General features: G+C 40.5%; 1 protein-coding gene and 1 long non-coding RNA gene across 2 annotated transcripts; one reads left to right on the top strand and one right to left on the bottom strand.

The window, feature by feature from the left end:
* Positions 1–20,826: 20,826 nt before the first annotated feature.
* LOC116667958 lies at positions 20,827–34,153 on the top strand. The gene is made up of 4 exons (XR_004324963.1): positions 20,827–21,147; positions 28,674–28,679; positions 30,654–30,659; positions 34,144–34,153. It is a non-coding gene; the product is annotated as an uncharacterized LOC116667958 (long non-coding RNA).
* Positions 34,154–70,952: 36,799 nt separating this feature from the next.
* LOC102515939 (ATP synthase subunit ATP5MPL, mitochondrial-like) lies at positions 70,953–71,135 on the bottom strand. The gene has a single exon (XM_032491252.1). It carries the CDS (start codon positions 71,133–71,135, stop codon positions 70,953–70,955), a length of 183 nt encoding a protein of 60 aa, XP_032347143.1.
* Between the last annotated feature and the right edge of the window lie 954 nt (positions 71,136–72,089).

Genomic DNA, 72,089 nt, shown 5'->3' on the forward strand with positions numbered 1-72,089 from the left:
TACAGGGTAACAAATTGTTGCAAAATTGTTCCTGTTTTTGTAGATGCAGTGGGTCCCTTCCCTCTGCTGGGTATAAAGTTCACCTCTGGCTTTGGGACTCCCTTAATATTTTTGTACATAAAACAAAGGGTGCATAGGAAGGGGCTCCATGGAAAAGAGCTCTAGAGAAAAACTTATGCAGTTTAAAGTTAGTTTGATAAATGCTTTTAGCTTTTCAGCAGACTGAAGCCTGGGACCACCTGCTGCAGGCTGAAGTTTGCAGCTTGAACAACAGGATATAAGGAAACCACAAGGGGGTCAAGAGGAGAGCACTGGTGTCAAGAGGAGGGCACTGGGGTTAAGAGCAGGGCACTGAGCATGATCCCTGCAAGCAGCACCAGCATCACAAGGGAGTTAGGTGGACCATCCAAGCCTCCCTTCTTTCCAGCCCAAATCTGGTCAGCAAGAGCATGAGAAAAACCCTTTAAAACATTACAGAGTTAAGCAGTTATAAAAACCATTACAGTTATCAGATGGTCACCAATGATGACAATAGGATCTTGCTTGGTTAAAATGAGAGACAGGTTCCCAGTAGTTAAAACAGTCTACCACGACTCTTAATAAGATCTTCAGTTCCTTCAGAACCTTCTATGACCCTCACAGCACAGAGCAGAGCAGTGATGTGAAGAGAGAAAACTCAAAGGATGAAAGGGCATGCTCTCTGGGCTCTCATTTAAATCTTTACTTGTGCCCACCAGCTGGGAGATCTTGAGAATACTCTATATCCCCTTATAATAAACATGGAGAGTGAAATCTCATTTCACAAATCCAAATGCTCGGATTTAAAGGTGGGATGGGTGTGCCATCTACCACAGTTCTTGATACATACAGGGTGCTTAAAAATGGTCTCCTTTCCTTCATTGCTTCCATGTACACATCTACAAGCAAGTCCACATACACACACTCCTGACTGCTGACCGTCAGGACCCAGATAGCAGGTCTGTTATCTCTTCTTAAAGACAGCTGCAAATATTAGGGGAACACAAAATAGCCCACTGATCTCTGTTTAGCTGTTTCAGAAATTATTTTCAAGTGAAATTACTTACTGGGGGATTGATACTGCAGCCGCACACCTGAGCAGTTCCTTCTGCAAACTGGCAGTTGTGTGAAACGTCCTCTCTGGACGGGAGTGATCATTGGTCCCACTAGGTAAGAGTGGCAGGAAGGACATCAATTCATAGCTTGTCTCACCTTTATGGCTGATCCTTAAAGGTTTGTTTATCTTGAGACTGAGGTGTCCTCTGGGGTTACACAGATGCTGTTTCTGAAGCCAGATTTCCTAGCAGTGAATGATCTCCTAGGGAATTAACAGGGTCTGGTGGAAACCAGACCAGCTTAGGCATGGTCACATTGGCCTGTGTGTTTCTGTGAGATGAGGTCACCCTTAACCCCCTCGAAAAACGTATGACATGACCTTAATAAGGCAGGTCTGTATCGCAGTCCCCCTCTCAAGGCATTACTTAAGATAGTGTTTCTCTTCCTACAAAGGAAGTAAAGTTAGATGAGAATGAGTGAACTAAACAAGAAAGTAAATAACATATCTCCATTAGCCGCTACCACTTTATGAGTTTTGAAATATTAACATGTTTTTCAAAACTCAGCCCAGTGACAATGCCATTTGTCACTATCCAGAGGTGAAACTGTACTATAATTTTGCAAAGTGCTACTATTGGGGTCAAGCGACTGAAGGGTGCACAGGATCTCTGTAATATTCTTACAACTACATGTGAACCTATGATTATCTCAGGATAAGAAATTTAACTTTTAAAAAGTGACTTAGGAGACTAACAACCAGATGCAATGTGTGGACCTTGTTTGGATCTTGACTCAAATGCAAATTGTAAAAGGGCATCTTTGAGTCAACTGGGAAAATATAGAACCAGTACCAGATTAAATCATGGAATTTTGTTGTTGTTGTTGTTAGAGGTAATAATGGCCAGGTGGTACTGTTTTTTAAAAAAATGTCCTTGTCTGTTAGATATGCAGACAAAATTATGCATAGATTGAAAAGGCATTTTATCTGGAATTTGCTTTAAAGAACTTAAGGAAAAGGTGTGGGGTCAGAGAGAGGAGACAAGATTGGTAAAATGTTGAACATTGAAAAAGCTGAGTTGTGGTTGGCTACATGGTGGTTTGTTATACTTTCTTGTATATTTTTTAAACTTCCATAATTTAAAAAGTCAAAAAAAAAATACAGTCAGCTCAGGGTCAAGCACAGGGTGTGGCTAAATTCAGCTAAAATGGATGAGACTGGGCTTGGCTGGCTGGGCTGTCAGGGGTGGAGCAAAAGTTTATGGGCCAATCGCAGCCAGCCAGCACAGAAGGAGCTGTTCCTAGCGTGTGATGCAAAGGGGTCAAACCAAGTCAGTTATATGGAGGCTGCTCTAGTGCTGGCAACCAAAGATCCCAGTGGGAGATGATGTCCTGGGTTATAATATTCTCCAGGGCACCCCCTTTGTTCTAGATCTTTTTGACAACAAGGGCTAGCCCAGGCCTGATCCAAAGCTAACTCTCAAAAGCCATCTCTTGAATGAATGCATGGACATGGGGAGGTTCTTAAGTGTGTGTGTGGGGGTTAAAATCTGGAAAAGGGAAGCCAAGGTTGAGTTTAGATGGATGAGGCCATGTCCAGCAATGAACTCTAATTAAGCAGGAGGAAAAGTGTGTATCAAGGAGAGAGACCATGAGTATGACTGAATGGCAGTAGATATGATGCTGTTTCACAGTGTTCCCTCTTTTGCTCCTCCTTCGAGCCTCCCTTCTTGTCCCTACAGTGAGGACTCCAGCACCTGGCCCATAGTTTTCTCATGAGCACTAAATAGGTAATAATAGTTGCTCTCAATACCCTATTACTTGTCTTTAATCCTATCTCTGTTTTTTTTTTTTTTTTTGACTCTGGGCAGGCCCTTTACCATCTCCACACTTCACTTGTGCCATGTGTAAAACATAGCTATTAAAAGCACCTACCCCAGAGGTGCTGGAAGATTGAATATTTCATGTCAAGTGCTTGGCATTACACTTGATACTTAGTAAGTGCTCAGTAAGTGACATCATTATCATCATTATTCTGATCATCATCATTAACAAGATACCTAACCCTAGAGGAATTGACAGAGGTCAACTCCGTTTTTTTTTTCTCCCATTTCTTTTCACCCAGGACAAGCCAGTAAGGTTTCTGTTTCACAGAATGTGATACCAACTTGCAGAAGAACTGAGGAAATCCACAGGACACATTTACCTCTCGACTTGGCACAGGATAGATATGGAAGAAAACAGACTAATGAACTCCAGCCTTAGTAGTAGTAGTTGTCAGTGCTTCTAATACCAAATGCAATGCTCTTCCCTTTATAGTATGTCCTGAAATGATTCCAGCTTGAAATATGCCATGGTGTTGAGAGAAAGTCTGTCCTTCATGTTCCTTTCTGAAACCTGGCTTCCGTAACCACAAGATCCAGCGTCCAAGCAGGCTAAGCTGCTTCAGATCTGAACTCCAGTGCTCCTCAGAGGAAAGGAAGAAAATGAACTTGCTTTTGTTTGAAAACAGGTTTTGTTCCCATCAAAGGGAAAGCACACGTACGCACACTCACACACATGAAAAACGCACACGCACACACCCATGCACACGTCCACAGACAGTAGAACAACAGTGGACAGGCTGGCCAGCCTGACAGTTTAGCAAACAGACTCAAAGGGTGAGATGAAAAGGAAACAGTTGGAAGGCACATGAACTTGCAGGGGCCTCTCCTGAACTATTTCACTTCTTGTCTAAGAATAGTAATGCTGGGTTGCAGGCACTTTTTGCTTCCTGGGATGGCAAAGCCCTCTCTCTGTAGTTATTCTTAGAGAAGCTGGTTATATTGACTAAAGGAAGCTTGTTGCTTTGAAAGCACTGAACTGAATATCTAGAAAATTCATTGCCACTAAGAAAGGGGCTCAGATCTGGAGGGCAGGTGCCAAGAGTCCACATAGATCAAACTACATGTGATGCCTGTGCTTGGTGGAGGTCAGGGTGTGACGGTATCAGTGTGAGGAGATTTGGGGTCTGCCTCTCACTAGTTCTGTGGGTTTGGGCAAACCACTCCCAATCCCTACATAAAAAGAAATTTTTGAACACCCGGTATGTAGTAATTCTTGAAAAACACTTAGCACATTTCCCAACACATGGCAAAAATCATACATGATATGGGGCTGCATTACTGGGGTCTCACCGTCTTTGAGGAGAGAGAGGCACTGCCCATGTAAACAAGAACAAATACAACCAGAGGAATACTTACAAGACACACAAGAAGCAACATAGGGAAAGAGTTGTTCTTTCTTTGGAGAAGTAGGGGAAAGATGAGGGAAAGTTTCTCAAGGATGCTAATATCTAAGCTGAGCTAGAAAACATTAGTAAGGGCTCACTGATGTAGGTTTGGGCACTCCAGACAGAAGAAAGGGCCTGTTCACAGCCCAGAGGTTTGAAAGTATCTGGTCTCTTTGGGGAGCTCCAATGATGAAGTATCACGCTGGGGATAATGCTGGCAAGGAAGTCAGAGCCAAGCCATGACCTTCGACCTCCCATCCTTTACTCTGTGTGTGGCTCTAAAACTCCCCACTTGCATTTTCTGCTGACCACATCAGTAACTGATCAGGCTTCATCTTGACCTAGCAGGGCAGGTGCTTACAACCTATTGCCTGGCCTGGAATTGGTGCCAACCGTCTTCATTACCTTTAAAATTGCAGATAGATGACTTTCTGCCTTCCCCCTGCATGAGGTTGTTCTCATGCAACTGTGGAAGTGGGGATGGGAGTAGGAGACAATACTATCAACCTCCTTCAAGGCCTGACGACCTGCCCTCTGCCTACTTGAGTTAAGTTCAGTTGCCCCTTCTTTCTGACAGCAGTTACCCCAATGGCCACATGCTTGCTGTCTCTCAATCCCTGTCCTCTGCTTTCTGATTGAACACCTGAGAATGTCCTCTTCCTCTCAGTTGTCTAATTTCTATCCAAGTTTCCATTTAAAATTTTATTTTTAATTTAAAAATATTGATATAGAAAGAATACAAAAGTGTATGCAATAAATATGAACAACTAAAAAATGACAACATGAAAATTGATATAATCATAATGCAGCTATATTAAGATACAGAATACTATCTAAGTCTTAGAAGCCATTCGGAGGAAGCCACGAATGTATGGTCACCAATTATACCTGAATATTGTGCTGGTGGTTCTGACCAGCATGGAAGGCGAGACAGTGAAACAAATGTATAAGGATTGGAAAGGAAGAAACAAAACTTTTATTACTAACACATAAGATACGATTCCCTATGTAGAAAATCTTTTAAAAATCAAAAAAGATTAATTATTAGAATTTTTTAAAAGCAAGTTTTCTGAATATAAAATCAATATGCCAAAGTGAGTTGAATTCCACATACAGAGTTTGAAGCTATAACTTTAAAACCTGAAATTCATAACAGTCAAATGCACACACATACCCCATCTATACCTATCTGCCTACCTACCTATTTATCTACTTACCTATCTATTTAAGCACATAAAACACCTAGGAAAAGTCCAATAAAATTCATACAAGCTCGTTATGGTGAAAATTACAAAAATCTCTTGAAAGATATTAAAGACCTAACAGAATGAACAGAGAGACTCGATATTATAAAGATGTCAGACCTCTTCCCAAATTGAGCTATAGACATAATGCAATTCCAATGAAGAGGTCAATAAGGTATTCTATAGACCTTGACAAGCTAAAATCCAAAACTCTAATTGGAAGTGTTCATGTCAATAATAGTCAAGATGAAGAAGAAAAATGGGCTGCTTGGCCCTTCCTTTGAAGGCATCATGAACTACTGTAAAGCTAGAGTATTATGTGACAGCTATATTAGGCATAGACAAACGGACAAAGATGAGAATACTCACCAACAGCCCAGACAGATATGGAAACCTGATTTATGGGAAAGCTGGTCCTGCAAATCAGTCGGGAAAGGAGAGACTTTTCAAAAAATGGTGCCAAGACTCTGGGTTATCAATATGAGGGAAATAAATGAACCCCTAAATCACCCAATGCATGAAAATCAATTCCAGGTAGATTGAAGACTTGAATATGAAACACAAAACTATAAAACATTTAGACGACGTTGGAACAATTCTGTAAGCTCCTAGGGCTAGAACAGACGTCTGAAACAAGACCAAAATGTGCAAACGAAGGCAATGACACAAGTGACTGACAGCACTAGAGTTTTGCAATTTGAGAACTGTATGGACCCCACCACTCCCTCGGCAAGCGAGTGACTCCTAGGAGACAGGCTGGGAGCCACCTAACCTGGGTCCTGTACGTGGAGACTGTGAAAGCTATTATGCTTGTGTTACAAAGCAATTAATCCATACTTATGAAGGATTACACAGAGAAATAGTTTGGCAGTTTGTACAGACATTAAATGAAGGTATTTTAGTTGCATAAGATGAGGACGAACATTATATTCTTCTTGGGTCTACAACTATTTACAAAAAAATTGAATTAACACAGAAGACCAGTTGAATTTAGATTGTATCACAGTGTTGATATTTACAAGTTCCTGCACTGGCACTCACACTATTGATCTACCTAATATACATGTAAATGTATCAATTACCTCATCAAAACTGATCTTTGAACACTTACGTTCCACACCCAGTACAGTTAGATTTGTGTATCTTTGCTTGTAGTTGAAAGCATATTTTCTATTAATTTTAATTTTTGAAAATTTACTTCACAGGCAATAGTTGATATAAACAAATGGGAAAAATCTCAAAGGTAAGGCTAAATTTGGCAAAAATTTATCAATAATAAATTCTAGAAATTGCAATACTGTCTGTGTCTATTGGAATTGATTTTAATAGCTTTCAAATATTTCTGCAGGCAAAATTTTTCCACTGAAATAACTTCACCTGATAATTTATTATAAATTTCAGTATATTTGATAAAGACTTTCAAAGATGTTCTTCTGCAAATATCAGAGAAATGACTGAATGATAGAAGACCCTGAGATCATTTCGTCCATTGCTTTAGAAGGAGTGTCAGGTCTTGGTAAAAATGATGGAGGCATTCAAACATTGCTTTTTACATTTCTTCTGGTATTAGACCAGCCAGCAGCATCTTTTGTTATTTCTGCTGGCATTCTTCTTTGAAATTTGACTCTTTTTCCTATATAAATGTTCATAATTTGCAATAATTTTCTACTCTTACCATCATACAAAACTTCACACCAAAAGGAAAAGATAACTCAGAAAAGAAAATCTCATACAGCTGTCATTGATTGTTTCAAATCTACTGCTCAAATACAGGCACATGTCTTAAACCACAGAGATACAACATTAAGAACTTACTCTCTTAACAAACGCATGTAATTGAGCTTGTGGTTTGGGGTGTTCACTGTACAAATGGGAGTTCTTCAAATTAACTCCCATGTAAATTTGTTTTTTATTTATTGAAGGATAGCAAATAAAAATGTCTTGCTATGAAACTTACATCTACATTATTAAAATCCAGCACTAGACACAACAATTTTTAGAACTTAGATCAACAAAAGACCTTTTCAAGGAGTATTTTATCACTAACCTTGTAGAGTTGCTGGCATTTGGTAATATGAAAAAACAAATGGTGGCAGGACCAAGAGATTATCATACTAAGTGAAGTAATTCAGACAGAGAAAGACATATCATATGATATCACTTATATGTGGAATCTAAGAAAATGATACAAATGAACTTATTTACAAAACAGAAACAGACTCACAGATATAGAAAACATATTTATGGTTACCAAAGGGGAATGTGGGGGGGTGATAAATTAGGAGTTTGGATTAACAGATACACATTATTATATATAAAATAGATAAACAACAAGGACCTACTGTATAGCAGAGGGAACTATGTTCAATATCTTGTAATAATCTATAATGGAAAGGAATCTGAAAAATAATATATATGTATATGTATAACTGAAACACTTTGTTGTACACCTGAAACTAACACAACATTGTAAATCAACTATATTTCAATTTTTAAAAAAATCAAACAGACTTTAGTTAGTATCTTTATTATTATACATTCTCCATATTTAATACATCACTTTATTTCTTGCCCTTTGATGGATCACTCGCACTGCCTACACTGGGTTCACCAGGCTAGATAACATTAAACAAAATAACCTTAAGATATACAGATATTTATATATTGAATGTTTAGCTATTTAATTCTACATAGGTCATGAATCTTTCAGTTAAAGCCTTGTTTTGGAATTCTTCCCTTCTAGTGATATTGAACTAAAAGCAGAATGTCAACTTGGCCACCTCAAAATTTCACAAGAGATGAAAAAGTCCACAATTATTTGTAACAACCGTGATAAATCATTTTCAACTTAAACATAAAAAGGACACAAAGTGTAAAGAAAAGAAGAGAGTGGGTTTTGTGTTTTGTTTGGTTTTGTTGTTGTTGTTTTAAAGAAGTACCACAAAGGTCTGGCTGCCCCGCTGACTTCAGTAGAAGGCTGTCATGTTTTCAGCACAGCCCTGGGGCTCTGCAGATTCCCACAAGGAGCAGTTGTCTTTGTTCTCACTCACCCCTCAGATTTTTCACTTTCACCTCTGCTTTTGACCTCTACAAATGCCCTACTTTCTTGCCAACTGAGACAGTGATTAAAACTATTTTCAAAATATTCTCTGTCTTATTTAGCTTTTAAGCTGTTGGCATTTGAAGAGTCATTCAGGGTATCTAATCAGCCATCCCTTTGGACATCGACAGCTTCTCAAGAAGGTTTTTTTTTTTTTTTTTTTCACTTCCTCCAGCATGACTCTCTCCCTAACTAGATCTTATCATTGTGGTTTATGCTCTCATAGCTTTGGGTACTTCCCCTTTCATAACAGGTCCTCATAATACTTGTCTCTCTTCCTCAACCAACCATCAGCTTCCTGAAGCATCTCTGCATGATTTCTGTAATAGCCTCACCCAAGTACACTATAGGTGTCCCTTTCTTTCTTTCCTTACTCAATTCTTTCTCAGTTTTTCCTTTCTTTATTCATTCCTTCAACAAATATTTAATGAGAGCCTACTGATCTATTTAAATAAGCAGATGAAATACAATTTCCTGTGTTATGGTATAAGAATTAGAGGGTGAAATGGATGGAGGGTGGTTATACTTAAGCTAGACTTGAGAAATTTAGGAAACACCCACCAAAGAATTTACAAGTTTCTCACAGCAATTATCCATGCATTAACACCCCCTTTTCTACCTTTCTCCCTTCTCTGTCTCACTGGCCCTATTCTCCCCCTTACACTCCCTGGAATCATCTCCCAAGGAAACCACCTGCACCAAACCCTTGCCTCAGGCTCTGCTTTTAAAGGAAGCTAAACAGGGACACTGATGAACCATCATTTCAGTCTTCCTCTGTCTCTCTCTCTGTAGTGTGATTTTTAGTTTCAGAGCCTGTTGTTAACTCCTCATTTTCACCAAACTTTTAAAAATAAACTTCTGAGCAAGAATCTTATTTCCCCTGGTCCTCTTCTCTAGACCAGACTCTTCTTTCAATCATCAGAAGCCTATAGATTGGCTATTTCAGAGTAAGGCACATGCACCCACTTAGTCCAATCCATTTTGCTTAGCTGCATAGGGCACAGAAGATTGTCCTCAACAGAATCTACTGACAGAGAAATGAGCATGACAGACACTCTGAAAATGAAGCATGGGTTGAATTCTTTCAATTCTTTCAATGCATAGGAGGTGCACTGTTCCCACTATCAGATGAGAAAACTGAGGCTCAAAGAGGTTAAGTGATCAGCTCAAGATTTCACATACATTAATGGTGATGTCTGAGCTTACATCCAAAACTTTCTAACCCCAGAGTTCTTTTTATTACAACACAGTGTACCTCCAGCATGAATAGCTGAGAGTCAGTAGATGATAGTAAAACCAATATGCCCCTTTAAATTTAATTATAATATGTGAAATAGTAAATTATTTCCTGAAGTGAGCTCATGTCTGTCCTTTACCTTTTTTGTTTATTTTGAAAGCATATCAAGATTTTGTGGTAGCTCACAGTGAAAAAGAATGTGACAATGAATATATGTATGTTCATGTATAACTGAAATATTGTGCTCTAAACTGGAAATTGACACAACATTGTAAACTGACTATAACTCAATAAAAATGTTATAAAAATTGCAACAATTCTACCTAATAAAACTGGAGAATGAAAAAAAGAAGGTTTCTTCTGTACAGAACAGGAAATGATACTCAATATCTTGTTAATAACCTTTAATGAAAAAGAATATGAAAACAAATACATGTACGTATATGCATGACTAGGACATTGTGCTGCACACCAGCAATTGACACATTGTAACTGACTGTACTTCAATAAAAAAAATTTAAAAGAATTAAAAAAAACCACAGATGACTGGATAAAGAAGATGTGGTATATTTATACAATGGAATACTATTCAGCCATAAAAATGACAGCATAACACCATTTGCAGCAACATGGATGTCCCTGGAGAATGTCATTCTAAGTAAAGTAAGCCAGAAAGAGAAAGAAAAATACCATATGAGATCGCTTATATGTGGAATTAAAAAAAATGAACATAAATACAAAACAGAAACAGATTCACAGACATAGAATACAAAATTGTGGTTGCCAAGGGGGTGGTGGATAGGAAGGAACAGACTGGGATTTCAAAATTTGTAGATACTGACAGGCATATGTAGACTAGATAAACAAGATTATACTGTATAGCACAGGAAAATATATACAAGATCTTGTGGTAGCTCACAGCAAAAAAAAATATGACAATGAATATATGTACTTTCATGTACAGCTGAAAAATTGTGCTCTACACTGGAATTTGACACAACATTGTAAAATGACTATAACTCAATAAAAAAATGCTAAAAATAATGAATGAAAAAACAGAGAAAAGCCAAAAGATACAAGCAATATATTACAACTTTGTAGAGGAAACAGAAAGGTTGGGGGCTAAGTGCTGCATAGGGGATAGTTTTCCTTAAAGTAAAAAACTCACAGGTAATTGTTGGCATAGTTGGGATCTTAACAGGAGATATTATAGTTGGAAAAACCTGTAAATCCAAAGCCTCTCTCACTCTAAGAGGACATTTCATCACATCACTATGAGAGCTCATAAGCAGAAAAACGTATTTGTATGGTTCCCTGTTGGCCAAATATCTATTTTTTGCTATGTGAAGCAATGGCCCTTCAAAAATACACACAGTACTTGGCAGGACATTTATTGTTCTAAGTGAAAAGGGAATGTGTTGTCTCAACGTAAAAGGAGACCCCAGTAGAGTAGCTAAAACTCAAATTTGTCTCCAGTCAGGATCAAATAACACCACCAAGATTCAGCTCTTCTGTATTTTAGCTGTGACTTTGATGGGTAGGACTTTGTTCTCTGTCAGATAGAAGTAGCCATTTTGGTCCCCACCTCCTCTCAGGTTCCACGCCTACAGAATCAGAACAAAAGTTTACTTCCTAGGAGACTCAGCACAAATCTCACTGAATACCATTGATTCTGAGGTGATGACTTGCTCATCCCTGAACCAATCACTGTGATGAAAGGAACTGGACTGCCTGATTGGTTGGGCCTGATTCCCTGGCTTGGGCACAGTGTTAGACTTACCTAAAACACTCTGATGAAGAGTGACAGCGGATTGGAAGCCCTAACAAAATCAAGGTCCTTTTATCACAAGAAAAGAGAATAAACTTTGGATGACCTAAGTACATGCACACACACACACATACAGCAAACATCCCTTACACACCCTACGTTGTCCTCATAAAGAGAGCTGTGGTCCTAATGCTCTGAGATGCAAAGAAGTTCAGAAGCTGGTTGGACTTCAGCTATTCTCAGGTGTTAAAACTAGTGAATGGGTTGACAGGTCCTGTAAATGGAATTTAAAAAGCCAAGGATTCAACCAATCAAGGCAAATCTCGATTATTCTTTTAATGTCATTCTGGCAAACTCCTACTCATTCCCCAATCCTGGTTTATTTTCTACCTTCTCTGTGAAGAATTCCCTCATCCTCCAGTCAAGTTTCTTTCCTGTCATAACTACAGTGGTTGTTTATAGTTCTACAAAGAAGTTATTATATAATGAAAAAAGTTCAAGTCAACAGGAAGGTGTAACAATTATAAATAAATATGTATATATCATTAGAGCACCTAAATATGCAAAGCAAATATTGACAGATCTGAAGAGAGGAACTGACAGAAATACAATAACAATAGGAGACTTCAATATTTCACTTTCAACAATGGTTAGAACACCTAGAGAGAAAGTTAATAAAAGGTGAACTTGAACAATGCTATAGATCAAATGAACACAATAGACATATTCAGAACTTTCCACTTAACAGCAGAATACCAGCATATTTCAGAAATATTGCAGGTTTGGTTCCAGATCATCACAATAAAACAAATATTGCAATAAAGTGTGTCACAAGAATTTTGGTTTCCCAATGCATATAAAAATTGCATTTATACTATATTGTCATCAGTTAGGTGTTCAATAATATTATTTCTAAAAAAACAATGTGTATACTTTAATTAAAAATACTTTGTTGCTAAAAAATGCTAACCATCATCTGAAACTTGAGTGAGTCATAATATTTTTCTGGTGGAAAATTTTAGTTCAGTGTTGATGGCTGCTGTGTGATCAGGATGGGGTGACTGTGGCAATTTCTTAAACTAAGACACCAAAAAAATTTGCTGCATCAATTGAGTCTTCCTTTCATTTGAACACTTAGAGGCCATTGTAGGGTTGGGATTATTAATTGGCCTAATTTCAGTATTGTTGTGTATCAGGTAATAGAGAGGTCTTGGCAAAGAGAGATATAGAGGAATGGCTGGTTGGCGGAGCAGTCGGTGGAGCAGTCACAACACACACAGCACTTCTCAATTAACTTCAGTGTCTTAGATGGTGTCTTGTGGCACCCCAAAACAATGATAACGGTAACATCAAAGACCACTGATCACAGATCGCCGTAAGAGATATAATAATAATGACAATATTTGAAGCATTGCTAGAATTACCAAAATGGGACATCGAGACACTAAGTAAGCACATGCTGTTGGAAAAATGATGCCAATAGACCTGCTCAATGTAGGGTTGCCACAAACCATCAATTTCTAAAAAAAAAATACAGTATCTGTGAAGAGCAATAAAATAAGATGTGCCTGTACACACTCTTCTCGAGAACACATGGAACATGCTTTAGTATAGGTGACATATTAGGTCACAAAACAAGTCTTAACAAATTTAGGAGGATCAAGATCGTACCAAGTACCTTTTTTTTTTTTTTGACAGCAATTGAATGAAACTGGAAGTCTAGAATAACAGTAAGAAAATAGGAAAGTTCATAAATATGTGGAAACTAAACAACACATTCCTGAACAACCAGTGGGTCAAAGAGGAAACTTTTTAACAGGGACATTAAGAAATACCTCAAGACAACTGAAAATGAAAACACAACTTTCCAAAACTTAAGGGATTCAGTTAAAAAGTATTAAGAGGGAAGTTTATAGTGAGGAACATCTACAGTTAAAAACAAGAAAGATCTCAAATAAATAACCTAATTTTACACCTCAAGGAACCAGAAAAAGAGGAACAAACTAAGCCCAAAATTAGCAGAAGAAAGGAAATAATAAAGGCTAGGGCATAAATAAGTGAAAGAGAGAATAGAAAGTCAGTTAAAAAAAATCAACTAGACTAAGAGTTGGTTTATTGAAAAGATAAACAAAATCCACAAACCCTTAGCCAGTGTTCTGCATGCACTCCTGTTCATTGTCTTATTGATCTCCGTGTGATCACACTTGGCCAGAGCTGGGTCTGAATGAGCTCTGCACACATGTTTATTAGGTGATTGAGTGAGGGCAATACCCAGCACAGCACCGACACGTACGTACTCACCACACCAAACGTACTGAGCATAAATTTCCCTGGAACAAACAGCCTGACGGTTTATTGGTGCAAACCTAATCACATTTATTTCAGTTGTCATACAGTGATGAAATAGATACATCAGTAGTCAAACTTCAGACATCTTGTTTACCCAACATTGTCCATCTGTCTCCACAGCTAAAGAGAATGGCTCTGAGAGATTCTCCTTAGAGAAGTGCATAGGCTGCAGCACACACTTTATTTTGATTTATTTTGCCTTCAGAGACCCATTTTTGGCTGATTTCTTCTTCAGTGAGGCTGCTGATGAGTGTGTGCAGGATAAAACCAACCCCAGGATTCCCAACCTGAGGTCACATATATAGCACAATGTTTAAAAGCACAGTTATTGTCATCACACAGACCCAGGGTTGAGTCCTGACATTTCTACACATTAGTAAATGCATGCAGCATTTGTGCCCCTGGGATTGTTACTTGTCATCCTTGAGCTCTAACTTATTTACGTGTAAAGACGGGAAAATAATCATACCTAAGTCATGTAGTGTCATGAAAATTAAGGAAAACACATTCTTAAAACGTCTAACATGTGCTTAATGGAAGTCACCCCTTATTTCAATTCTTTCAACAATTGTTAAGCACCTTGTTATATGCCAAGCACTTTGCTAAGTGTTGTTATGAAGCAGAGATGTGTAAGACACACACATGCTTTCTCAAAGAACTTACAGCCTGGTGGAGAATAAAATATACATTAAAGAAGGAGTGAAGGAAAGAAGGAAGATAGAAATGCAAAACAAAATTAAAAAATAAACTTGAGGATGAGTACTAAGTAAATTTTTCTTAGGTTAAATTGAGAACTTGATTCATATGCTCTTTTGCAAGGTTTTTTCTTCCCTTCTTTGTGTTTAGAATAAAAACCAAGCTTCTGATCCTGGCACACAAGTCTGTCCACTATTTGTCCCGCTAGCCCTGCTTGCCTCATGTCTTAAATACAAAACTCCTCCTTTCAACAGAGAAAACATCAGGACTTTGCCCATGCCATTCCATCTCCCTGGAACCCCTTCCTGCTCCTCTTTAGCAGATGAGAAATTCCTCCTCATCTCCCGAGACTCAGCTCCAATGCCATCTTCTCCACTCTCTCCAACTTGAGTCGTGTGCCCCTGCGCTGTGCTCCCAGGGCACATTGGGTAGAATTCTGGCAAAGCACTCAACTTTGTCAATATTTATTTATGTATTTATCTCATCAACTGGATTATAAAACCTTCCAGAGTGGTGTCCATGGATGGTTCATTTTCAGGTCCTTGGAGCCTAGCATAAGGGCTGGTGAGTAGTTGGTACAAAAGAACTTCTTTGGCACTGGACAACTGGAAATTTCTTATGGCAAAGTTTGGTCTAGCTGCCTGTTTTCAACTGAGCCCCAGGTCTCCCCCAGGCTTGGATGATGGTACCGAGCTTGCTACCCACTTTCAAGGGCAGACATTGGATTCTCTTATGTCTGAAAGAGAGACCAAGCTCTGGGAATTGAGGTGAACTCAAGCAACAGAGGAGGAAACCACCATGTTAAGTATTTATTTGCTTGGAGAAAGTGTGTGGCTCACATTTTCAGCAGCCAGGTTGGAGAGTCTCATTGGGATATTGAAGTAAGAGCTGCAGCAGCTTGCTTGGAAGGCCATAAAGGAAAATGTCATTAATTAATGACATCCTCTTTCCACCAGCGGATATGTGGCATTTGGAGTCAGACAGATGGGAATTTAATTTTTATCTCAATCTTCACCTGTGTGACCTTGAGAAAAGTTACTTAATTTTTCTAAGCCTCAGGATTATCATCATCTTTGAAATAGGGATAAGTGTACTTTCCAAGAGGGTTGTTGTGAGGAATCATAGATACAGTGTAGAGTATATGGTGTTTATAGCATTTATTTACTCATTTATTTTAACATTTTAAAGAGTTATAGTCAATTTACAATGCTGTGTCAATTTCCAGTGTAGAGCACAATTTTTCTGTTATACATGAACATACATATATTCATTGTCACATTCTTTTTTGCTGTGAGCTACCACAAGATCTTGTATATATTTCCCTGTTCTATACAGTATAATCTTGTTTATCTATTCTACACATGCCTGTCAGTATCTACGAATTTCAAACTCCCAGTCTGTCCCTTCCCACCCCCTCCCCCTTGGCAACCACAAGAGTTTGTGTTCTATGTCTATGAGTCTGTTTCTGTTTTGTATTTATGCTCTTTTTTTTTTTTTTTTTTTTTAGATTCCACATATGAGCGATCTCATATAATATTTTTCTTTCTTTTTCTGGCTTACTTCACTTAGAATGACATTCTCCAGGAACATCCATGTTGCTGCAAATGGCATTATGTTGTCATTTTTAATGGGTGAATAGTATTCCATTGTATAAATATACCACATCTTCTTTATCCAACATTTAGAATATAGCATCTAAAGAAGCGTGGCACAAAGGGTCCTTTACTCGACAGCAACAGTTGTTATTGTGATGGACCCCATAATACTCGGATACATGAGTCAGTAAGGATATCTTCTGTGCTGGAATTATAATTCTAGGCAACTAACTCCTTTTCAACATTCTGTCACTTTCCAACACAAAACTGCACTCCCATGTTAATACTCCTCGAGATAACATGTCATTACTTGGGGGCTCCTTGAGGTTGATGTATCCCAACAAAGTCTGAGCCCTAACTTCAAGCAGATATTTCTGGGAAGTTATCAGTCAATGGCTAACCTCCTGCAGCAGTGAAGTTCTAGAATTTTCCATTTGATGATGATACTTCTTGACTTTTTATCCTTGATGTTAATATTCACTGTTACTGTGTCTTCCAGGCTCCTTAACATGGTTTATAAAGCCCTCCACATTCCCACCCCTAGGCCTTTATATAAGTTCTCCTCTGCCTGAAGGTTTGCAACATCCTCAACTTAACTCTCATCCTCCAGGCCAGGAGTTAACTGTCATTCCATGAAGCCTTCACCAACCCTAAAGTGTGCTTGTTTTTCCATCACTCATCACTATTTATATTACTTCTGGATTGTAAATCTCTAAATCCACAATATTTTTGTTAACTCCTGGATTGAAAGAAGATAGCCCAAATTTATGTGAAGAAGGACTGTGCCTGTTTCCTGGCCCATGCTTTCTGGCAGACACATGTTAAATATTCTGTAAACAGTAGTTGAATGGATGAATGGATGTGGTTGGTAATAGCCCTTTGAGCACATCCCTGGGTAGGCGTGTGACAGGATGGAGAGAGCTCTGGCTTTGGGGTCAGTGCACCTGGTTGAAAATACCAGCTCTGCCGCCTCTTACCTGGGTACCCACATTCAAGTTACTTACTTTTCTAAACCATATTTTCCTCATCTATAAAATGGGAACAAAATCCCACCCCCACCAGGTTTGCTGTCAGAATAAATGAATTAAAAAAGAGTCTAGGCCAGCTACCCTACACAGAGCAGGTATTTTGCCAATGATGGTGGGTCATATTGAGATTCCACCCTGATCACACCTTCTATGCTTTGTGCCACATTGATCAACATGTTTCAGAATTGTGTTTTTGTTCAATGTGTAAGTGAGAATTTGTGTCTATACGTGTGTGTGTGAGCACTTTTCTTTCTAATAACAGAGAGGTCAGAGTATGCTTGTAATACAATTAAATGTGGGTGCAGGAGATTTACAGACTTCAGAGGATTATTCAAATGTTGCTCCTCTCTGCTCCATAGCTCAGTCTTGCTGCTAATGGGTCATGCATCCTTTAAATCCCACCAAATATATAACCTCTCAGAGGAGTGATCCCAGCCTTACTAGTTAGCCAACCCTCTTTATTATACTTTGATACTAACCTCTTCAGCATATCATGATGATCATTTATTAGTCAGTTGCCTGATTATATATTCAATATGTGATTATATTTTATATCACCACCCCTTCCCCCACTACAAGCTTCATTATGGCTAGAAACACATCAGTTTTTCTCACCATCGCATCTTAAGTGTCCAGCAGAGTGGCTGGAACACAGAAAAATTGCACAAAAAAAATTTCTGGGTCAATGAATAAATGAACAAATATAAAGACTGCATGCAACAAATATATTTACTGCAACCCTGAGTTATAAAATGATTTAAAAAGTCAATAGTTAGCTTTTATAGATTCAAGTTTAGCTAAAAACCAGCTGGAGGGGAAACAGTTTAGGAAACACAGAGAAGTTTTCCAGTCATCTTTGTTAAGGGTATCCTTTTAGCTAGACAATTATGTTCCTCCTGTTCTCCTTTCAGTAAACAAGTTTCAGAAGGGAGGTGCATTTCCAAAGATATTTGCCAATTTTATAGATGGATTTTTTTCCCTAGATCTGATGAGTGAATACCTATTAAAAAGAAAAAGGGAAAAAAAGTAGTTCAAATGAGACAGTTTTATCCCACTGAAGCATTTGTTTACTGTGGTATTTTTTTTCTTAATTGCTTTGAGGAAAATAGAGACCTTTACCTAATAATTGGAGTGATGTATCAATCAGTGTCCTATCAATTATTGCAAATGTACCTGCAAGCTTTTTGAGATGGGACTCAAGCTCATCATTGTTTCCTTTATTTTTATTATGATTTTTATGTAGCATGAACCAAATTACCCATTTTTCCCCTGCACACATGTTATTTTGAACCACTGTCCATGCTCAACACAGCTTCCATACATTAACCACAATGTTCATAAAACATGCTAATGGAGGGGTCACCGATTTCTCTGTAAAGAGAAGTTCAAATACCAAATGGTCCTCTTTAGGGGACGGAAAGGGCATTTTCAAGCATGCATTTGGCATGATGTAGAAAATACCTACTCCAAGCATATAGATTTTTCTTTTTTTTTGTCTTATTTATGTTACTCTGGGGGACTTGGGTTCATCGATTTTTATGAAGCTATGCCAGGGTTTTCCAACTGGTGCTTTATCTAAAATAATGTCTTATCAAGAAAGTCAGCAAAAACCATTCATTCATTCATTTGTTCACCTGTTCATTCATTCATCTGCTTGTTCAAATATTTGCTCACAGAGTCAAGAGAACTTTATTTAAAAATCTACCACCTGTCAGGAATGGTGCCAGGCTCAATGTAGTGGCTTAGGTGCCATTCACTCCACCTGACTGACCTTACTGGAGGCCTTCCTCAGACAGTCAGCAGACTGTGTGTTCCCTGGATAGTTGGTCATTACCTCAATGCATCTCTTCTCTTTTCACCAGAGCCTTGCATCAGGGATGCAGAGATGAATTGACTAGATGGTCTCATCTTGGGTAGAAAAGGCAGGCAAGCCAACAATCACAGTGCAGTGCGGCATATGTGAAGATGAGGCTGAGTGTAGGTGTGTATGTGCGAGCACAGGTGAAGGGTGTATCCCCCTCCCCCGCAAACACTGAGGGTGTGGAGGTGGAAAAGGAAGGTGGCATCTGAGCTGAGCATCATCAGACAAATGAGTTAGTGTGGAGAAGGAAGAAGAGAAGGAATTTAAAAGAGGGACCAGGTATATCTGGATTTCCCCAAGTTCTTTGTCAAAGCATTTCATGAGAATATATATATATATATGCACGTGGGAAATGTTTTGAGAATTGGAGATAAGCATATTTTTCACTAGTCAAATAAGGCATGAACCTGAGAGAGTCTCAACATGCCCCTCTTTCCTCTTTTTTTCCCCCAGATCCTTCCTCTAGTCTTCCACGTGGCCTCCTCCTATGAACTGGTTTGTCTGTGTGGGAACTCATTCACTGATGGTGCCTAGAGCACACATTTCAGGCCTGTGTCTTTTCAACCAGTGTAATCCGGGCTGAATGCCCTGCCAGTCATCTCCTGAAAGTGGCCAGCTGTGCAGATTCAGCATCTCTGGTGGAAGGTGATGGCCGTGTCTTCTGCAAACAGGAAGCACCCGACAAGTTCTGCTGACGCTGCAAGATGGGAAAGGCAGATAGGCAGTCACTGTTTTTCAAACTGACAGCTGGAAATAAAAAAGCAATGGGGCCAAATGTTTTCACTGGGACAGAGCATCTTGATGGGAAAGTTGAAATTGAATCAACTTAACGAGGAAGGGTGGTAGCTTTAGGTATATTGCCTATTGGAGAACCATGCATAGGCAGATAAAGCCCCAAAAGAATGACTTAAAAGATATTAAAGAAGGAGATAAGGCCTCCAGGAAGCGTCCTGTGCTTACTATGTACATATAACATCACTATCAGTACCAACTCACTTGTAAGCCCAAATATGAAATTCAATAGCAGAAGCTGCCTTTTCAGGCAGCTTAATACCATAGGACCCAATTAACTGGGGACAGATAGAAAGTGGAAGATAAAACAGTGTATAATGAGATCATATGGGGTATGCAAATGAAATTCCACAGTCTTATAATATTGTGATAGAAAAGACATTTCTGCAAATCATTACATTTGTTTGTGAAGTATCAAAGAGCCGCCCTGATCCAGTGCCCTTGTGAAATCACACTCTGGGTTACAAAGAAACACAGGAACAGTTAAATCCTGGTTCGCAGTTGCTCCATTTAGGAAGACCTGAGCCAAATGCATTATATCTTGTGAACCTATGGTTGCACCCAGCTCTTGGAAAAGCACAGAACTTGGTTCTCAGCAATGTATGCCCCACTGCCCCCAAACTTTTATTTAGCATTATGTTACAGAAAGGGGTAACAAAAGGGAAGAGAAAACCAGGAATTTCCATGAATCTAGAGTTCATTGGACAATGCTTTTCACACACATTCTTTAATCCACATTCTTGCAAGAAAGAGAACATTGTCTTAATTAAAAAAAAATTGAACCCAAGGTTGGGAGGGGCTGACTGACTCGCTTGAGACTGAGCAGAGGAGAAGTGGAGTTTGAGCCACCATCTCAGAAATGCTAGCAGCTAACTGCATGACTCTGTCCTATATGGGAGGAATCTCAGGTGTGCACCAGGTACTACCTGGGTGCACCTGTGCTTTTAAAATCAATGTCCTATTAAACCCTAGTCCTCTCACCTTTATGATCCCATCCTTTCTAGTAAACAAAAATAAAATAAGTTTCCAATTCATGGTGTTTAAATCTCTCATCTCTTGTCTTTGATCTTTTTTTTTTTTTTTCAAACGGAGGTCCTGGGAACTGAACCAAGAACCTCATTCATGCTCAGCATGAGTTGTACCCCCATCCCCCTATCTCTGAAATTTGTGACTTGAAGAAGAGCTTTCCATTCACAATTAAGCTGCTGGGATAGAAGGAGAGGTGTTATGCTTGCCCTGGTTTGTGGCTCCTCCTCTTCGATGTGATTTAATAACCAGGTTATCTCGGAAACATAAAAGTGTCAATGAATACCCAAAGACACAATTATCTAACTTTCGACTTAATCTCTTATTTTCTGTGGCATGTTGGCAACTTGCCTGGGATGTCAGGTTCATATTAAGAAAACTCCTATGTGTAACTCCATCACACAATTGCAGTCATGAGCTGTTTCAAGAGCTTCCAAAATCCAGCACAAATGCTGTTCCTGGTTCAGTTCCCACAGCATTTTCTACGTACCTGGCTCTAAATCTTCCAATGAGTACAATTCACTCCTTCCTCCTGGCCACTGGCCATCTGAGCTTTGGGTCTGCTCACAGCAAAAGTCAGGTCCCCCTTTTGCATTACCTGTCTCTGTGTTTACTATATTATAGCTTATTTATTTCATTTGTACACAACGCCTAATACCAATTTCCCAAATTTAACTTTAGGTGATGATCAAGGAGTGTGCTCGGATTCCTATCACTTCCTGCCTCTAGGCTGGACTCCTTTCCGCCAATAAGACCCCAGCACAACCTGGCCCACCTCAGCCTTCAAGGGGAAGTGTGTTAGCTCCAAGTGTGCCTGTCACTGTCATGACATTTTTGTAACCCTTTGTTTATGTGTTTATGGCTTGCACTATGCCGTAGACTGTGCCCCACCTGGGGGTGGGACTTCATTTATCTTCATTGATGAATCTTTGTTCTTTCACCTCTACACTTCACACTCTGTTCAGAGGCACTCATAAATGTTTAACCCTATAAATGAGCAAATGCAGTGAATGTTGAACGAATAGATTCACTTTACCAGTCACGAGAGCCAAGAATTGCCACCTGACCTTCCCCATCTTGGTAGGTTCAGCACATTTAAATCTATGAACTGCAGCCTGGACTCAAAATGAAGAGTCAATGAATAAAGGTGAGGAAGAGGGTGAAGGTCCCTCAGTGCATATGGTAGGGCATCCTTCATGGACCTCAAAAAACCTCAGTGTTGCCAAAGACCCAAAGAGAAAACGGGCTTTTGTAACAACTCACGGTTGTAGTAATCACAGTACGTAATGTCCCTCCACACACCCTTCCTTCTACAAGGAACAACATACCTCTTGAAAACCAAGCCCCCAAAGAGGTCCATGGGCCAGAAATGGATCCCACGTATGTGCAGATAAGTGCTAGGGCAGAATTTCAATTCAAGAGCTATCTGGAACCATCTGTTTGCAATGTGCTTTCCTGGACCATGTTTTATCTTAATCTTATAGTGATCTCAAGGCATAAGTAGAGCAGAAGTTATTATTTCCATTTTCGAGACAAAAAACTAGGCTCAAAGGGAAACTAAGTGACTTATCCAAGTACTTAGCGCCAATAAATAGTGCAGCCAGAACTCAAACTCGAATGTTCATTCTGCTCTATGACATAATTGCTTAGAAAGAAAAAAAAATTTGAAGAAAGAAAACAATATCTATTTACTTATATCCTTTGGGCACATAAATTGAATCAAGCTTCTCTGCCAGATACCAGAGCTATAAATGGTGTGCTTTAAGGGGAAAAAACAGGCACTTGGAAGTCAAAACAAGTTCATGCTTGACTCCCAAACTCACCATCCATACCCTGTGACCCCTAGGAAGTTGACTCACCTCCCAAGGTCAGTTTTCTCAACATAAAATTAGAAAAATAACACCTACCGCAAACAGGTCTTCTGAAGATTAATAAAGTGACACCATTGTGCACAGTGTGTGGCACACAGTAGGTCTGCCAACTACAGTACTGACTTGTATTACCCTAATTCCCATAGATAAACCAGTCCCTAGATATAGTACATGCTTATATACTGGTTTTCAATTTATTGATTTGGGGGAGAGTTGTAAAGGTGAGAAACTATATTGCATTTAGTTATAATTTTTTATAAATCACCTTAATTTGAAGCAAATAAAATGACTGAAACTTCTAAATTAAGTGGTCAATGGCACAGGAAATGGTAGAACTGAAGGTGCCGAGGTGTTTATTCCAGCCTCAGGCAGCATGATCTGGTTCCACAGAGGAAATCTCGCCTTCCTGCTGTCCAGTCTTAGCTCCCAGGACCCTTCTCAGCACAAAGCCAGCACGTGTGTATGCATATATTGACTCGTGGGACGATAGGCTGGGCCTGTCCATGACCTTCAGGGTCAGACTCTGCACTCCAAAGCTTTCAGCTCAGTTCCCAGCCCCGATGCTCAACCTTGCTCCCAGAAAAGGAAGCGGGCTCTCCAGCCAGCCTGACCCAGACTGCCTGCCCTTTGTAACCTCTCTGAGTCAGGTAGAGAGCCTCCCACAATTAAGGGGTTAGCAAATGTTTGGTTGTTGAATCCCACTTCCAGAGGCCAGCCCTCCAAACCAATAAAGACATAAATCTATACACGTATTTTTCTAAATGTCATGATATGACTCATTCCATCCCTTGAGTCATCCTCTAGCAAAATTCAATGTCCCCAGTCATTTCTCTGAACTTTAAGGCCCCTTTCCCATTCTGAACCTTCAAAAATGGCTGAATCTCTACCACGGGGTGGGATCTCTCATTTTTTTTTCATAGAAAACAGTCCAGACTCTCTAACTGGCTGCTTGAGCCCTGTCTCTGGTGCAGGAAATAGAGAAATGAGCCTGTGGACACATCTGGACTCTGAGAGCTCTGAAATTCTTGCCTGTTTTAAGATCTGCGAACTAAGTTTCAACACACCTACCTCCGTAGCATCTTCCAGATCAAAGGAAGGATTCCTTAACTAACATAATTCTTTGATTTCTGTGTGTCTAAAGTGGGAGCACAATGGCTGATAAAAGAAGAAATTAGCAACGTCTACATCAGTTGTAAATTATCAACATCAAAGCTGTGTTTTTATCACTTCCAGAGTTTTGTTTTTTGTCTTACTTTTGCTTTTTTCTTCTAAACAGGCTGAAAAAATGTTTGCAAAGAGGACGCATTCAGTTTAAGCTAATACCATAGTTCTTGCATTACATGTTAGCAATTTCAGCCTGTGAAATACCCAAATTGTTTGCTCTTTTATCTGGGTTGGAGGTAGAGGGCTTTGCAGGGGATGCAGGGACCAGTTACAAGACTCTGTGGTGACTTTAAAATATCTTCACAGATTCTTTGATGATCTTCCCGGTGAGAGGTGGGATCTGCAGCCCCTCTCACAGAATCTGGGCTGGCTTTAGTGCCTCACTCTTCACCAACAGAACGCAGCAGAGATGGCCTGCCTGACTTCTGAGGCTAGGTCACAGAAGGTGAAGAGGCATCCGCTGTGTCAGCTGGGGTGTTTACCTTTGGAGTTCTGAGCTGGCAGGTTAGCAGCTGTTCTGCTTAGAAGCCCAAGGTATTAGCAAACGTACTAAACAATCGGTCTCTGGGCATACAATGCCCGTGTGCCATTATCCATGTGGGGAGATGACATGGAAAGGCCCAAAGACTGCACAGAGAGGTGACAGGCCAACTGTTCCCCGCCCCTCCGTAATTCCAGCTCCCTCTCTTGTCTGACTAGGAATACAGGAGAGTCCCTGAGCCCTTCCTAAATTCCTGACCCAGAAAAACAGTGAAAGATGACAAAATGATAGTTGTTTCAATTCACTGATTTGGGGCTAATTATTATACAAATACTAACTAGAACATTGTGTTTGTAAGATTTACTTGCAGCTCCATCAATTAAAAAAAAAAGTCCTGCAATATGCCATGGTCTAGGCCGCAGAGGAGATCCTTGGCCTTTCCACACTCTGGAGATGGCACTGACTATGCAGGTGGCTAGGAATTCACTTTTTAGGGGACCCAATGCTACGTCATTGGCAGAACTAAAATGAGGGTTCACCAGGCAAAGAAGGCAGAGAAGAACGCTCCGTCAGAAGAGGGACTGTGAGCAAGATCCCGGGGGTGTGTGACTGCAACGTGTCACCCAGGGCAGGGATGCTTCCACTGCAGGCTGAAGCTCAGGGTGAACTGTCAGGGTGAGTGACTCTACAAAATGTAAGACGTAGTGGGACATTCAAAGCAGTTTAGAAAGGGACTTGAATGTCACGAAAAAGTGTTTACAGTTTCTCCTGTAAGTGATGTTTAGTTAAGTTATGGAGGGATATTGACCAGATGCATATTTTAAAACTACACACACTCTCCTTCTATATATATATATTTTTCATATATACCATAGATATATATTTTAATTTACACATACATATGTGTAAATAAATGAAAAGAGACTTTCATAAGAGGAAATAAAAATATAATTTGAAATACAAAATACAGTCATCATAATTTTAATACAGAAATACATAAGAAGTATACAAAGAAGATATTTAAACATTACCACATGAGGGATGGCATAGCTCAGTGGTGGAGTGCGTGCTTAGCATGAAGAAGGTCCTGGATTCAATCCCCAGTACCTTCATTAAAGAAAAATTACCACAAATTCCAATACCAAGATAGAAGCATTATTAACATTTCAGAGAATATCTACAGATATTTCTTCATGTGTATTCTCTCATTTAAAAAGATTTATTGATCATCTAATATGTGCCAGGCAGTGATGAATGAGAAATTTTATGGTCCTTGGTCTCTTTGTGTTTGCAGTATAGTGATGGAGGTGGATGGATGACAAACGCATGGATGATAAACTCAACACAGAAACAGTTGCAAGTTGTAACAAGAGCCATGGCCAGGAGCAAAACGTGTGCACTGAGACAGACTGGGGAGGTTTGCACAGAGTGGGAAAAGAAAGCTTTGATTACAAAATGGTGTTTCAACGTGAAGGATGCCATAAGCTAAGTAAGAACGGCTCAAGCAGAGGAATGAACAGACAAAAGGAAAACTGAGTGAGAAAGAACTTAGGATGTCCAGAGACACAGCGTGGCTGAGCACAGTGAGGGAGGGTCCATGCTGTGACTTAAGATTTGACCAGGGCAGTCAAGAAGTGGACTGTGGGTCACTGTGAAGGGTCTGCATATGCTCCCAGTGAAAAGAAACTAAATTAGTTTTAAACAGGGAAGGCAGCTTTGGAAACATATGACTATATGCTACGGTCTGAATATGTTCCTCCAATATTCATATGTTGAAACCTGACCCCCAAGGAGATGCTGTTAAGAGATGGGGCCATTGGGAGGTGATTAGTACCCTTATAAAAGCAGCCTGAAAAAGCCCCCTCGCCCTTGAGCCATATGAAGTTGCAGGAAAGGATGTCATCCAGGAAGCAGGCCCTCACCAGACACCGTATCTGCCAGCACCACAATCTCAGACTTTTCCGCCTCCAGAACTGTAAGAAATAAATGTTTTCTGCTTATAAGCCACCCAGTTTATGCTATTCTGTTGTAGCAGCCCAAATAGACCAAGAATATATAAATATAAGAATAACTTTAAAGAAATAGGATTATAATAAACATGCTACTTTATTGCTGCATAAAATTTCTGAATGCTTTTATATGTGGATAAATATAGCTCTACATTATTATTTAAATGGCTACAGACTATTCTGTTATGTGCGTTTACTATCATTAATTTAACCAGTTCCTCATGGATGGACATTTACTTTTCGCTGTTATAAAAAAAATCCTGCGTTAAACAGCCACAGAGCATGTGTTTTTATACACTTTCCTGAATAGTTGTAGGGAAAAATTAATTGAAAGGGAAGTCTGGGTTAAAGGGATATTCACTATAAATTTTGTCTCTTGTTTCTAGGTTCTCCCCACAAAATGTTACACCAGGATCTAGTTCCTGTAGCATTATATGAGAGGCCCCCTTTCCCCTCACCCCACAGACCCTAAACCTTTGCCAATATTATAGGCTAAAAAACTTCTCATTTCATTTCCATAATTTTCCATTACCTGTGTGGTTGGGAGTCTTGTCATGTTTCCTAGCTGGGACTCAAGTTTTAGGAATTAGATATTTGTGTTCTTTGTTCATTTTCCCATGGATTTTGTTATCTTTTTTTTCTTATTACTTTGTCATAGTGCTTAGAATAAAGCTAATAAAATTATTTATTAAACTTCAGATTTTTTTTTGTTTGTTTTTATGTGGTTAAATTCACCTGTCTTTTATTTTATGTTTTCTGCTTTTGAGGTCAAGCTTTAACAGAAGTAGAAAATAATAATGTCATGAAGATGGCACAGTTGCATTTCTGGAGCATCTGACAAGGTCTGTTGAGTCACTGATGTATGTAATAGGAAAGTTCAGTAAGTCTAACAGTTTCTTAGGAAATGCAAATGTCAGCAGCTTTCTCACAATAGAAGCAAAAGGAAAATAGAAACTCCCCCCCCCCCCAAATCCCACTCACTTGCAACAGGATCAAATAAATATAAGTAATCTTAGTTTAAGAATATAATTTTTATGATAAAAATGGAAAGGATCAACCTAGAGTAACATGAAGGAACAAGCAAATGAAGAAACTTACTTAGCTTGAGATGAGGGAAGACTCAGTATTGTGAAGATGGGGATTCGCACATTCTCCATCTACAAAGTCAATGCACTTCCAATCAAAGTTTCCATGATTTAAAAAACAGGTATAATTATTCTAAGGTTCATCTTGAAAAATAAATATGCAGCAATAGGAAAGACAATTATGAAATGGAGGAATAATGAAAAGACAGTTTTAAGATTATAAATTAAAATATATTGTAAATCCCTATTCCAATTAAAACAGAAATCAATAAAGAAATTGGCAAAATGATGAGTGAGAGGAATCCAACTTAGAGCCAGATTCACATAGGAAATTAGTCTATGGCCAAGTTAGCATTAAAATCAGTGGAGGAACATAGATTATTTAATAAATTGTATTGGGACATTTGGCAAACCATTAGGAGAAAAAAAATGAGATCATTTATGCACTTTTTACATCAAAATAAATTCCAAAGCAAGCAAAGCTTTAATTATAAAAGCAGGCAAAACAACAATGCAGCTATACAGATTCTTTTTTTTTTTTTTAGGAAACCCACTTTATTTGTTTATTTTTTTAACATTTTTTATTGATTTATAATCATTTTACAATGTTGTGTCAAATTCCAGTGTAGAGCACAATTTTTCAGTTATACATGAACATACATATATTCATTGTCACATTTTTTTCTCTGTGAGCTACCAGAAGATCTTGTGTATATTTCCCTGTGCTATACAGTATAATTCTGTCTATCTATTCTGATTCTTAAATACGGTTATTTTCTCTGTTTGAATATTGAAGGACTGCCTGCAATACGGCAATGGCAGCAGGAGTGTGAAAGGAAAGAATGACCACAAGGGATACCAAAGAGGTGGTACAACAGGTTTGGCGGTTGATTAGGTGCAGTGCCGTGTGGAAGAAGGGAGGAAGTCGTAAAAAGCGACTGGTTTCTCTCTTGGAAGGTAGGAAGGCCTCCTGATGTCATTATCACCCTGCAGAGAGCCCCTGCCTTGTCCAAAGCCTGATCTAGGTTCCAGTTCCTTGACAGGAAATTCACAAAGGACCCCAAGTTGAAACAAACTTCTCAATAACAAGTCCATGGCTCCTTGTTTTGACTCATTGTGACTTGGGCCAAAATGACTCGCCTATTTAGATTCTAAATTTTTGAGACATTTCCATTCAAAATTTGCTTGGATATCTGGATTTGTGACAACAGGCTCATCTATAGTATCTAGTATCAGTCAGCCTCTCTGCTCCTTCACTGATTTCTGGCCGTAATACCCCCTACAGCTTGGCGGGTGAGTTAGAGGCTGTGGCTCTACCTGGCTGTCTGGTTTCTCCGTCCCTTCAGAGCCCCAGTGGTGCAGAGGATGCCCCTGCAGGAGTTAAGTGTCTACAAGCTGCCCATCCACTTGGGGGCGCTGTTGTGGGTTGAACTGTGGGCTTCCAAGCTGACGTCCTAACCTCCATGACTTCAGATTGTGACCTTATTTGGAGATAGAGTCATTGCAGAGTAATCAGGTTAAGTGAAGTCTTTAGGTTAGGCCCTAATGTAATATGACTGATCGCTTATTAAAAGGGGAAATTTGGACACAGACACACAAATACAGGGTGAATGACACGTGAAGGTGAAAGCAAAGATTGAGGGATGTGTCTACACACCAAGTGACACCCAAAAGTGCTAGTAAAGCACTAGAAGCTAGGAGAGGGGCATGGAGTAAATGACCTCTCACAGCCAGCAGAAGGGAGGAAGCAAACCTGACAACACCTTGATCTCAGACTTCTAAGCTCCTGAACCCTGAGACAATAAATTTCTGTTGTTAAGCCCCTCAGTTTATGGTACTTTGTTATAGCAGCCCCCAAAAATAGATATAGATGCCAAACATTTTTTTTTCCTTTTTCCTACATTTTTAAGGCTAAGTGAAGCCAAAAGGAAGAATGTAATACTCAAAATTATCACTATTTTGCTATTAATCAAATTTTGCAAAGACCAATTATGTAGTAGAAATAAAATTAATCAAGACAGGGTTTTCTGAGAATCTTAGTTTTATTGATCGTAATTCTTATTTGCAAATACTAGAAGCCCTCCACCAGTTAAATGGAAAATAAACTTATTCAAGGATATTAAGAAACACTGCGCTGTACTGACGGATGGAGAGTAGGCCTCTGATGCTGTGCAGTCAAGGACAGTGTGTAATCACATTGCTAGGGCTTCTCTAGGAAGAACCCTACCCTTACTTTGGCACCTGTGTGTGAGTGGATGCCTGAAGGATTCTCTGCCTCCAGACCTGTCATGTCCTCGCACTGGTTATTTCCAAACCCAAGTCCAACCCAAAGAAACCATGTTGCAATGCCCCAACCCTAGCTGCAAATGTCATGGTGGGAATTTTCTGTCTTCCTCTTTAGGATGGCCAGACTTATATTTGTTTGAAATTATCAAAATAAATGGGAAATGCTCCAGCCTCAACTCCATCAAAAGTATGTGGGAAAGAGCCTACATGCTTTCCGGGCCCGTGTTGTCACTAGGAAAATAGGTAACCAGACAACATAATGTGAAATATATCAGAATTTTTGTTTGTGTGTTCATGCAAAATGAAAATTAGCTGGAATAATATGATATCCTAGATGAGATCCTGGAATAGAAAAGGATAGCAAATAAAAACTAAGGAAATTTGAATAAAGCATGAACTTTAGCTAATAATGTATCCATTCCAGTTCATTGCTTTTGACAATGCACTGTACTCCTGTAAGATGCTAATATAGGAGAAATTGAGTGGAGAGTATGTGAGAACTCTCTGCAGTCTTCACAATTTTTCTATAAACCTAAAATAAAATTCTAAAATTAAAGAGTTGATTAAAATTGATTAAAATCATTTTTTTTCTCTGAGAAAGAAAACAGAAGTTTGTGATCATTTATATAAGAAAGAAAAGTGAGTCTCTGTACTGCTCTCCTCCACTTACAGGACCTGGAGAGGAAGGGGAAAGAAAATACTGTCATGTCAGACCTCAGCCAACCGTTCTTGGCCACTGATGTTGAGATGCAGGATGGATGAACCTGGAGGACGTCGTGCTAAGTGAAATGACAGAAAGACAAATGCTACATGATTCCACATATATGAAGTATCCAAAATGGTCAGATTCATAGGTGTAAAGAATGGAATGGTGGTCACTGGGGTCTAGGGAGTTTGGGGAATTGATAATCAAGGAGTATAAAATTTCTGTTAGGCGAGATCTAAAGATGTGCTGTGCAGCTTTGTCCCTAGGGTCCACAATAGTACATCTTACCCTTTAAAGGTATAGGGCTCCTGATGATTGCTATTTCCAATGAAGTAAACTTAAATCAGTCTAAATAGGTGAGACAGGTTTGAGGAGGCTGGCTTTAACAAAGCACATGAATAAGTTACTGGACACAGGGCGAAAAAAGAGCACAGTTGTTCTGAATAATAAATTTAGAAAATCTAAGTGGGAAAGTCTTCAGGGACAGAAAGGGCTTAGCCATGTGGTGTGGCTGAGGGAGTTTTACAGCTAGGAAAACGCTTTCCACACCAAGCTCACTAAAGAACAGTACATCAGCAAATTCTGGGAATGATTGTTGTTTGAATTCAAAGCAAAGGAGATAATTTCCCTATCTTGAAAATTTTCAGAGCAGGAAAGAGAGGAGAGTTTCGAGTGGTTATTCACAAAAGGAGAGCCAATGTCCAAAAGAACAAGAATGTAAATGCATAAGGAATTTAAGAGTGAACGGCCTATGGGACTCTTGGGGTGAGCATTGGAAGTCACCATGGTCTGAATGTGTCCTCTAAAATTTGAATACCCAATGTGTTAACATTAGGAGGTGGGGCCTTTGGGAGATGCTTAGGTCGTGAGGGTGGGGCCATCATGAAAGGGGTTAGTGCTCTTTTGGAAGAGACCCCACAGAGCTCCTACTATGCGAAGATACAACGAGAAGTCTGTGAGCTGAAAGAGGGTTTTTGCCTCACCAAGCTCCCTCTGATCTGAGAGCTCAGCTTCCCAGAACTGTGAGAAATAAATCTGTGTTTTTTATAAGCCACCAGTCTATGGTGTATGTTATAGCATCCCAAATGAACAGAGACAGAAGTCCCACAAAATGTGGGACTTCCATATAGATTTTATTTACACTTTAAAAGGGTGGCCTTAGCTGACAACTGTATTATGAAAAACCAAACCAAAGCGAAGTCCTGTAACCAGCCAGCAGCTCCATCGCCACGTAGGGATATTTAAACTTGGCTCAGGGAGGTAGTCTCTCATCTCTTGTCCTCAAGAAGGCGTGAGCATCATTTCCAGCCGTTTTGAAACTGATTGTGGCCACAAATGGTTTTCCAAAGCCAGTTCTTGGTAACTAGAGGGTGAATTAGGGAAGCACCTTCTGACACGTGTGCTCTTGGTTGCCCTAATTTTCAGAACTGAGGACTCTGGGATAGTGTTCAGAAAGTGGTTTTCTGAAAAAAAGAAAAAAAAAAAAGCTCTCATTTACCTTATTTTAAATATATTAACCTCTGAATCATTATTCTTGTTACCAGACCATCTTCTTAAAGACTGGAACTACTGGAGTGCTCAGTAGTCACCAGTAAACCCAAGATGACTTCCTGAAGTAAACACATTCACAGGAGAAATGCGCATAAGTCATGACCTTGCCATGGTGAATACAAACCCACAGTCTCCTGGTTCTAAATGGACACTTGTACGGATGAGCACAGGAGTTAATGGTCGTGATGAATTAAAAGTATCCTCTCATCCATTATCTATTTGAATTCTCAAAACAGTCTGCTAAGGTAGACGTTGCTGGGACAATTTTCCCTCTTTTTTGCAAACAGGAAACTGAAGCTCAGAATTCACCAAACTCTTCAGGAAAAACAGAGCCAGAAAATAAACAACAACATTTATAAAGAGGGGAATTTTATTTCTCTTGGATTAGAGATGCTGTTAGTACCACTTTCTAACTTGACATATCATTGGTATTCACTTGAAAGGATTTATTTATGAGAAAGTGAAGGGGGTTATATTGACCCCTTGTAAAATTTTTATTATTAAAATGGTTTAACAAAATTGAGATTAGGTTCTAGGCTAAAATTTTGTTTAGCTTCCTCCAGGGAGATGTAGATCCTATTTTTAAAAGTTTAGGGAAGATTTGGAGTCATTCTACTAAACAAGGAAAATGAGAAAATCTGAATTAGAAAGACAATTGTGCTTATTAGTTTCTTTAAATTGAAACATTAAAACTTTATTGGAGAAACAGTTTGTATTAATTAACTTGTGTTTTTTCTTCTCAAGCAAGATTATATCCAAGTTAAAACAAAGATTAAAATAGTACATGCTCTTTAATGTAAATACAAATTAATTTAATTTGTCCCTAATTAAGTGTTATCAGCAATCGTCATCTAAGCATTCATTTCTATTTATAAATAGAGAAAAACTATTATTTTTATCTTTCTCTTGCCTCTGAAGTTTCTCAAAGCCATATTATTACCAGATATTATTTGAAGAAAAAACCAAAAAAACATTAGTTTTCCTTTTAAACTCTGATTCTGAATCTGTGATGACTAATTATGCTTAATTTCTCTCCTTCAAAGTATTTCTGTTTGTTCCAAGATTCTTTTTTTCTCCTCTTAGACAGAGGTTCACACCTGCTCTCTGCAAGTAGAGGCATGTGGTGGGAAATCTGAGTTTGCATCTCACTGTAAGTCCGTCATTCTTTTCATGAAAGCTTGGTCCGTGTTCTAACACTTATATCAGATAAACTACAAGGATATATTGTACAACACAGGGAATATAGCCGATATCTTATAACAATTGTAAGTGGAGTAGAGCCTTTAAAAATTGTGAATCACTACATCATACACCTGTAACACATATAGTATATAAACTCTACTTCAATAAAATATGTAAAAAATAAAAGAAACTGAAAAACAATAGGTGAGGAGCAAATCGAAACACATTTGAATGATGAATATTAAAAAAAAAGAGTCCAAATTTTTCATCATTTAGTTTTACTTATAACATTCAAAGCAAATGTATATAGCAAGATATGTTTGTTTAGAGTGGTTTAAATTTATGAATTCAGGCATTTCCTAAACTCAAAAGGTAATCTCTAGGAAGGAAGATAGGGTGACATATTTTCTTGCTGAAAACAAAATGATAAAATGACATTAGATGGGCACCAGCTTATTTCAGAGAGACTACATGTTATTGAAGAAACAGCAGTGGCTTTGGGGCAAGGCAGAGCCTGATTTGAAATCTGCCTGCATCACTTACCAGCTGTGTGAACTGTCAGGGTTTTCTTAGCATCGTAAAGCCTTGTTGTTCTCATCTGTATTAGGGGATGGTGGTAACTGTTTCAGAGATACGCTGTCTCTAGCATCTTTGCGTTTTCCTTCTATGGTGCATTACTTCCATTAGAATATAAGATTCTTCTAAAAAAAGTTTTTGATCTCAATTTTCCCTTCCAGCAATTGGTTCCATCCACATAAAACAACTTTAAGGAGCTTCACCTTCTTACTGTGAGATCGGTTTCCTCCAGTCTGCCTTTTGTCCCAGCACCATGTCAGGGACTCTATGAAATTCCTGTTGCCAAGCACCATGGACCCTTTTCTTACCCTTTTCTGCTTCTCAGGGGTATTTGTCAGCCCATCATTCTGTTCTTCTGGAAGCGGTCTTCTCTCCCTGCTCACCATATGAACAAGAAAATTGGTTTTCTTCCCACTTCACCAGCTGTTCCTCATGGGTCTCCTATGCAAGCTCCTTTTATCTCCCAACTCATAAATTCTGTAGGGCTTCCAGGCACAGGCGTGGGCTTCTTTCCTTGTTGATCTTCCGTTCCCAGGTAACACCAAAATCCTAAGGCTTTGCATGCTGTCTGCATTTGGTGACTGTAAATTTAGGTCTCCACCTCATTACTTCTCTCTAGACTCACATGTCTGACTGCCTACATGTCTATTTAGACATCTCAAAGTCATTTCAAATCACACGTACTCAAAAAAAAAAAAAAACACACAAAAGACAAAAAAGAAAAACTAAAAACTACACACACATACGTATACATACATCCGCTTCTACTTCAGACTTTTCCTTTCCCAGAAACTACACTGTTTTCAAGCCAATTATTAAATATCAATTCAGGTTAACTCCTCCTCATTCCTTGTCAGTCACACTGAAGTTACCCGCAAGTCCTGGATGTCATCCTCCAAAACTCTACTGGTATTTCCCCATCTTTACTCATCCAAGCCATCATACCTTCTGTTATGGGTTGACTTGTGTCTCCCCAAAGTTCTTATGGTAAAGTTCTCACCTCAGAACCTCAAGTGTGCCCTGTCAGAAGATAGGGTATTTGCAAAGGTAATTAAGCTAAAGTGAAGTCATTAGGGTGGACGCTAATTTGATATGACTGTTGCTTTATAAAAACGGGGCATTTGGAGAAAGACTCACACACGGGAGAATGCAGATGAAGGCGGAGATCTGGGTGATGTTTCTACAAGCCAAGAGATGCCGAAGACCACCAACCAGCCACCAGAAGCTAGGGAAGAGGCCTGGACCAGATTCTCCCTCAGATCCCTCAGAAGAAGCCAATCCTGCCAACACCTTGACTTCAGACATCTAGCCTCCGGAACTGTGAGACAATCCATTTTTGTTGTTTAAACCAGTGAATTTGTGAAACTTTATTACAGAAGACCTATATTCTTGCTCTTAATGGTTTCCAACCTTGTCTTGCACAGCAGCAAAAGTGATCGTAAAAAAAGAGAAGGTAATTCCAACCATGCCACGCCCTGTACCGATGCCTTCTCCTTGTGCTTAGAATAAAGCCCAAAATCTGTGTCATGGTTTATGAGAAGCCCAATGTGATTTGATCCTACCTTATTTTTGAACATCATCTCATACAGTTCTTTTCTTCACTCAGTATAGTCAGTCATATCCATCTTCAGTCACTCCTTACAATATTATAAAATCAATTCCTGCCTCAGGGCCTTTGTGCATGCCTTTTCTTCTGCCTGAGAGTTTCATGCCAGTTCTTCATGTGACTGCTTATTTCTCCTGATTAAGCTTTCTGCTTAAATGCTGAAATGCATTATCAGCAACACCCCCATCCCCATCTCAATGCACCTTTATTTCCACCTTAATATTATACAGAATGTTCACTTGTTCAATCATCTATCTATTCATCTATGTGTGTGTTTAAAGCCTATCTCTCTGAAAAATAAAAAATATCACAGTGTAAGATTCTTGCCTTCATATTTATTTCCAGTATCTGAAACATTGTAGTTCCCAAATAGTTTGTTGAGTGAACAAATAAAAGAATGGCCATCAATTATAAAATCAGTCTACATAGTGCCTACTTAATTTACTCAACACACATTTATTGAGTTCCTTTTACGCATCAGGAACTGTTTCAGGCACTAGGAGTTCAGCATGAACAGGACAGCCCAAGTCTAAGGTTAGGAAAACAGCAGAGACAAGCTCAGAGAAAGGAGTGTGCCTGGCATATATGAGGAATGGTGTAAAGCCTGCTGAGGTGGGAGCAGACTAAGGGTAAGGCTTTGAAATATGGGAGAATCAGAAGACAGAAGAGACAAAAAACGAGTTTTTAGACTATAGACAAGCAAGGGTCCAAACAGAGAACAATTAGGTGTTTTAATACAGTGTGGAAGAGATATGAGGATGTCTTGAGCCAACAATAGTTTTGCCGGACAAGAGAAATGGTCATGTTCTAGGCAATTTTCAAAGTGAGCCCAAAAGCATAGCTGATGAATTGGATGTAGGTGGTATTAATCAAAAGAGAGCAGTTATGGATAATTCCGAGGTTCTTGACCCTGATAACTTAATAAATGGAATTGTCATTTATTGAGATGAGGTCACCTAGGGGAGGAGTGGATTTCAAGGGAAAGATCGGGATCTGAGTTTTGGACGTGTTAAATTATAAGTGTCTATTAGACAACCAGATGGAAATATTGGCTATATGAGTTTAAAGTTCAACAGAGGGGTCAGTTCAAATCAATAAGTGAATTTTGAGCCACGGGGTTTTGTATCTGGGCACTCTATTAGGACAGTGCTCACCACAATTTGCCATCAGCAGGTCATCATTGTTTATGGGCATATTGCTAATCTTTGCATTTCCTTCTGTGCAGTCAAGTTCAGGAATCACTTTGATGTAAATAGTTTTATTGACATCTGATGCAATGGTGGCCATTTATTTGATTGATTAGAAGCGAACAGAAAACGATACTAAATTTCTATAATAGCCCATGTGATGTGAAGAGGGAAGCATTCTCTTCCAAATGTTTATTGGACAGTGTTTTAGCCAACAGACATTTATGGAAACTCCATTGTGTGTCAGCCATTGCCTGCATCCAGATTATATAATGAAAAACAGCAGGCACTCCTCAGACTTAAAGAATTCAGAATCTGTGCAAGAAACAGGCTTGCAGTGAAGAGCCCTTGCTGCAATCACCTTAGCGAGCTGGTGGGAGGTTCCAAGGAGGCAAAGTGTTGAATTATGTCCACACCTCTTATTTGTATCCTTTCTACATATGCAGAATTTAAAGCCAGAGGTGTCAAATGGCTTTCCCAAAGCACGGCTGGGCCTCAGATCCAGATTTTTTTCTTTTTCTTTTCCTCCTTATTATTTTTTTCAGCTCTATTGAGATATAATTGTCGTGCAGCACTGTGTAAGTTTAAGGTGTACAGCGTGGGGACTTGACTTACACATATTGTGGAATGACTACCACAATGAGTTTAATTAACATCCAGCACCTCAGATTGATACAAAAAGCAAAAACGTTTCTTTTTTTCCTTTGTGATGAGAACTTTCAGGATCTACTCTCTTAGCAGCTTTCAAATATACGGTCCATCGGTACATCAGTGTTACCTATAGTGAGCAGGCTGTATGTTCTACCCTCAATGCTTATTTATCTCATAATTGGAAGTTTGGACCTTTTGACCACCTTTATACAATTCCCCCCAGATTTTCTATTTCTGAACATTGAACTGACCCATCTTGACTGCCTCTTAAGACTGACATTATTTTGAAAGGACGATGTCATATGAGTCTTTGGTTCCTCCTTTGAAAAGCTGAGAAGAAAAGCAAGCACTTCCAAGCTGTCTATGTGCATTTTTAATGAACATTAAATGAATCGGTGTCTGAATATGTGGTACGTTAAACACTGCTGTTCTGGCTCTTGCTGAGTGAACTCGGACAGCTCACTTACTGTCACAGAGCATCACTTTTCCCGTCTGTAAAACGAGAAGAATAACTGTTTTGTGAAGTTGGTGTGAGGATTAACAAAACGAAGTGTCCTGAGCAGAGTACTGAGCAGAACTTGACTCTAACTGTTGTCGTTATTACTATGAAGACACTGAGGTAGTAAGATTTCCTTAGACTCATTTAAATTCTCTTGTCTTCAGTTTTCCATTAGTTAGTTCACTGGCCCAACAAATGGGAGAATAAAATTTTAAGGGAAAAACAGGACACCTCTCCTACAAAGGTTAATTTTTACCATTTGTGAAGCACTGTTTTTCATGGCATGATCTCTTCTGTTTATTCCGATTTTTCTTCCTTCTGAAGAACTTATTGATAAGAATTTTTTAACTGTTAAAAAGTTAAGTATTGGAAATTAAAATCTGCATTTTCTTTCTAATGTCTACTCTTATAAATAAAAATTCCATGAAAATGAAATGACTAGGGGGTGGGACTAATATCTATCTACCAAAAAATGGAAGCAATCTGTTCAATTTATTCAAAACTAGAAAGTGTATAGAGTGACTTGATGGTGTTTGAACAACTAGGGTGAATGGTAGGGGGAGGCGGGTTGTGAGAAAGAATATTTGTGGAGGATCTACTCAATGTCCTACACTATTGGCTGCTTTTCATGTGTCTCTCTGCAAAACGTTTACATCCAGCTTGTTTTGACAGACAGGAAAACTGAAGGTCAGAGCGGTCAAGCCGTACGCCCTAAGTCACCTGAGTAGTAAAATAACCTGAAAACCAGGGGCATCTACTTCCAAGTCCTATTCTCTATCTATGACGTCATATTACCTTGATCAGCATTTATCATATGATTGTTGATGTTTATTTAGCACTTAATACATTGTGGCTTTTTGCTGGGCACTCAGAGAACACACAGAAGAAGATAAGCTTAAATTTGCAGTTGAGGGGTCAAGGCTAGCATCACTGACTCTCCTGACGGTTTCAATCTCAGCACTATCGACATTTGGGGTCAGATAATACTTTCTTGTGGATGGCTGTCCTGTGTATTGTTGTAAGTTCTGCAGCATTCTCGACTTCTATCCATCAGATGTCAGTAGCGTCCCTTAGCTGTGACAATTGAAATGTTTGCAGATATTGACAAGTGTTCCCTGGATACAAAATCTCCTCTGGTTGAGAGCACTTAGCAGCCTTGTCAGGTCAGACACCATCTCTGGTTAACTGGTTGTTACATCTATTGCCCAAGGACCAACCACAGAGATATTTAAATGCAAATCCTTTGACTGGGTGGTTCCTTGGTGATAAACTCTGGTTATTTCTTCCTTCCTTCCTGCACAACGTGTGCTTCCAGAAGCTTGAAACTCTTCAATATGGCACAAGAGAATTTAGTACCAGCTAAAGGCCACTTCCCTCCAAGCACCTTTGCCTGCCCTTTAAAAAAGTGAACTTGTGTCTTTCTCTGATAGTTATTCAAAGTTCTCCCCTTTCACATTCTGCTCTCCTAGAAATAAATTTATCTGTGCCCCAAGCTTAGGGTCTGCCTAGAATTCTGAGTTCTTTAGTAAATTAAGCTGCTCTCCCTCTGGGTGAGGAAGTATTTAGTACGGCTCTGAGGTCTTCGTCCTTTTCACTTATAAATGCTAGTGACCCTGTGTCCTGTTGTGGGTCTCATTGACTTGCTTTCCTCTCTGAGGTTACTTGTGTGTCATGTGTTCCCTCTCTGCCTCCTCAGCTCCTGTTCACTCCCTCCGTCCTGTACCCCGAGCAGAGTGACGGCCATCTGGGTCACCTGTGCAATTGCAGCACCTAGATCTTGGCCTGGCGTCAGTGTGTTAGTGTTGAATTAATTAACTCTGCCTTCATTTAATATTGTGCAACTTGGTTTGCTAAGCAGATGCCATCGATGCCCCGTCCACGTGTTCTCCACTCTCAGGGATTTTTACTGTCTTGGCCTGAGGAACCTCTCCGGCTTCAGGAGATGCTCAGCCTGTAAGTGGGGCAAGCCAGAATGCCAACGCCCCAGACCTCAGCCGTGAGCCTCCCAGCTCCTGCCAGCTCTGGGGGTGAGATGACTCGGAGGGGAGCTCTCTGAAGTCTCCCAGGGTCCTCAACGGGCTGAGCTGCCAAGGCCCACACAGGTCACCAGCTCATTAACCCACCTTCAGTGCCCTCCCTCCCTCCCTCCCCTGTCCTACATCTGCACCCTTTATTTTCATCATCCAGGATGGACATAACAAGGTATCACAGACTAGGTGGCTCAAACAACAAAAATTTATGTCTGGAGGTTCTGGAGGCCAGAAGTCTGAGAGCAAGGTGTCCCCAGGACTGGTTTCTTCAGTGGTCTCGGCCTATCTGGCACAAGGCTGTCTTCTGTGCCTTCCCTCTGTGTTTCTGTGTCCCCGTTTATTTTTCTTACAAGGATTGCAGTCATATCAGATTAGGATCTACCCAAACGACCTCATTTTACCTTAACTACCTCTTTAAAAACTATCTTTAAATATAGTCACATCTGAGGGACTGAGAGTCAGGGCTGTAACATTTGCATTTGGGGGCAGGAGACACAGTTCAATCCATGACACCCTCTTGCCTCTATTTCTTGCTTTATTTCCCAAATTTACTTCTTGCCCTCAAATTTCTGTCTGTCAATTCTTCTGAGGGAACCCAAACTAAGACACTTTTGCTATATTCTTCTATTTTCTAGAAAAAAAAAAAAGTCTGTAACTGCTTAAAACCTTCAACACTTCTGCCAAGGTATAATTATCTACATTCTCCTTATGGGGAACCTGAGACTCAGAGAAGCCATCCACATTCCCACCAATCTGCCAAGAGGAAAACATCAGAGAACTGGGATGAGAACTCAGATCTACATGGGCTGGCATCTTTACATCCCTTCCTCTTGCCTTCTGCTGTGGTCCTTAGTAATCTCCAGAAGATCTTTAGAAAGCCTCTAGAGAGTTCATGGTACTGTGGGTACAAATCTGAACTGTTTTAAGAAGTTGCTTTTTTTTGTCCAAAACAGTATTAGTACTGATACTTGAACTGAACTGCATTCGTATTTCTCAGATTAGCTTAACCAGCCTCCCCGAGCACAGACTCTGGGGGATGCATCAGCCTGGTCCAAGGGAAATGCAAGCTGAATAAGACTCTGTTCCCTAAAACTCCCCTGTGAAAAATTTCAAGTAGATTTTAGTACAAAGAAACACTTTGTTTTCAATGTGGAAAGTCATGTTTCCTTTTAGGAAATTCAGAACCGAATAACAGCTTATATCTCCCTTTCAAGCAGGGCTACTGGGAAGCGTTAAGCTTACCCATATCTTTAGTGTATTTGAAATTATTCCCATTCTCTCCGATGGATTTTGTTTACTTACACTTTGTTATTTCGGGGTATTGACAACCACACAACAATGACACCACCACCAGCGGTAACAACTGTTACTACCAATAGTAATAAAACACATTATGTTTTGGGCTCCATGATTTATACGCATTTTATTATTTTATATAACAACTCAATGAAGTGGTTGATTATACAAACAACAGTCAACAAGCTGTTTTAGAGAAACAAGTTTCCTTCTTCAAAATCATGCAACCCATAGAAGAGATGTTGGAAATTGGAACTCATGTCTGTCATGACCCCAAGCCTGGAGTTAACCTCAGTAACATACTGTACATATGTCATAGACCATATTTTAGGGCACCTGAAATCTTTTATGAAAAGAAGTGGACTATATATCATGGTGGGGGGTAGGGGTTATGGAGCTGCCCTGCTTGGAATCCCTTTCGCAGAATTACTACAGGAAGCATAAATGACCTTCAGCCCAAGATGCTGCAGCTTTACATCCACCCCAGGTGGACGCAAGAATATCAAGGCCACACTTCCCTTGGGCCGCTCGTGGCCAACAACTGAGTGTGGCAGGGTTACCAGAGCAGGCCCATTCCCACCCCATGATGGGAATTCTTCCAAAGGGTTACTCTGACTTAGAGACAGCTTACTGGCCCGGCTGAGACTTTCTCCTATTTCGGTGTAATCTGAGGTTCTTTGTCTCCAGTCCTTCCGCCCCTCTCTCCTTTCACAGCTATCAGATCAGCACTGAGGTCTGCGGCTCTCCCTACCTACTCTTGTCGCTTCCTCTTTATTTTTCACGGCATTTCTCCCAACAAGTCTCTTGTACTTCTAAGCTCATCTTTACACCAAAGAGAATGAGAGACAGAATAATAGAAAATAAGTTTATTCACTTTTCAATGTATTGAATGCAATCCCGGAGCTAACTTAGTGCCTGTGACTCATTCAGTGCTCAACAAGCACTTGCTGGATAAATGCCGCCTATGTTCAAGTCAGCCTGTAATACTGAAGTTGCAGGGCATGTGTGGTAACGGGTAACTGAGACAGGAGGCAAGATGTTAAAAAGATTTGTGATAAGAGAAGAATGAAGAGTGCTTTGGTTGTAGAAGATTAAACTGGAGAAACCAGCAGAGAGCTTCATGGAGGGGGAAGCCTTCCACGTGATTTTAAAGGGCATGTAAGGTTTCCACGAGTGAAGGAAACTGAAATTAATAAAGCTACAGAAACAGTGTGAGAGAAAAGCAGAGAAGTATGTTCTATGACATGGCTTATGCTGGACAAGCGGTTGATGACACATGACTGGTGTAGCTTTCTAGAGCGCCGAAGGGGAGCAGGACAGAGTGGGACACCTGGGAAAGAGTTTGTGCTTGAGTATGTGAGGTCACATTCTTTGAATGGTGGAGAAATGCGAATAAAGACAGTTGTCCTGTAACAGTGCTGTCCAGTAGGAGTACAATGCCAGCTACAAACCTGAGCCATAGATGTCATTTGAAACTTTCCAGTAGATGCATAAACATCTATAAAGAAGTAGGTGAAGTTAATTTAAAACTATCTTTTACGTTATCAGATATATTCAAAATATTATCACTTCATCATGTAATCAGTATAAAAATTGTGAGATATTTTGCATTATTTTTTCTTACTAGATCTTCAAACTCAGGTGTGCATTTTATACTTACAGTCCATCTGTAACCATGCATCTCAGTTCAACCACATTCAAGTGCTCAGGGTCCATCTGTGTCTGGTGGATACTTACTGAGCATCCTGGCTCTATAATCGCCAACAAACAAAAAGTTGGAATGTCCGTCCTAACAAAACATTTTAGAGAATTCACACCTGGGAGAGGAAGCACTTCATGAAGACATCCGGAAGAACTCCCCAGGTCATGGGACAATGCCAAGTCCTCCTGCTTGGGGGGTGTTGCTTGAGAGCACAGACTTTAAGAGGATTGGCTTTGAATAATTCAGCCCTTGCAATGGCTAAGTGTGTACCTGTGAGCACATATCAGGGCTGTTTGAGTCTCAGCAGCTTTGGGTATACGATGGTGATAAGACCAACCAGCTCTTCAATCTCTGTTCTTCTTTCCCTGTAAATTTATTGTTCTATGTGCCTTGCATCATTAATTTAACTCACCTAACAACCCCATGAGGTAGGTAGCACTATTATCTCTCTCACCCAGGGTCACTCAGTGAGTAAGTGATGGAGTCAGGATTCAGAGCCTGGTCATTCAGCTCCAGAGTCCAAGTTCTTAGTGTTCTATCATGCTGGATCCCTAACCAGGCTTGGAGACCCCAAATTATAAACAACAACAACAACAACAACTAAACAACAAGCAAACTGAGTGCCCAGAAGACAAGCATTTCTTTGCCTTCTGGGATGACTCTGTATGTAGTAGAGTTGAGTTCTGTAACAGAATTTATGTAAAACGAACTCTATTATCCTCCCTCTGGTATAACCTCATTGTTTGACAGGCTTGGAATTCATTTCTGTCCATATAGAGTTTTAAAAAATTATATTCTTTAACATTTTATAGCACTGAACAGTTTAACAAGCACTCTGGAATGCATTAACACTTCCAATCACTAAGAGGGAGAAGTTATTAATTTTCTTTTCTGGAAAGCGAGGAGAAGTTTCAGAGTGGCAGAGAGACTTGTCCACAGTCATAAAGTAAGTGGTCTTGAAGCAAGGTCTCTGAATTCAAGCTGCCAATCTTCCTTGCCATTTTTAGACTTGTTTATAAAGCACACACACACTTGAATGAATATTGTACAAATTATTGTTTGAAAGAGCTGCATGTCTGTGTACAGGCACTCTGCCCTTGACATTTCTTCTTCTTCAACAATAACTATTCCCATTCTTATAGGTTAATTTATCTCCTACCAAGGGATGTTGAAATCCTAACCCCTGGTACCTGTGATGTGATCTTATTGAGAAATAGGGTCTTTGCAGTTGAGCAAGTAAAGATGAGGTCATTAGGTTGGAGGACGTTAATCCAACATGACTGATGTTCTTATAAAAAGGGGAAATCTGGGCAAAGAGACAGGCACATACAGAAGGCAGAGAATGTAAAGACAGGAGAAAGATGGCTATATACAAACCAAGGAACACTTGAGGCTTCCAGAAGCTAGGAGAAGGGCATGGAACAGACTCCCTCACAGCTCCCGGAAGGAACCAACCCTGCTGTCTTTGCAAGTTTGGGATGCTGTAACAAAGTACCCTAGACCAGGTGGCTTACAAACATGAGAAATAAATTTCCCACAGACCTGGATGTCCAAGCTCAGGGTGCCAGCATGACCAGGTTCTGGTGAGAATCCTCTCTCAGTTTGCAGGCTTCTGACTTCTCTCTCTCCCCTCACATGGTGGAAGAGAGCAAGATAACTTTCTGATGTTCCTTTTATAACAGCACTAATCCCGTCCATGGGGGCTCCATGCTTATAACCTAATTACCTCCCAAAGGCCTCTCCTCCAAATGCCATCTCACTAGGGTTTAGGATTCCAACATATGACTTCTGGGCGATGCAGACATCCACGACACTTGCCAATACCTCGATTCGCACTTCTGATCTCAAGAGCTGTGAGACACTGAGTGCCTGTTGTTTAAGCCAGCACGTTTGTGGTGCTGTCTACAGCAGCCCTGGACACAGATACACCCATGCCCCCACAACAGGCTCTCTGAGCTCCAGTGTGATCTCCTTATAGAGGTCTTTCCCGAATGTTGCCTGAGATCACGGGGACTCATCACTGTGGATCATTTCACCTGATTCTTTCCTTCCTTATCAAATTTCTGAAAAAAATTGTTTAATTTTTCATACAAAGTCCATCTACCTAAATTAGGACATCAGCTCTGTGAAGGTAAATACCTCACCTGTCCTGCTCTTTGAGAGTGCTTGTCATAAAGTGCAAATAAACATTCGCTGATTAGTAAGAAAGTGGGGGTGGGGAAGACAGGCAGGCAGGAGGGAAGGGATGAGGAAGGAAGAAAAGAGATCACATAAGGGTCTTCCTTCTGTGAAAGCGCTTTGTGCATTTTGAAGAAGGATGCAGATATTAGCGACACTGTCATCATAATTATTATATTTTTCTTTGTGCTTGAACCTGTTTGTAAAACATTATTATCTAGATTTTAGAAACTGGTTGAAGAAATAGCTGCTTCCTTGGGTATGTTTGTCCACAGTGTTATTCCATCTTCAACGGCTGATCCTTTTGACTTTGAAGTGTACCAATTCCAAGTTCTCCTAAAAATAAATATTTGCCTTATTAGCATGCTTGCTCATTTACTAATTGCTTTTCTTAAATACCAGAGCCTCTTCTACAGATGAGGTTGGTGTAACCTTTATCAAGCTTACTTTACTTCTAATTACATGGGTTCTTCATTTGCAGCTAAAAGTAACTCTTGTCACCATTCCTGTCAAGTTTGATTCATGACATCTTAATTATTACCATTTCTTCTCCCTGCAATAGTAGCAAAAGTGTCCATATATATTTTTGTTAGGCCGATTCCTCATTCAAAGAAATGACAATTTGGATTTTAAGGAAGCATATTTTTAGATGAGGTCCCTTTGTTTGCTCTTCCAACAGCTGAATCTTCTTCATTCCTTTCTCATTGGGAGCTGATTCGTGTGAGGTTAGGGCGCTATTATTGTGCAGTGAAAAGAGGAGCTGAATCAGCCACCAGAAACTCAATCCAATCTCAAAGTCTGTGGCGTGTTCCTCCTAGAGGGCTGTGAATAAGCTACTTAAATTTTCTAAACTGTTGGTTCTTCATCTTTAAGATGGACTCAGTGACGTCACATATCTGAGAGCAGATCAACTGAGATGACTTTATTTGTTTGTTTGTTTATTTATTTATTTTGTTTTCTAAAAATTGTTTCTGTTTTTGCTTGTTTTGGGGGGAGGAGGAGGTCATTTGGTTTATTTATTTACTTATTGTTGTTATTTTTATTTAATGCAGGTACTGGGGATGGAACCCATGGCCTCGTGCACGCTAAGCATGTGCTCTGCCACTGAGCTACACCCTCCCCCTTAGGATGACTTTCAGTGCACATGAACATCCCACATGAACTGCAGGATTTTCAGAAAATGACAACTGCTTACTTTGTGCTGTTTTCTTCTTTATCTAAATCTCCTTTTATTACCTCTTTGATTCCATCTTGTAAGATTAGGAGAGCAGGAGAAAGGAAGGCAGACAGGGAGAGAGAGAAAGAGAAAGAGAGAGATCCTTCTCCATATCTGTCCCATCCCCCTACTTCTCACCCTAGAACAGAGAGGAGCTCAACAGCCCCTTGGTCTCCTTTCCCTTTTTGTTTTCAGGTGGATGTGGCTTTGGTAGGAAGCAAGAAGTTATGCTTGTGTGTGTGTGTGTGTGTGTGTGTGTGTGTGTGTGTGTGTGTGTGTGTTGGGTTGAGAGTGTAGAGAATAAAACAAGATAATTGCATCAGTTCTCTGGCTTTGTCACCAAATAGCTCAGAAACCCCAGAAAGAGTGATTCAACTTCTTATGTCCTCTGTCTCTTTATTTGAAAAAAAAAAAAAAAAAAGGACTCACAAGGTGAGAAGAGACTTATGTAATGGATGTTTGTGGTTCATAATCCACTCCACTTGAAAGTATGCAATTTATCTTGTTATAAATTTTGTTGAACTTTTTTGATTGCAGGCGTTGGGAATTTTGGGGTTCTACAGATTTGCAGGGTTTCTTTTCCTTGCTCTCACTGGGGCTTGAGCATTTTTATTGCATGGGAGGCATTTTTGATGCTGGAGCACTAACGGATCAGGTAGGGCCTGAGGGACAGGGAACAGGAATTACTGCTCTTTTGAAGTGGAGGTAATGATGCTTGACCTGCAATATTTTGTGAGCAGTGAGGAAGATCCTACCCCCTGGAGCCTCTTAATTCATGCATCAGTCAACACATATTTGCTGCCAGTTCCTTGGCTGGTGGGCTTTATTCCACAACACTTTTGCTCACCTGTTTGCCTCTATTTCTTTTAGAGAGTATACGGAGCTAAAAAGTAGTAATGCAGCCACCTCAGGAGACCTCCAAAGACCTCCAGTCTGACTTTACTTTCTGTCGAGGAATATAGCACTTGTGATGTGCTGTATTTCTTCTATTTCTCCCTCCACTTTCTCGCCACACTTGTCCATCTTCTGAGGGCCCTGAGGTCACCTTGCATGTACCACATCCCCGAGCCTCCTTGCTCTCCAGCTTCTGGGCAGCCCAGTCAAAAGGCAGTGAGGATCAAGGCTGGATGGAGCCAAGGACTAGGTTGGGTGTTTTTCACTTGGCTTCCTTCCTGTGTGGTCACTCTCCTGACCAGGAACTACTATTCTTATCAGGCAGACCCCTCCGCACAGCTGCCTCTCCATCTGGGTCCTGGTATCTACTCCCTCCTCTGGCTCCTTCAAGCCTTGGAGTGTCAACACCCCTTCCCACTGCCCATGACCTTGCACTTTCCTTAGAAGCTGCACATCACTTTGTAAATTGTTTATTAACTGAGTGGTTAATTACACATGCCACACTCTGTACCATTGTTGTTGCCTGCGATGACTCCGACTGATGGCGAGAAATATCCACTATCACATGTCCATTTTCCTTTCCCACAATGCAGAATCATTGCTGGAAAAAGGATTCCTGGTCAAAAGGCATCCTTTCTGGACCCTTTGACCCAACATGGGTCACAGGACTAGTTTGGGCTGGTTGGAAGGTGAACTGCCATGAGGGGTGCTTCGTGGTGCATTCTCACAGTCCGATCCACTTCCGGGGCAGTCCTAGAGGCTTCTGCTTGAAGGCGGAGTTGTTGCAAGATGAGGAAAGAGGCTCCATTCCAGAGTCACTGATGAAGAAGAGCCCACTAATGTGGAAAATGAATATGACATAAACTTTTAATATGATAAGCCACTGAACCTGCACATTCTTTCATCGGTTAGCCTAATATGAGTAATAGAAGTTACTGTTTAGGTATTTCAAATACATTATTTCTAATCTTCAAGATATATCTTTAATCCGAGCATCATTGCTACCGTTTTACAGATGAGGAAATGAAGATACAGCAAATTAAGCCTCTGAGGTCACACAGCAAAGTACCTGTGATGGGCTGACCTGTGCACACCACCCCCACATCAGATGTTGAAGTTTTACCCTCAGCACCTTAGAATATGACTATATTTGGAAATAAAATCTTTGAAGAGGTAATTGTGCTAAAAGGAAGGAAGTCATTAAGGTGAGCCCTAGTTCAATATGACTGGTGCCCTTATAAGAAGAGGAGATATGGACACAGGCACACACATAGCGAGGACACTGGGAGAAGGTAGTCCCCTACAAACCAAGGAGACGGGCCTCAGGAGAAACCAACCCCGCACGACTGCTTGATCTCGGAACTCTAGCTTTCAGAACTGTGAGGAAATGCACTTCCGTAGTTTAAACCACCCAGTCTGTGGTTCTTTGTTGTGACAACCTCAGCAAACCAGTACAGTGTTATTACTGAGCTGAAACCTTGCAGATTCCTGCTGCCCTGATTCCTGGAACCTAGTTCTAGCCTCGGCCCTGGATCCTGTACTTTTTAGAACAGATTGGTGTGAAGGAGAAAGCTGGGTCAAGTTGTTAAGTCCGCTGACATGAAGTGTTGAGGGTCCCCATGTCCTTTTGTCCACTCCCTCCACTTTCTCTATCAGCGCTCTTTCTGTTTTACCTTGGGGTGATATTTCAGTGAGCTGGTTCAGTCCTGGTCCCCACCTACATCTTTCAGAGTGGGAACTGTAGTTCTGAGAGGCAAAGCAACTATTCTGAGGCATCAACTTCACGGTCTGCGTCCTCACTGTGCTGCAGAGGAAACGAGCCCACAGAGGCTCAGGGGCTTGGCCATGGACACCAGGCATGAGGGATTTTGACCTTCGCGCCATCCCTCTGCCCTTACAGAGCAGTCAGAGGCAAACTGTTCTGCAAAGGGTGAGACCTCCTTCCAAGTGCTATGAATTATACAATATTTTCATATTAAAAATGATTCTGTGCTATTTAGAGAAAGGATGGAACTGATATTGAGTGATGAATGAACCCCTGCCAGATTCCAGGGGTGTAAATGAGCATGGCTTTAATATGCCAAATAATACAGAGAGAAAACCCGCAGCCACTTCTCCACAGCGGGAGGGACGAGCGTTGGGGCAGGAGCCTAATTTCTTTGTTTCCCAAGCAGCTCAGATTCTCAGTAACACTTGGATGAGCTCAGTAGCTGTCTTTGTTTTAATTCTGATTACACAGTTTTATGACTTCCAGTGGCATAAAAAGTCACCTACAACTGGAATCAGAGAGTCTGGGGTTAGGTTCTAGCTGTAGGACCTTGGACAGTTCCTTTCATTTCACTGAGACTCAATTTTCTCTTCCACAAAATGGAAATAATAATAATAATAATAATAATAATAATAATAATAATAATAATAATAATAATAATAATAATAATAATAATAATACCTATATTGCAGGTTTGCTGAGAAAATTGAACATTTTAAATGCCTAGTACAGCATTTGAGATATCATTCTCCATCCATCCATTTTAATTCCCTCTACCCTACACATCAAGTTCTCTTTCTCCACTATGTCTGTACATGACACTCAGATTGTTTGACTCTCAAGGCAGTTTTCAGGGTTAAGTTAGGTTGTATGTTTGCTGCAACTAGATTTTAAACTATTCTTTGTATGTGATGTTCTAGTGCTGATTCTCCCAGTAATTACGTCTTAGATCTTTGTGCCTGAAAGCGGCTCCATAAATGTTTATTGAATCGAATCATATTAAATCAAACTCCCTTGTTTAAATTTTATGGTTTTACCGACCAAAGAAATCCACAAGTATTTTTCTGAATCAAAATGGTGAAGTTGTTAGCTTTCGTATATTTAAAGAAAGAAAGAAAGACAACCAGAATATTGACATAAAATTGTAGTGCCTGCTATAGTTGACAGATGGACAGGTTTGTCCATGGAAATATACATTGTATGCTGACCATTTCCTAACATACAAATCATTGCATTGCTGGCATTCCCAAATAAATAATTTTTATTTCCCAAATTACTCTGCTTTCCATAAAATTGCAATCATTTTAAGGAAAACCCACAGGAGAGCATTTCAAAATATTTTTCTGAAGATGATCACTAAATGGTCCACATGCGTTCCAGGTGCAGATTTTCCATCATTCCACCCTTTGAGATAGCACAGTAATCAGACAAGAACGTAAGGTGTGTCTTAATTTCAAAGTCACTAAAGAAGGGATAGGAATGCAATGTGTGCTTCTGCCCCAGATTAAGCAACATGGTGATAGAAAAATGTCATTAGGATTTTCCAGGTTTTTCTGAAGGAGCAAAATTACCTGGCTGGCTAGATGGAATACCTGTTTCACAAGCTCTTAACTCCTTTGCCTACTCCTTATATACATAGATCGGTTTATGGTTCACAAAAGACTTTTGAGCATGCTACCTTATGTCATTCTTATAATAACTTGATGAGATACTTCAATCCTCATTTGATAGAGAAGAAAACTAAAAATCAGAGAAGTTTGCTACATGATAGACTGGAAATCCAAAGTAAGTTTTTAATTCCCAGGCTCATGCTCTTTGAGATACACTACGACACTTTTAAGCTACTAAAAGGCATCTAATACATGATGTCTTATCCTCCCCACTCTTGGGTCTCTTCTCATGGACCCCCTAATTTTGAGGGGAGAATAAAGCCTTGATTAATAATTAGCATCCTAGAAAGTGCTTCAGGTCTGGGGACCAAGGTTTTGGAGGGTGGAGTGTCTGACTTTTCTAAGTAAGCTGTTCTCTAATAAAAGGGAAAGTTCAGATTCTTCTATAAAGAAATCACTTAAGTTAATTCAAGTCAACAAATATTTGCATGTGTGTCTGTGTCTGCTACGATCCCAGAGCGTGCTAGGATTAGGAACATAGCAAAGGGTAAGTCACCTTGCTTTTGACCTGGGGAGCCCAGTCAGCTCCTGAGTGAGGAGCCTTGGCTCTTTATAAGAATTGTCTCTGGAGTTTATGGGGAAATTAAACAAAACATGAAACAGAAAAAAAAAAAAAAAAGGAAAGTGCATATTTTTAGCACTCCTCTGAATATGCAAATCACTAGGTCTGGAGGGACGTTCCAAGAATCTGTATGATTTAAATGTCTCCAGGGATCTGAAAAGGAGCCAAGCTTGGGAACCACTAGAATATTGGAAAGGACATGGATTGTGAGCTTGAATTGGAATTCTGATGCAGCCTGAGTTCTCCTGAAAGCTGAGCATTAGACACAAGTTTAAGTGTGAGAGCTTTACTGGGGCATGAGGTCCCAGGGGACAGGCAAGAAAAGTAGGAGAGGGAAGCAGGGAAGGAAGGAGGGAGAGCCAGTGCAAGGATATTCATGGAGTTGGCCACTGCCACCATGACTAGTTGCACAGTCCTGTGCTACAGTCCAAGAGGCCACATGAAATGAACCTTGGGACTCTCTACCTGGGGAAAGAGAAGGAAATCCTATATATTCACTGGTTCTGTGACTCTTGGTCAAAGGTTAGCCACAGCTTCACGTCCAGGTTGCACAGGCAGGATGCCCCAAGACCACAGAGAGGTCTGGGACGAAGGGGAGATGTGCTGGTCAAGGGCACGATGGAGATACCATGGGTCTGTGCCACCTTGAAGCTAGTCTGTCTAGGTACAGAACTGAGGCAGCACCAGAAATAAGAATGGATCAAAAGTGATGCCTAAGAGGTACCCAGTACAAACCCCCTCCACACACCCTGCCCTCTGTGTGACTTCTTACCCAAACCTGCTCAGCCTCAAACCTTGTAAAATTTTGAGGTGGATTCATCACATAATGTTTAATATAACATAATGTCTAGGACACAAACCAGGACTGGAAAAAATGTGAACTTGTCTTCCTCTGCTTCTTTTTTTTAAACACACAGAGCTCTGAATCTCTTTGTGAAGGTTGGCCTCCTCCAGATCCTCGTGGGGACCCTCTATAAGAATCTCTCACCTCACCCACTGAAGAGAGGAAATAAAACTGGAGATTCACCAGGACACAAAAGGGAGGCCCACACTCCGAAGCCAACAACAACACAAAAAGTCGCTGTGTTTGTTCTTCGGAGCAGAGGGTGAGGCTTGATCTTCAAATACCTTTTTTTTCAACCAGAGAAACAACATAGGATGAAGGCTGGTATATTTTTTAACATAAAGGGATAGACAGGGCCTCAAACATAAGTACTCAAAGAAGGAAATATAAAAGAAGAAAGAATAAAACTCACTGTGAGGACCTCTGGCACACAGATAGACACATTAATTTTAGTTTCTAAATGTTTTAGATTGGAGCGACAGCAAGATTCCAGAGAGCACTACACAGGTGTTCTTTGGTTAACCAACCATGGTCATCCTCCAAAGACTTAACTGACAAAAGGAGAGAAATGCGCAAGTTCACAGAAAGGGTTGGGAGAAATCTTAGGAAAGCACAACTTAGATATAACTTATTCACTCATCAATCGAGCCAACTCTCTGAGCCCATCATTGTCAGCCACCTAACAGAAACTGGGGGCACAGAGATAGACAAGATCCTGTCTACTGCCTTCCTAGATGGCTACTTTTGTAGATGTGCAAGGTGCTTGAGGTTGTAGATGACAGACTTTTTTTCTGTAGCAATCAGACAAGACTTGCAGAGGAAGTGATGTCAGAGCTGAATCTCAGTTTTCATGTGGTGTTCACCTGGCATCCACGAGGGGAAAGTGCTGATTTCATGAAGAAGTGAAAAATTTCTAAAAGAAATGAAATTGAATTATTTGTACATCCAGCCCGCTATATTGACTCTCATACGTCAAATAGCACATGTGTTAAAAATCAGAGATTTCTAACTTCAGTTCCTAGCTTGCTCATTTACTAATTTATTTGCCATCATAATTCTTGCATCACACACCAAAAAACTTGCAACTTGGAGAGCTTAAGTAGCTTGCCTCAGATTGGTCCCCCCCCCCCCCGATAGTGGGATGAAGTGAAGAGCCTATCAAACGTGAATGGGTCACCCAAGGCTTGCCATCCAGTAAGCTCTTAATCCATGTGGCTGTTATTGTTTAATATTTGGGAGGTGTGAGGGATGATCCTCAGGGAAACTTGGCCAAAGCGTTTTCTATGAATAAGCCCCTTTTCAGCACAGCCAACAAAAGAAAAGTTCTGGCTCTAAGAGAGGTGAAATTTTCGATCATCAGAGAAGGATTCCAAGGATGAGGCAAAGATGGCTTATTGAGGTTCTGCATAATGAGAACACATCCTTATTCCCCTTTACATCTGCTCCCACTCTGCTCACTAACCCAGGATCACTGGGGGCATTGATTTCAAGAAGGGCAGAGCTTTGCTCCATGTCAGCCCCTTAGAGGTTGCTCTGTCAAATGTACCCCCAGCGCCATTGAAACACATCGCTCTTCTCTCTTGTGATGCTTAATTTGTCTTCACAGCGCTTAAAATTTTCAAGTCCCACATTTGGCTTTATTTTATTTTTTTTAATATGCCTTCAACATCAGAACACAAGCTCTACAAAGGCAAGGACATTTTCTCCCTGCTGTTTCCCCAAAGGCAATGGGGTCTCAAAACATAATGACAGGTATGGATGTGCTATTGTCATCCATTATAATTATGGTTGCAGGAATACATGACTACTTAATAAATGTGGGAATACCAGTAACTTGAAAGGGAAATCTTCAGAGTACACCTCCTCTTTTGTATTCTTTATTTTACTGAATTTGCACACAAAATTTCCTCATGTATTCCAGCCCCAAACTGGGATAGTCTCTGATACTTTTCTCACTCTGAATGTCTATAGATATGGAAATGCTCAATCAACTCATAAACTTTACATTGTAATTCCCTGTTTCTATTCCCACATCCTGGCTGCTGGGATCATTGCTCACCTGGGATGCTTTCATAACACCTGGACTGCTCTCTCTTTCCCTTGTGTCCATCCCCACTGGTTTCCAGGTTGTAACTAGAAAAATCTTTCCAAAATGAGTATCTGTCTGTGTTGACCTATTGAAAATCTTGGCTATGTTTTAGAAAAGTTTTCAGAATTTTCTACTTCTCCAGCATTATTTTGTTCTTTAAATTTGTGCCCCAACGTCTAGCAATAATGAATTTCTCACAGCAATTTCTAGCTTGTTTCTAGGCATTTGCATGTGCATTACATTGCATCACATACTTCTATTCACTTTTCTGTGCCCCCTGTGAGCCTATAAACTTCCTAAATTTGAAAACTGCATCTTATTAGTCATTGTATATACACCACCTACCGGCATCCAAAGCACATCTAGGTGTAAATGAATATGTAAACAAAATAGCCTTTTTCTTTTACCAATGTCCTGTGTGTTTGGTTAGAAAATATCAATCTTCCTGAGTCTGATCACCTGGGGAAAAGTAGTTTCCAAACTTAAAATGTTCAGAAAGACACTAAAACTTACACAGTACTTCTAGGGCACAAGTACTTGGTGGGAATATCCACGGTTGGCTGTCAGCCTCCCTTTGGTCATTTCTGTCTCCCTTCTTTTCTCTAACATCAATACTCGTTACTACCAGAAAACCAACCAGAAAAAATATCTATAGCTCAATAGGATGGCCTAAATGATGTGTTCCCCCTTTAACTGAAAAAGTAAAAACAAAGCATTCAATTCTATACTCTCCATCAGCCCATCTGTTTCTTACAAGCCATCATGGTGACAGATGCAAAAAATGTCGGCCATGAACAACACCTCCTGCTGCCTAAGAAAGACACATCCATATATGTCTGTGTTCAGAAACAAACAGGAGTTTCAGATGAGTACATTTTTCAGAAGTGTGGTGTCGCACAACAGATTGAGAATGCGCAAACAGGTTTAGTAGAGGCTTTTGTTTATTTTAAAGGATGGAAATAGACTAAATGCTTCATTAACTGGCAGGTTGGAAGCTGTATGGAAGAGGTATATGAAGGAGACTCAAAACTCAAACTCAGTGGTAAGAAGCAAGTTAATAATATTATTAAGGAGGAGAAAGAGGAGGAGGAGGGGAAGAGGAAGAGGAAGGAGCAGGAGGAGGAGGGAGAATGTTATGGGCAAAAACTGATGGAATTTGTAGCAGCAAGACAGTTTAAAGATCACTAGGCTCTATGCTCCTGTTTGAGCACCTGTGGCCATGCAAACCCGGAGAAGTGAAGTGAGGTATCTATGGTTGCATGGCTTAGAGCACAAGTGGCCACCCAAACCAATATTGATTTAGTAACAGTTCTCATCCAATAGCCTCATTGCCCGTCAAGAGTCCTTAACTCTCTAAAGGTCGCCTGGTTGGGATAGTCAAATCTGAAAACTGAACCCAATTTTTGATAGTCTCTGAACGATTTTCTTTCCCTAGTGTCCTTCCTACTGGGGAGTATAAATGCTGAAGAAGTTCTGGGTCATGAAAGAAGTGCAATCGAGTTTGCATGCTCAGTTCTAGAAAGGAAATGTAAAGAACCTGGGCTTGGGAGTCAGGCGACTTGGAACTGAATTTCCATTCTGTCAAATATTGTCTAGAAATCTGGGACAAGTTTAAGATCTTATAGTCTCAACTTCCTCTTCTGTAAAAATAATGACAATAATCTTCAAAAGAGAGGCCGTTTGTAAAGTCTAGATGAAATTGTATGTCGAGAATCTGGCATAGTACTTGGCACATGCAAACTCTCAAATAATGTGTGTACTCTATCAATACTTCTTCGCAACTGAGGGCAATGGAACTTAGACTAACACATTATTTTAAAATATAGCTTTAGGCACTACTTATACATTATCAAGTGATAGGAAGTTGCTAATTTTAAAATGATTTAAGTCTCTTCCAAATAAACAACACATTAAAAAATTTGTAGGAAGCACTTAAAAGTTAATCTGGCAAGTGTGTCACTCTGTGCAGAGCACTGGTGAGAAATCTCAGCAGGATAGAAGGGTAGCAAGGAGCTACAGTACGTTATCCATTGGAAAAGCTCAAAATTACATGCATATTTTATAAATAATTATATATGTAAATACACACATTTGTAATTGGTTTTATGTTTAAATGAGCTAATTATATTTAAAGTCAATTATTGCAAAGGGAGTTAGAATCGAAGTGACTTTGTGTTTTCACACCGGGTAAGGTGAACATGAGCATGATTTATTTCTCCTTCCCTCTTTCTTTCTTTTCTTTTCTTTTCTTTCTTTCTTTCTTTCTTTCTTTCTTTCTTTCTTTCTTTCTTTCTTTCTTTCTTTCTTTCTTTCTTTCTTTCTTTCTTTCTTTCTTTCTTTCTTTCTTTCTTTCTTTCTTTCTTTCTTTCTTTCTCTTTCCTTCTCTCTCTCTCTCTCCCTCTCTTCCTTCTCTTTCCCAAAAGGTGGGTACCATGAACAGCCAGACATCACAGGAGATCATATTATGTAATTCTTGCCCCATCTCTGGATGAGCTGTGAACTCACACCTGCCACCATAGCTCTCTTATTCTCAGTTTCTTCACTTGTGAAATGGGAATAATACTTCTTTCTGTTCCCCTCAATTCCAACCTCATAGTAAGGGTTGAGTAAAATGCCTACAATGCAGACATAAAGCATGAAACATATGCCCATTCATTCCTTTATTCAGGCTCTGAGGTGTGGTGGTGGATAGGGCAGACGTGGCCCCATTCTCACACAGGGCTACAAGCTTGTGAAGGAAACAGAGCTGAGGGGAGGGAGGGGCCATGTGAGGACCTGGGTGAGGTGAAGGAGCCTAGAGGGGGCATCAGGTTCAGATCCTTGCAGAGAAGCTTCCCAGCAGGAATGACATCAAAGCTGCCTTATAAAGCATGAGTGGAAGAAATCAACTGTAAAGAAGTGTCGGGGGCAGGGGAGGGTGGTAAGGGTTCCAGATGGAGGCAAGTTTTGTCACATACAGAAGAAAGACAACGCATTACTTGTCCAGGGAAGGGAAATACACTTGGTCCAGTTGGATCCGAGATTTCAAGGGGAAAAACTTTGAGTGGGAGGGAAGTCAGACTGTACACATCTCACAAGCCACCTTATTCTAGGCTTTGAGATCAGAGGGAGGCCCTTAAAGGATTTTATACAAGATAGTCTTAAAACTGGTCTCATGAATCATACATCAATTCCGTTGGCAACTTCAGTGCTGAAGTGTCCCTTGGTCAGGAACAATGAGCTTCTCAGAAACAACAGTTTCTGCTCCTGCTCCCTAGTCTCTCTCCCTACCAACCCCCGCACCTCTTCTCTTTGTCTAGGTTTTCAGTTTTGTGAACAGCTCCAGTCTCTCCATGCCCTTGACACAGGTTCCAGCTTCAAGAGGAAACATTTCAGAGTTCTGTATCTAAGGCTGAAGCTTCTAACACAGGTTCAAAATCTGCCTCTTCAGAAAGAAGTTTTAGGATCACCTCCATCATCTTCTTGCTGCTGAGCCATGTTATGATAGCTGCCGTATCCAACTCAGAATTGCGGAGGTTAGAAAGAATTTAGAAACCACAATATTTACATGGCCATTTCCTCTCCAGTGCCTCAAGGTGAAGGGCTGGAGGAAATCCGTCTTTTTGCCCCAGTTCTGTTTAATAAAGTGCTCTGTCCAAGAGAAACACCATACATGTGGGAAGAAATCTCAGATGGGGAAGCGGAGGTCCCGATATGTGTTAGAACTGTGTCTTCATGATTACCAGTCCTATGTGTTTTCATTTGAGAAAATACTTGAACCATCCTTAATGCTGGGGCATGAGAGCCCTTCCTCCCAAATGAGAAGTTTTGGTCCATAGGCAGGAAGTGCTGTGAGTCTGTTGCTCTGTTCCATCTCTGCACCCTGGGACTCTGTCTTTCCTGGGGAGGAGAAACGACCTAATTCCACCACTGAGTTTAGAAGTTTAGACTTTAGAAGAAGGAGCAAGTTGCATCCTCCCCAGCACAGCCCTTGGTCTCCTGTCATCAGCAGCAGTCTGCTCAGTGCCTGGGTGACTTCCCCTGAGGAAACCAAGCAGTTAAGAGTTTCATCCTCCCTGGGGCATCCCGGGGTCTCTGCCCCTTCCTCTCCTCTCCCTCTTGAGTTCCTGAAGAGAGAACTCCTTTCTCAGTGCTCTTCCAGGCTGTAGCTGCTTCTGTGGGGTGGGGGCAGCTCTACTGGCCTAGAATCACCGGTGATTGGTGGGTGGGTCTAGCTGATTATGAAGTTCAGATATGAGCCACAGCCCCCAAGGTGACCTTTACTTGTAGTAAAAGCAGTATTTTGTCTTCCCATCTACCTTAATGCTTGCTCATCTCTCGATAGATTTGGAACTCAAGCTAGGTATGGTGTTCTTTGTTGGGTCCCCAACTCTGAAGAGCAGGTGCTCCTGGCTCCTGGGGGACTGTCCTCAAAGAGAAGTGTTGGCTGTGCCTCCCTGCCAGTGCCAGCTTGCAGGGGGACCCACTCATGTGACTTCTCCCTGATGGTCAGAGCAGTGGCACATCAAGATTTGCAAGAGCCACAAACTAGACAACAACTCAGATCACCGGGTCCTGGGAATCCCCAGAATGTACCAACAAAAGCCCTGTAAACCTAGACAGGGTTAGCCCTCCCACCACTGGTTCTGGAACTTGCAGATGCAGCTGTGGTGGGGGGTCTCTGCTGTGTTGGGACAGATGGTTTGCACGCCATGCAAAGGGGCTTCTAGGTTGGGGTGTTTTGCTCTGAGCTTCATCTGTCAGGCTGCAGGGTCTGCTGGTGCAGAGGGTTTGGGAACCCATGCGAACACCTGGAGCTTGCTGCCTTATACAACAGAGCTCTCTCCAGTTCATTCTGTCCTTCTCTGGGAGGGGTGGGGCTTAGCATCTGGGGTGCTGCTTTTGCACTAGTGGCCAGATTTTGAATCATGTGAAACATTCCAGTTACTTCCTTCCCCAGGTACTACAGTGTTAAAGTTAATGACAATAAGGCAGAATCAAGAATAATAACATGAAATAGTGATTTTTAAAGCTACCCATGTTTGATATCTAAAAAGAATTTGTAGACAGGCCACATGTGCATCAAGATATTTCAAACATCATCTGACTTTTGCATTCTTTACATCTTTTGCATTCCTTATAGCAATAATTTGCATTAATTTCTGAAAAAAATAAGCTTAGTTATACAAATGTGGAAAATAAATGAAATACATACAAGGAATTGAAAATCAAGGCTATCCTACCATCAGAGTCAACTGCTTTTAATCAAAGTGTATTCTATTCTGTAATCTGCCTTTTTATCACTCCCAAATAGATTGCAAACATATTCTCATATCTTCAAGTAGTGTTAAAGCACTGTTTTCAACAACAGAATAGAGTTGTACTGTATGGCTGAAAAGTGTATCTCCGATTAGGGGTTTATCTTCTCTTACTTCATTACTCGGGAGTGTGTGCTACTCTAAACAAATAACTCTTGAGGTAAGGTAGTCACCTCAAAGTAATAATTAAGTCTAATTCCACAACCAAGAGATGATTGCTTTTAACATATAATATCCACTGCTTTGTTGTCTGCAGTTTTTCACCTAGAGATGTATCAGAAGCATTTTGCATGCTATCAAATAATTTTAAAACATTATTTGTGTTGGCATTTCACTGTACAGATGCAAATTCCGTATTCCATTTCAGTTTCTTCTTTTTTCTTCCTTCCTGTTAAAAAGAGTCACCAAGACCATCTCACTTGACAGATGAGGAAAAGGAGGTCTAGGGCAGTGAGACATCTTTGCCAAGACGGCAGAGTCATGACAGTTCTCAGGCTAGAACTCAGGGTTCCCGACTAATTCTGAGTTCTGCTTCTGCTGGGACACGTTCTCTTTGTATCAGGGAGATTAACTGAATTCACTGTGCATTTTCTGAGGGTCTACTGTTGATAAGACACTCCCTGCTATGCATTATGGAATATATGGAAATATATGAAGTACATATTTCTTGGTTACTGAGGACTCAAGTCACAAAGGAAACACCCAAAGGTATGGTGAAACTGAAAATTCTATTGTGAAAAAAAAAAGACTGAAAAGTGTATTGTTAAAAAAAAAGGCTATCGTAGCTCCATTTAGTGATAGTTATGCTGTTAAACAAGTTAAGATGGCCATAAATTGCTTGATATTTCTCTCACTGAACCAGTCCCTTCCCATGGATCTGGGCAGTGGGTGTGATGCGGCTGCTTTGACTTACAGGATATAGGACCTGTGAAAACTGCCGCTTCCAAGGCCCAGGCCTCACGGGGCCAGAGGCTTTCACTATCCCCCTGCTGGAAGGCTTGTCTGAGGGACGCCAGCCACCGTGCAGCGGTCTGACTAGCTTCAGACCACCATGCTGTGAGGAAGCACAAGCTGCCCCGTGAACCGACTGTGCAGAGAAGAGAAATATCCAAAGAGCAGCAGCTGTTCTAGCCATTCCTGCCCAGGCACAGACATGAGTGAAGGCACCCTGCAAGGACCCTAGGCACAGCCACCATCTGAGACAGTGTCACGAGAGACCTCACAGAGTAGCCTGATTCAGCCACACAGACACAGGACATATCGATGTACTGTATTTCTAAGCCATCGCATTTGGCAGTGGTTTGCTGCCCAGTAAGAGACAACCTGGGCAGGGAGGTGGTAGACTAGACTGTTGTTCAGCAAATGTTTGTTCTCTGCCCTGAACCCCATGGAGGTGCTCTATTCCCTTCCCCATTCGTCCTGGTCACATGACATGCTTAAACCAGAGGAAGGAAAGCAGGTGTAACTTTGGCCACGTACCTTTTAGCCAATAAAGCCTCTGAGTAGGATTTTTAAGAGGCATTGCAAGTTTCCCCCAACCCTCTGGGCTCCCGACTCCCGCATGAGAACAGCACCTCCTGCACAGAGGTTACTTCTCCAGCCTGGACCCTGTCATGAGAGGATAACACAGGGCAGACTTAAGCCTGCTCTGCAGAGACGCAGCACCAGACACACAGCCACAAGAAACAGATGTTTGTTACGGAAACTCACTAAATGTTTGTGAAGTTTATGTGGGATTATGACAGTAAAAGCTGACTAACTTAGGAACTGGTTGCAGCCACGTGACTGCTGGTGGGCATTGGACGATCTGCTTCTGGGACGGCGTGCTCACATGGCTGTCAGCAGGAAGAGTCAATTTCTTTTCATGTGGGTTTCTCCGTAGAGCTGCCACGTGTATCTGCACAACATGGGAGCTGGTTCTGTTACCCCAAAAGGGGAAGAAAAAAGGACCCCAGTTCTTGTCTTACCAGAAAGAAGAATTCAGACAGGAGATGGAAGCATTGTAGAGTGAAAGATTTTACAGGTTTTACTGGCCAAGAACAGGAGGCAGGTTGACTCAAGGGTGGACAGCAATGGTCTTTGTTTGGTCCCCTTCTCTTACTCCCTCACTTAGAGGTGGTCTCGATTGATCGATGACTTTTGCCCCTAGAGTGCTTAGTCATGCTCGTCCCCTTTTGTTCATGTCCTTACCCATGATGCACACAGAGAAACTTATAGGGGTGCTGCTAAACTGCAATGCTAATTATATTACTTACAATGAGCACTGGGTCATATCCAGTTAGGTTCCTGTCACTACCACACAGTTGTGGTTATTGGGTTCTAACCGGTTTCTTGCTGGCACTCATTTAGAGAAAGTAAAGCCCCTTTATTCTAAAAGCAAGCATATCGCCATCATCCAGACCATCCTCACTCTCCTCCACCTATCCGCCTGGTGCCCCCACTTATCTAACTACAACAGTTCCCTCAGAGTGAATGACACAAAAAGACAGGGCAGATACTAGACTCTCTTTTAGGACCCAGTCTTGAAAGTGACATGCCATGACTTATGCACTGTGCTATCAGTCACACAGACTAACCCTGGTGCAATTTGGAAGGGAACTACACAAGGACATAAACACCATATGGGATTATTAAGGGACAACTTTGAGGATTACTGTAACAGGGCCGCCCAACTGTTTATGGTCAGGAAACATGCAAACCATGGAGCTTTGGGAGCAAAGAGAGAAACTGGAGAAGAGAAAGAGAGAAAAGAGAAAGAGAAGCAGTTGTGTAAGCTGGACCTGGAGGCCGTTGCGCACCTCCGTTGTGGGCAGCCCTGTTCTGCAGCAGTCCACATCAGACAAGGACAAGCATGTCCATCAGCTAAACATTGACAGAATTTCCAGCAAAGCCATCAGACTTCCAGGACCCACAGCAAATGAAGACGATGGTGATGTGATAGCAACCAGAATGGCCTGAAGGTCAGAGGCCATGGACACTGGCAGCTGGTGAGGTCAAGCACTGACTGAGACTAAATTTCCTGCCCAGCTGAGGTGAGGAGCCCTATTTAATGTGATTAAAGAAAATAGAGATTCTATGTCCGTGGATAAAGTTTTTACTCCGTCCATATACCTCATGTCATTTTTCTGAAGCTTGTGTTATCAGCCTCAATTTTCACCAAAGCAGGAATCAAAGCTGAAGAAGATTAGGCAATTAGGTAAAGATGTTCCTGTCTAACAAGGCAGAGTCAGAATTAGAACCCAACCCACCCGACTGATGCCAACATGGATACGTCTGGAACCCGACCAGAAGATCCAAATGCCTGTCATGAGGGCACTCTCTAAAAGGATTTGGGAGGAGAAGCAAATGACTATTGACAGACAGAAGGCCCCACTGCCTGCTTTATGTCTTTTCCAGTATTGTTTGCCTGGGGGGCCTAAAGATGAATTATTCTTTGTTTTACAGTCTGTCTTCAATCAACACCAGCCAGTGATTTATAAACATAAAACACATTGGCTGAAATTAATGGAAGGAAAGCATACTGAAAAGCTAGACACCAACAACTAAAATCCTAAGTAAAGTAATAGAAAGAAGAGAAAAAGTAAACAGATTAATTAAACACTTGAAGATTCACAGAATTGCAAAAGAACTTCAGGAACTGAATCTTTGACTAAAAAGATAAATATTTGGAAAATGTAATCAGGAAAATAAGATTTAAGAAGCTACAACAACAAATTAGAGATGAGAAGATACAACAACATATGATTTACTATCATAAGAAAATAATATATACTAAATTATCCAACCATATAGTGGTGAACATAATACATTGCGTTATAATTACCAGTCTGTTTGCCCTTCTTCTCCTATGGTAAGTCTTTGAAGATAAAACATTCTGCAGTCAGTCCCTGTCCTTGTACCTCCACCACCAAACAAAAAACAAAACAAAAGTGAAAACACATGTTGTTCCAGCACACAGGGGGCACTTGATAAATATTAATGAATGACTTTTTTGTAATAGACACATATAATTGACAGTGACTGGAGAAAGCGGAAAACACGAGTACGACAGTAACACAGGAAATGATTTAAAATGGTTATTAGGAATTATTTATATTTTACACTCTGTGAGTTATTTAAGACTTACAAGGAGGAACCAATAATTATTTTAGAAGGTAAACAAAAGATGAGCTCAACTCATATTATGAAACCAGCATAAGCTATAATTAACTTATGTATTTTTAAATAGTCTCTTAAGTGGATGCCAAATGAAAGGCCCTTTGCCAAGCTGAACAGTTCAGGTTTTTGCAGTATAAAAGTCTAGGTTTCAAACACAGCCTTTACTTCTTACTAGTACTGAGATTTGGGTCATTTCCTGAGGTTCTCCTCAGGGTCAAAGTTTTCATTTGTAATACAACAACGATAATCATTTTTTCAGTTGATTTTCCTAAGTAGGAAATCCAGTCAATTATAAATAGTCATTTGTTCATATTTAAAATAGGCATTATTTGATTGTTTCACATTTTACTCCACCCACCAGAAATTATAGGACATGTTTCCATGTTGTGTCAGTGTTGGATACTGTAGACCAAAACCTTTCAGCTCACTGATTTTAAGTAGCACACAGCCTAGTGGGGTGGGCATTCACCTCTCTGCAGCTAGTCCTTCATTAGCTAGCTAGGGGAAACTCCCATTTCTTCATCTATAAAATAAAAGAGAAAATCAAAACCAATTAATTTATACCATTCAATTTCAAAATGATATGGAAAATATAAGTATAATTTGGACATCCAAAGTGAAACTGTTTCCATCTCTCACTGGAAATCATGTTTTGTTCTGGTTTTTTTTTTTTTAACATTTTTTATTGACTTATAATCATTTTACAATGTTGTGTCAAATTCCAGTGTAGAGCACAATTTTTCAGTTATACATGAACATACATATATTCATTATCACATTTTTTTCTCTGTGAGCTACTGTTTTTATATTCAAGATTACAGACATATTTAGTGAGATACATTGGCCTAGAATGTAGGTCTCATGAATTCAATGTTTTGTGTTGTATTTGTATGTTTGAGCTGTCACACCAAAATGCCATAGACTGAGTGGCTTTAAGCACAGAAATTTACTTTCTCACAGTTTTAAAGGCAAGGAAGTCTGAGATCAGTTGCTGGCCAATTTGGTTCTCTATTGAGAACTTACTTCCTGGTTCATAGATAGCTGTCTTCTATGACCATGCCAGACAGAGAGAGAGAAAGGAAGCAAGCTCTCTGCGGTCTCCTCTTATAAAGCTAATCCCATCACAAGCATCCCACCCATCTTTTATGGCCTCATCTAAACCTAATCACCTCTTGTGAACATTACTAAAGGGAGCCCTCACTAAAATGGAGTTAGGAGTCCAGAAGGGGGCATTCTCATGCAGGTACCACTCAACATCAATACAGGTCACGAGAGGAAGTGTGGTACTTTGTATCTCTGGCAGAAAGTAACATGACTTAACTGTCCCCAGCTGGAGGAAGACAAGTTTTTCTCCTTTGCCTAGCAACAGCTCAGCTAATGAGAGACTGTCACAACTCAGCCAATGAAGAGCCACTACACTTTGAGCTCTCAACTTCCTCCAATGGACTTTTTGTTTCTAACAGCCCCTCCCAACTTCCCTTTCTCCTCTATAAAAGAATTTCCTCCTATTTGCTTTACTGGACTTGCATGTGGTTCACCATAGTTGCATGTCCCAGATTGCAATTCATAGCTGCTCCTAAATAAACCCATTTTGCTGGTAAAAATAACTGGCTATTTTATTGTTTTAGGTTAACACTCCCAAAGGCCCCACCTCCAGATACCATCACACTGGGGGTTACCGTTTCAACCTATGAATTTGGTGGGACACAATTCCGTCGATAGCATGTACCTTGCATAAGAACAGTAGTTCTCCCTAAACATTTAGAATGTCTTGGGTCCTTTTAAGAATCTGATAAAATCCACAGATCTTTTCCCCAGGAATGAGGACGACTGTATGCATAATTCCATGCACATACGCATATATACATACTGATAGACATGAAATTTGCATACAGCTTTAGGAAATCCCTGCAATCCTGAAGCATGTGCATGGCAACTCCAATAGTGCAAGGCTCCCAAGTTCGGAACTCTTGCCTTAGGCTACTGGAGGTCTAATCAAATCTAGAAATGATTTTGAAAAATTAGACGTAATGATTTATTGTCAGAAGAACTTAGAGAGGATGACTGCAAATACCTCCCTCATAAAATTTTCCAAGTAAAACTTTTCCCTCACATCTCTAGTTTGGGGGAGATGGTGTGGCTTGTTGGAGGCCACAAGCTTTATTTCCTATGCAGGGTGCCATTCTTCCAAAGAAAATTGTGACTGTCTCCTTTATTTTGTGGGTGTTGAACCTGGAAGAGAGCTCAAGTCTCCTCCACTTCAGACTCCTTAGTTGACTAATAAGGAAAATGAGCCCAAAGAAGGGACAAAAATATGCTGAAGGTCACACTATTTCCTCTTAACTGCTCCCACTTAACTTGCTTCAAACTCTTTGAAAAATATTATAAAATTAATACTCTTATTATTTCTTAAAATTACTAAATTTCTGCAACTCTCATTTGGTGGCTCCATGACCGGTTTAATAAAATATTCCCAGAATAACAATATTCCATTAGGTGGTTAAGATTTTTTTCAGAATGCAGTGCAATATGTCTGTATTTCATTTTCCACTATATCTGGAATCCTCTGGATTTTCTTTTCCTTCTCATGGACTCCACTGAATTCTCAAAGATAGCTGAACAATTTACTGCTCCCATATAATTTCATATTCCTCTGCAGAGATAACACAGCAATTATCTTGACTGGAATTGTACTGGGAGTCTACTTGCATTGCACATTTGTTTTTTCTGGTTTTTTTTTTTTCTCTTAGTAAAGAGTCTTGTATTTGGTAGAATACATAGAGGCATTGCAAAATTATTTACTTCTTCAAAACTTTTTTAGTGCTCAACATCTATGATTAATCTCCAAGATTGCCATATTCTGTTCCTCTACACTCCACCTTCACTTAGATAGAAGGACTTGCATTTATGCACACATCACCAGTCTCGCTGGACTTGTTCTGTCTGACGCATCCTTAAACCTCTGAGTTCATGACAATGAAGTCCCTATGTCCATGAAAAGGGAAGAACTTCTGATTTGAAACCAGCAAAATGCAGGTGTTATTTTTAAGGCTTCACTGACCAGGTAGAAACAAAATTTCTCCTGGTTGAAATGGAAATAAAGAGGGAACTTGGAGAAGAAAGGGGGTCCTGGAACTTAAATACATTCAGCTGAAGGGGTGCAATGAATACATAATCAGGAAAAAGGACTGGACCAGCACTCTAGGGTACAGACTCTTGCACTGAACTGAGCAGAGCTTGCCGTCTTTCTGAATGACTCGCATTTATTATATGTGTGTGATTCTCATAGGAAGAGCTCAGGTACCACGTACACTTATACAAAATGTAAGGTGCAGGCAAAATCGGGCTTTTCCAAAAGCACTAAGTCAAAAGAAAGGAAAAGGCTGAATCAGAAGAGAGAAGGGACTACAGATGTGCAAGTTCTCAAGGGCCCCAAACCCTTGCAGAAACCCATTAAGACCCACACCCCGTAGCTCCCTAGGCCTCCAGCAGCTCTCCAGCCAGACCAGTTTGCACCTGATGTAATGTTTCACTGGGATACTGACTTGAATTTTATTCTTTTTTCTTGCTGTGTTTTTCCTCCCCTTGGTTTAGGCCCTTGGACCACTCTTTTTTGAGGCAGTTGATGCTGTAAGACTAAAAGCAAAATTGTCTAAAGTTAACTTTCTTTTCTAGCATCCGCCTTTGAACAAAAACAAAAGCACATGTCCTCCCCTTGGCCTGGGGGCATAAAGGATCCTCAGGAAAGACAGATTGAAAATTGATGCCTGTTCCAAGACCATGAGGGGCTAATGTTCAGGTTTCAACCGACTGGAAGAAACCATTGTAACCTCTCCTACGTGTTTGTGAGGGAAGATTCCTCGTCTCCATATGTTCTTTATCCACTCCTTGCTTTCACTCCACGCTCTACCCCAACATCGCAGTGTCTTCTGTGGTCTACCCTGAACCTCACTGATCCTGAACCACCCTACAAGATCCAGGAAGACCTGTGCTTTGGGAATTGAAGGGTTCTAGGGAACACTCGATCCATATATTTAACTTCCAGTGAACAGAGACCCTTGCCCACTTATCCAGGATCATATAGCGTCTTGGTCCATTCCGGTTGCTACAGCAAAATACCCGAGACTGGGAGGGATATAAACAACACAGCACGTTTCTCACAATTCAGGAGACTTGCTGTCTGAGATCAGGGTGCTGGCAGGTTTAGGTTCTGGTGAAAGCCTGCTTCCACACTGCTGACAGCTGACTTCCCTTTGTATCCTCACCTGGTGAAAAGAGGGTAAGAAATCTCTCTGGGGTCCTTTCATAAAGGTGTTCATCCATTCATGGCTATTCCACTCCCATGACCTAATCAAGCCCCAAAGTCCCCACCTCCTAATATCATCACATTGGATGTTAGGATTTCAACATACGAATTTTAGGGGAACAGAAACATCCAATCCTTTGCACAGGACCACCTACTTAATTGCAGACTTCAGACTACATCCCCAGTTTCTCAGTTCTCTCCAGGACGTATATCATAACGTATTCCCGGCGTGAATGGCAAGCCCTTCGAGGAGATGTAAGGTTCTGTTCCATATCTTCTGCTGAGTGAGCCCAGGCATTGTGCGATGCACTGGGGAGTGAAAAACCACTGCCCTGCTGGGAACTGAGCTGTTGAAGTTGTCTATCCAAGACTCTGGTCAATGCCACCACCAGGGTCAGCACCCACTTCTGTCTTGTCCCTCTGTCTAGGTCTCCTTTTCCCCTATCCCTCCACGTTCTGATAATGAGCAGGCCCACTTATTTTCATGGAAGACCTGGACTGTGCCTTATTCACTGTTGTGCTAATCATACTGCCCGGCACATTCTCTGGCCAGTAGAGTTTTCTTCTTAAAAGCTTGGCAAGGGAGATCTTGAGAAAAGTGTTTAAATGTATCTACATCTCTGATTGCATTCCCGAATGATAATCTGGATAACGAAATGTCTCAAAATGTTTGAAAAGCTGTCCTATGACACAAAATACTTAGAGAAGTTCCTAACTTTTAGTGAGCACTAACCATGCATCAGGTCAGATGGTAAATCCTTCACCTGGATTATCTCATTTAATCTTCACAACAACCTTACTCGATAGATATCTTTGTTACCCTCTCTTTACCGAAGAAGCTGAGACACAGGAAAGTAAAATAAACTTGCTCACTCACACTCAGCAGTGGGAAATCCCAGACTTGTTCTGCACTGAACTAAACACAGAGGTAGAACATGAATTGAGAATTGAAAACCTCAGGGATTAAGATTTTAGCTTCAAGGAAAAGAAAGTTTCCACCTGTTAGAGCTGGTTTGAGGAGGAATCAGCTCTGCCTCCCTGGGCATAATTTATAATTTCAGGCTGGAAAATTATTGGACAGTCACAATATGGAGGAGTTCAAGTCCAAGGATGTTTGAACATTTAAAAGATGCTTTTCAGTCCTAACATGTTTTGATTTCTTGACGCCATCATATACATTTATGTTTCTTTCTCATCTATGTTTTGTGTGCTGTTTTCTTAGCCAGCCACACCACCTCTGTGTTTATAGGCTCCATTTTGTTCATTAGCTCACAAAGGGAAGGGTCACGCCTGCTATCTGCTGCCGTCTCACATAAACACCAACTATTTTGTTGTTCTTGCTTTGAAAAACAAAGCTGAGTTTGGTTTAGAAACAGAAAATGATTTTCAGAGAAGCAAACACAAAGGTCTCTGGAAGCCACAAAACATGAGCTGGAGGCTCGGGAAGAAGCTATCTCATGGTTTCCTTTTCATCGTGTTGCTTTAGTCCTGCCTTTTCTGTTCCCCTGAGATGCTGTCCTGCCCCCTGTCCCTGGCAGCAAACTTCTGAGTGTGATAGATGTGTTGTTCTTCCCTGGACTTCTTGGGAGTGGCCAGAGGCCAATACCCATTCAAAGCGGGGATCTTTTGGCTCCATTCACTTCAGCAGTTCCCCTCGGTTTGACCTCCTCTCAGGAAAGGACCAATTAATCAGGGCACAAAAAGCTATGGATGGCGCCACCTAATGAACCCGTGAACTGCCTGAGCCTCCCAAGAACAACTGTTAAGACCCCTCTGATGAAATTAAACAGAGTGATGTACAGTGGTGTCCTCTCTTACTGGAGGAAAGCGGGTTGGAGAGAGATCCCATTCTGTACAGAACCTCAACTTTATTTCAAGCAGCAGATTCCAGACCCTGATGAGCAGATTTCCCTGCCACTGCAGCCCTTCTGTCTGTGCTCTGAAGGAAGCTTGCTTCCTGGCTGGAACTTCATGTTGCTTCAGGGAACCAGATCCTAAAGCACTCATGGCTTCTAAGCATGTCCGTTTACACCCCTACCCCCACTACAGGCTGCTAGCAAAAGGAATCTCAGTCAGGTCAGCCCTTTCTGAACTAGTTCTTAAATTCCTCTGCTGCCTTAATTGGGGAAATCATAATAGCAAATGTTGATAGAGTTCATATAAGACATTGCCTCAATGACTAGGACCTGACACATTTTGAGCAATGAACATCTATTACATAATTCTGTAGGTCGGGACTTTTAGCCTGATTTTTTAAAAAAATTTTTTCGTTGAAGTATAGTCAGCTTGCAATGTTGTGTCAATTTCCTGTGCACAGCATAATGTTTCAGTCAAACATATACATACATATATTTGTTTTCACTCTCTCACACTATACACAAAATTAAACTCAAAATAGCTTAAAGACTTAACCATAAGACAAGATGCTATAAACCTCCTAGAAGAAAATATAGGCAAAACATTTTCTGACATAAATCTTAGCAATGTTCTCCTAGGGCAACCTACCCATGCAATAGAAATAAAAGCAAAAATAAACAAATAATTAAACTTACAAGTTTTACACAGCAAAGGAAACCGTAAGTAAAACAAAAAGACAACCTGAGGAATGGGAGAAAAGTTTTGCAAATGATGCGATTGACAAGGGCTTAATTTCTCGAATATATAAACAGCTCATACAGCTTAATAACAAAAAACATACAACCCAATCCAAAAATGGGTAGAAGATTTAAACAAGCAATTTTCCAATGAAGACATACAAGTGGCCACTAGGCACATGAAAAAATGTTCAGTATTGCTAATTATCAGAAAAATGCAAATCAAGACTACAATAAGCCTAATTTTTAAGTGAGGAAACTAAAGCATATCAAAATTATATGACTTTCCTGAGGCGACAGAACTGCTTTGGTTGATTGATTGATTGATTACTGATGATTGGATCTCACAGGTACGTTTATTCATGCACGAAGGCAGTGGCATGTCTACAAGTCTACACGATATCGCATGTTCCCATCCAAGACAGCCAGACTGACATTCCATCCACCTAAAGCTGTTTAATGGTGACCATGAGCAGGTGCAGGACTGGATGCTTTTAAGACTTTACTCATATTATCAGCAGTCCTGATTTTATAAACATTGAAGTCCATCAACCCCATTCCTATCCAAATCTCCTGGTAAACGTGGATATGGTAGGGCTTTGTGGGGATCCAAACATTCTTAATAGGGCTTTGAAGCATCTTGGTTCCAGATCAGTGGCTCAGGCAGCTCCAACCCACAACCAACACCTGGGAAAGGTCACTGAGAACTGCTTTTAGAAAAAGGATTTGAACTCAGGCTCTTTATCTCCCAATGTTGTGCCACAAATTGTTTCATATTGCACCACCTCCTGTGATGTGGCCCATCCTAGCCTTAGACGGTGGGATACCTTCTTGTATTTTCTTCCTGTATTTCATGTCTTACTTGCAGTCTTATCTGCATATTGGATACTGATCTTGAGAGTAGCCCCAAGTAGATATATTCCAGTCCCAAAGGCTGGTAGGTACCAGAAGGGCCACGAATGGATGGACAGTGCTATTTATCTGGCATCACTGTAGACACGATGTGACTTTTCTTCAGGCAAGGGAATTTCACCTGCTGAAACTAGGTCTACAGAAAAACTTTCAAGCACCTAAGTTCATTTAAACATGTGGCCCGACACATATATGCACCTTCCTTGATGGTCTGAGTAGTAATCTTCAAAATGAATGACTGCTGCAACAGAATGGAACGAAGATGACAGGTGCAACTATGGAGGGCAGAGTGCCGGGCTTTGCCTTAAATGACACAAGATTATTGAAGTTTTTAGTACTACTATTATTGTTAATGTCAGAAATTCTTGTCTTTTATTATTTTCAGTTTCCTGCCTTCTTCCTTACTCTTGGGCTGGTGTGAGTCCTTTACCTTCCCTTGAATTGTCACACATTGTTTTGGATCTGTTGTAGGAAAGCACATAGCTAAGATGGTTTAAATTTGGAACAAATGCGTATTGCTTGTGGGGAACACAGGATGGGCAAGCCCCTGAGGGACTTAATAATCAGGGTGACGATAAATAAAACATGATATGTGAAATAAAATGTGATCATTTGCCTTGGTAGGAATAGAAATTAAGCTCACTGGCACAAAGAACCTTATTAGATATATTCCTTCACCAG

The sequence above is a fragment of the Camelus ferus genome, chromosome 2, assembly GCF_009834535.1.
Source record: "Camelus ferus isolate YT-003-E chromosome 2, BCGSAC_Cfer_1.0, whole genome shotgun sequence".
Classification (NCBI taxonomy): Eukaryota; Metazoa; Chordata; class Mammalia; order Artiodactyla; family Camelidae; genus Camelus; species Camelus ferus.

Excerpts from the sequence above, each read along its gene's own strand:
- LOC102515939 (XM_032491252.1), bottom strand. The coding sequence starts at position 71,135 with ATGCTTCAAAGCCCTATTAAGAATGTTTGGATCCCCACAAAGCCCTAC.